This window comes from Erinaceus europaeus, chromosome 7, assembly GCF_950295315.1.
Source record: "Erinaceus europaeus chromosome 7, mEriEur2.1, whole genome shotgun sequence".
Taxonomy (NCBI): domain Eukaryota; kingdom Metazoa; phylum Chordata; class Mammalia; order Eulipotyphla; family Erinaceidae; genus Erinaceus; species Erinaceus europaeus.
Window position 1 is genome coordinate 115,957,248 of NC_080168.1, and position 69,361 is coordinate 116,026,608.

Here is a 69,361-nt window from a genome sequence, read left to right on the forward strand (position 1 = left end):
TGAGCCACCTGTATTTAACCCTTTTTTTTTTAAAAAAAATTTTTAAAAATTTATTTGTTAATGAGAAAGATAGGAGATGAGAGGGAAAGAACCAGACATCACTCTGGCACATGTGCTACCAGGGATTGAACTCAGGACCTCATACTTGAGAGCACAATGCTTTATTCACTGTACCAAATCCCGGGCCACTCCCTTCCTTTTTCTTAAGATATAACCAGAGCATAATTCTGGCACATGCAATGCCAAGGATTGAACTCAGGACTTGATAGCTACAAGTTCAATGCTTTATCCAGTGCACCACTTCCTAGGCAGAGATTTCCCTCTTTTTAAAATATATTTTTAAATATATATTTACTCATTCATGAGAGAGAGGAGAAGGAAGAGGAGAAAGAGAAAACCAGAGCAGAATCTCATGCTTGAGAGTCTAACACTATACACTGCACCGCCTCCCGGGCCTCTGGAGGATAATTTCTTATAGCCATTTCTTCCATTTCTCCTCCTCCTCCTCTTCCTCCTCCTCCTTTTCTTCTTCTTTTTCCTTTTTTTTTTTTTTTAAATGATCATTTCTCCTTCTCCTTCTCCTTCTCCTTCTTCTTCCTCTTCTACCAGAGCACTGCTCAGCTCTGCCTTATGGTGGTGCAGAGGATTGAACCTGGGACTTTGGAGCTTCAGGCATGAGAGTCTCTTTGCAGAACCATTATGCTGTCTACTCCTGCCCAGGTTCATTTCTTTTAAACCAGTGTTTCACATTAGAATCATCGGGAGAACTTTTACATACACTAATGCCCAGAGCCTACCACCAGAAATTCTGATCCTTACTTGATCTGATATTCCAGATGACTGTTAGGTTCAGTTAGGCTTGACCTTTAGAAAATAACCAGTAGAAGGTGGTGGTGACTGGCTGACAGGGAGCTGCCCTGGGGAGGCCCACTCACTCCAGGAGCCATTTGAGGCCACAATATGACAGCTGTCCCCCTTAACTCCTGCAGGGCTGTGCAGTCGCCAAGCAGCTGGGTGCAGAAATCTACCTGGAAGGCTCGGCTTTCACCTCAGAAAAGAGTATCCACAGCATCTTCCGGACAGCATCCATGGTGTGTCTGAACAAGCCCAGCCCAGTGGCCTCAAAGAGCCCCACCCTCAGCCTCTCCAAGCGACTGCTTCACCTCCCCAGTCGGTCGGAACTCATCTCTTCCACCTTCAAGAAAGAAAAAGCCAAAAGCTGTTCTATTATGTGAAGCGGGGGTTGGAGAGGGGAGACAACCTCCCACCTCCTCCCATGGGGAGCAGAGGCACGGGGATCGGGAGGATGAGACACTTTAGGACACTGGACACGAGTTTTTTCAGACGGCCACGGTGAGGGCTTGGAAGGAGACAGGAACGGGCCAAGGACAGAGCCAGGCCCATCTTGAGGACCTGACATTAAGAAAGAACCATCACACCCCAAGCCAGGCACTAGACTGGAGGGTAGAAGGACAGCTGTGGGGCTGGGGGCCCTGTAGGAGCCTCACCTTCAGCATCATGCCTATCCCACACAGCATTTCCATGCAGGCCGGGGAGAGGACAGGTCCTGGACCCCTTCCCATCTGCTCTGAGAAGGCCGCAGAGGAGTGGAGAGTGGGGAAGCCGAGAGGCAGCTCCCTTGGAAGCTGAGCCCAGGTGCTTCATAACTGAGACAGCAGGGCAGGAGCTGGTCAGAGCCGCTGAGAGGGAAAGCTCATCTCTGCATAGCCTATGCCTCCCAGAGAGGTGACATCACACATTCACATGCTTCTCGCCTAAGTCCCCAGGGTCCCAGGGAGAAGCCCCAGACCCCTTTCTCTTGCAGTGTGGGGGTGATGGTGCTGCAGGAGGCAGGGCTGGGTGGGGGTCACCAGACTTTTTCAGCCCTTAGGGCGGTCCAGCTGGCATTTGTTTTATAGACTCTTGTCTTTGGAATGGGGGGGAGAATATTCAACCTGTTATATGTTCTGTGTTTAAAGAAGAAAATCTATTTATTACTGAAAAAAATATAACCACATAAAAAAGACGTTTGCTGTTTCTTTAGCTCGTCCTTTCCTTCCCCTCCCCGCCCCTCCCCTCCCCTCCCCTCTCCTTTCCTTCCCATGTTGATAATGAGAAAGAAGCTGTCCAGGGGCCATGTCAGTGAGTTGCAAAATGACTGCATCAGTGTCCCCCCGGGTCTTTTCTCTCTCCTCCACCCCTGCCTCAACGCACTCCACTTGAATCCTGTCACGCAGCTCCCCTTAGCTCTGGAGCAGGGTTTCCTCAGCCTTACAGTGAATGGCTTTTCGGCCTGAGATGATGCTGCTTCCTTGCAGAGGACTGTCCTGTGCATTGTGGGAGGTTTAACGTTGTAGCATCTGTCTCCCTACTCCAGGTCAGTACCACCCCCAGCTGTCAAAACTAAAAATTTCTCCAGATATTGCTGGCTGGCCCTCTGGGACAGAAACACTTCTGGTTGAGAACTATTGCCCTAGAGAGTCTGGAAGAGGGGGCCAGGCGGTGGCGTTCCTGGTTAAGCGCACACACACTACAGTGCACAAGGACCCAGGTTCAAGCCCCTGGTCTCCACCTGCAGGGGGAAAGCTTCACAAGTGGTGAAGTAAAGCTGCCGGTATCTCTCTGCCTCTTTTCCTTTCTATCTCCCCCTCCCCTTTCAATTTCTGTCTGTATCTATGCAATAATAAATAAGTAAAATAAAAATTGTATATAAGAAAAAAGAGTCTGGAGGGACAGGTTGGTGGTACACCTGGTTGAGCCCACATATTACAATGCACAAGGACTCTGCTTCAAGCACCCAGCCCCCATCTGCAGAAGGAAAGCCTTGTGAATGGTGAAGCAGGGCTATAGTTATCTCTGTCTCTCTCCTCTATCTCCCCCTCTCCTCTTGGTTTATGGCTGCTTCTACCCAATAAATAAAGATAATTAAATAAATTAAAGAAAAAAAGAGGTGGTCCAGGAGGTGGCACAGTGGATAAAGCATTGAGCTCTCAAGCATGAGGTCCTGAGTTTGATCCCCGGCAGCACATGTGCCAGAGTGATGTCTGGTTCTTTCTCTCTCCTATCTTTCTCATGAATAAATAAATTCTTTAAAAAAAAAAAAGAAGAAGAAAGGGAGTCAGGTGGTAGTGTAGCAGGTTAAGCACACATGGCACAAAGCACAAGGACTGGAGTAAGGATCCCAGTTCAAGGCCCTGGCTCCCCACCTGTAGGGGAGTCGCTTCACAGGCGGTGAAGCAGGTCTGCAGGTGTCTGTCTTTCTCTCATCCCTCTGTCTTCCCCTCCTCTCTCCATTTCTCTCTGTCCTATCCAAAAACAACAACAATAACTACAATTAAACAAGGGCAACAAAAGTGAAAATAAATAAATATTTTTTTTAAAGGCAAATGAACATCTGCAAAAAAAAAAAAAAAAGAAAGAAAGAAAGAAAGAAAGAAAGAAAGAAAGATGTCGGAAGAGCATGAGAATTCAATCTACTGAGATCCTAGCCTTCCGGAAGTTGGACAGACTGAAACTGAGGTTAAGGGGGAGGCTCTTGGGGTTCTAGTCTGCTCTGATTTCAAGGAGAAGTAAGATATCCCGCTCTTTCTTTTGGTGGGGAGGCCAAGCTGGTGTGTCATACTTACTACTTTACTGCTCTGGGGTCAAGTTTTCATTCAGGGAAAGAGACATCACAGTATCAGTGCTCCCACCACCCCCATGGCATCTCCCTGTGGTACTGAGACTCCAGACTTGGCTACATACATGGCAAGGTACACACCCCACCTGGTGAGCTCTCTAGGCTATCTTATGCTTTCTTGACCTCCCTTTTCCTTTGCCTATTGATGGAAATTCAAGAATCTTTTTTAATATTTATTTATTCCCTTTTGTTGCCCTTGTTTTATTGTTGTAGTTATTATTGTTATGATGTCGTTGCTGTTGGATAGGACAGAGAGAAATGGAGAGAGGAGGGAGAGACAGAGAGGGGGAGAGAAAGATAGACACCTGCAGACCTGCTTCACCGCCTGTGAAGTGACTCCCCTGCAGGTGGGGAGCCGGGGGCTCGAACTGGGATCCTTACTCCAGTCCTTGTGCTTTGTGCCACCTGCACTTAACTTGCTGTGCTACCGCCTGACTCCAGAAACTCAAGCATCTTAACACCTTTCTCTTCAATGACTTAGAGCTCTCCTGGCACAACCCCAAGTTTCATGATATGTTGGAAATAAAAAGTCATTACGGTGGCCTGGAGGGTAGCACAGTGAATAAAGAACTGGACACTCAAGCATGAGCTCCTGAGTTTGACTCCCGGTATCGCATGGAGTGACGCTCTGATTCTTTCTGTCTCCTTTCTCATTGATAAAATCTTTTTTAAAAAAAGTTATTATATGTTAAGTACTTACTATGTGTTGAGAGGGCTTGTTTTCCCCAACTACCACATTAACCCAGTAAATGATAATAGCTAACATTTGACAAAAGTCTCCTATGGGTTAGGGGTACATAAGAGGTTTTTTTTTAAAAAAAAAAAACACACATTTATTTATTCCCTTTTTGTTGCCCTTGTTGTTTTATTGTTGTAGTTATTGTTATTATTGATGTCATTGTTGTTGGACATGACAGAGAAATGGAGAGAGGAGAGGGATACAGAGAGGGGGAGAGAAAGATAGATACCTGAAGACCTGCTTCACCACCTGTGAAGCGACTCCCCTGCAGGTGGGAAGCTGGGGGCTTGAACTGGGATCCTTACGCCAGTCCTTGTGCTTTGCGCCACGTGTGCTTAACCCGCTGCACTACTGCCCGACTCCCAAAAGTTGTTTTTTTTGTTTTAAGGTTTATTTTATTTCTGAGGGGACAAAGAGGTATCATAATGGCCATGCAAAGACTTTCATGCGTGAAGCTCTAAAATTCCAGATTCAATCACCTTCACCATAAATCACAGCTGAACAGTCATTTGACCTGGGGCATGGCACAGTTGGATTCTTAAGCATGAGGTTCTGAGTTGATCTCCAGCATCACATGTGCCAGAGTGAAGCTTTTGTTCTCTCTCTCTGTCTCACTAGTAAGTAAAATCATAAAGATTTATTTCATGTGTGTGCGGGAGGGAGAGAGAAGGAGAGACAGAGAGAGGAGCCAGAGTGCCACTGTGGCATCCTCAGGTCTCAGATCCTGGTGCTCTATCAATAGAACTATTTTCTTGGGAGTCAGGTGGTGGCGCAAAGCACAAAGACCAGCCTAAGGATCCTGGTTCGAGCCTCAGGCTCCCCACCTGCAGGGGAGTCACTTCACAAGCGGTGAAGCAGGTCTGCAAGTGTCTATCTTTCTCTCCTTCTGTCTCTGTTCCCCTCCTCTCTCCATTTCTCTCTGCCCTCTCCAACTACAATGACATCAATAACAACAAAAATAACTACAATAATAAAACAACCAAAGGGGAAATATTAAAAAAATTTTAAAAAGAACTATTTTCTCAGACTTTATATGAGTTATTTATGCCATTTATTTATTGTAGCCCTACAGAGTATTACCTACTTCCTTTTACAGACAAGGAAACTGAGATTCAGAGGGGCTGGCTAATGTGTCCTAAGTCACACAGACAGAGATAGAACTTGGATCCAAATGGTGGGAACCTGGTTCCAAAACATGTACTTTCTACTGCCCTGCTAAGCTTATCCATCTAGTGAGCCCAGTGGTTTTACTGAAGGTTTGTGAAGCGACCACCGCCCCCTGCAGGTGGGAAGCCCAGGCTAGAACCGGGATCCTTATGTCAGTCTTTGTGCTTCATGCCACGTGTGCCGAACCCGCTGCGCTACCACCCGGCCCGAGATGCCATAATTTGCATGAGATCGTGCTGCCAGGAAGTACTGGAATCAGAACTCAGATTGGGTCTCCACGTTAACTATGATCTCAAGGCCTCTGACTGCTAGCCATATATGGTACCCAAACAGAGCCTTCCTCTGCCCCATACAAGGGAGCACTCCTTCTGTCATCACCAAAGATGCATTCGTGTGAAAGCGCTAGTAAAAGACCAACTGGCATCCTTTGGCTTTGACTTTGTTTTATTTTACCAAAGCACTGCTCAGCTCTGGTTTATGTTGGTTCTGAGAATTGGACCTGAGAACTTTGGTGTCTTAGAAATGAAAGCTTCTTACATAGCCATTATGCCATCTACTCAGTGCCAACCTAGTATCCTTGGAGTTCAAAGTTTTGTGTGTGTTGTGGAAGAGGTGTACATAAGCACTAGAAGAACTTTGCCACTATGAACCTGGACAAGTTTCATCATGTTTCTTGGTCTTGTTTAGTTATCTTTTTTATTATTATTGCTAGTGAGAAATCCAGAGGAAAGTGGGAGACAGAGAAGGAGACACGGCAAGGGTAGACAGCATAATGGTTATGCAAAGAGACTCTCATGGCTGAGGCTCCAAAAGTCTGAGGTTCAATACCCTGCACCACCATAAACCAGAGCTGTGTAGTTGTTGGGCTGAGCTTCACGGGCGGGAGTCAGACAGACGACCAGGGACTCATGGCTGAGCTTTACGCAGATCAGTCTTTATTCATGCGGAACTGAACGCAGCACAATCTAAGCCAAGCTAAGCTAAACTAAACTAAAAACTCACTAAACTAAAACACAGTCCTATATATACTCGCCAAGTAGGGTGGAAACAGAAAGTGATGCAGAGAGGGTGGAGCGAAAAGTGACTGGTGCAAATCAGGGTACTACAAGAGGGGGCGGAGCAAAAAGACATCACGAACCAATGGGGATTAAACCAATGCCATGCAGGCAGGGTGGCGCTTAGTTATGTAAATAGAATAGTGTTAAGCAGGGGGGATTGAACCAAATGAAACAGAAGGGGTTTTTAGAAGCAGAATTAGAAGCATACCAACATGTAGTGCTCTGGTAAAACAAAACAAAACAAACAAACGAGAGAGAGAGAGAGAGAGAGAGGGAGAGAGAGAAAGCTCTACAGCACTCCTTCACCACCCGTGAAGCTTCCCCTCACCTCTGCATGTGGGGAGTGGGGGCTTGAACTTGGGTCCTTGCACATTGTGTCATGTGTGCTCAACCAGGTCCAGGCCCTCTGTTTATTTATCTTTAAAGACAATGAAGAATGGTAGAAACAAGGAAAGAACATGGACTCTGAAGTTAAGGGAACCTGGAGTTGAATACTGTTTCCATTCTTTTAAACATGTGACTTTATTATTATTATTATCTTTACTTATTTATTGGATAGAGACAGCCAGAAATCAGGAGGGACCAGGGGAGATAGGGAGATAGGGAGAGAGAAAGACAGACACCTGCCGACCTGCTTCCTTACTCGACCTGCTTCCTTACTCATGAAGCTTTCCTCCTGCTGGTAGGGATCGGGGGCTTGAACCTGGTCCTTGCACATTGTAACATGTATGCTTAACCAAGTGTGCCACCACTGGGCCCCAACCATGTGACTTTTGATGGTATAATTAATTTTTCTGGGCCACATTCTCCTTACCAGTAAAATGAAGATAATACTCATCTCACACTGTCATAAGAATTAAGTAGGGAGTCGGGCGGTAGCACAGCGGGGTAAGCACACGTGGCGCAATGCACAAGGACCTTCGAGCCCCCGGCTCCCCACCTGCAGGGGAGTCGCTTCACAGGAGGTGAAGCAGGTCTGCAGGTGTCTGTCTTTCTCTCCCCTTCTCTGTCTTCCCCTCCTCTCTCCATTTCTCTCTGTCATATCTAACAACAATGACACCAATAGTAACTACAACAACAATAAAAAACAACAAGGGCAAAAGGGAAAATAAATAAATATTTTTTTTTAAAAGAATTAAGTAAAGTAGGTAAGCAGAGTTAAGTGTCCAGCAGAAATTTAGGCACTTAGAAGATTTTCAGTATGGAGGCCAGGTGGTGGCACACTTGATTAAGCACACACATTACACTGAGCAAGAATATAGGTTCAAGCCCCTGGTCTCCACCTACAGGAGGAAAGCTTCACAGGTGTTGAAGCAGGGCTGTAGGTGTCTCTTTCCCTCTCTACCTCCCCTCTCTTCTTAATTTCTCTCTGTCTCTATCCAATAATAAATAAATAAATATTAAAATTCCTTTTTTTTTCAGTATATACATACAGCTCTTACTGATTCCACCCTCTGTCTTTAGACTTAACTCTTATTGGGGGTTTCAGTCTGTGAGTGGAAAGCTTTCCAGTGTTCACTGAGTGAATTACACCCAGTAGATCTCAGAGCCTCCCTTCCCTTCAGTTCTAGGTCAAAGGCTTTGAAGTTTTTTTTTTGTTTGTTTTTGTATTTTATTTATTTTCAACCAGAGCACTGTTCAGCTCTGACTTAGGGTGGTGCTGGGGACTGAACCTGGAACTTTTGAGCCTCTAGCATGAAATATTGACACAACCATTATCCCTGTGCCCAAAGCTGTAATATATGTATATATATTACATACAATATAATAATACATATAATATATATATATATACACACATATATATTAGAAACAGAGAAAATGAGAGAGGCGAGTGAAGGGGGATATAGAGAGGAAAAGAGACACCTGCAGCACTTCTTCCTCATGAAGCTTCCCCTCTGCACGTGGGGCTGGGGGCTTGAATCCAGGTCTTTGCATATGGTAATATGTGGGCTCTAACAGGCACACCAGCTCCCAGTGTGCCAAATATGTGCCTCTCTCAGACTTATTTAGGGTTTTGCATCTGATTATAGGAGCTTTAGGATCCTTTGGGTTTATCCTGAGTCTCTACTTGAGGAGAAATGACACATAGAAAACCTAGACAGACATACCACGAAGTGGGATCAAAACAAAACACTGCTAGTGGAAAAATAGGAAAGCAGTAAAGCATTAAATACTTCCTGATATCTATCCAAAGCATCCTATCCTAGAAATTGCTAGATGGGAGGCCAGGGTTATAAACCATAAACTCAAAGAGAAACAAAGTAAGCATACAATGGAGACTTAAAAAAAAAAAAAAAAAACTGAGATCTGAAGGGAGAGGTAGTGGTGGCCAGAAATAAGAAAAACAAAAGACAGCAAATACCCCCACCTCCACCCCCACTACACACACAAAGACAAACAACTAGCCAGACTCCAAAGAGCAAGAGTGTGAGGCAGCCAGGATTCTCACCGGAATGGTGAGAAAACAAGTGACACCATCCTTCCAGGAGATACTGGGAATCCATCGTGTGGGTTCATTTTGAGTTGTCACACTAATTGGGACTAAGGAGCCACAGTGGCTAAAACGTCCTCCTGAACCTGGGAGAATCCTGCACAACAAACTGTCTCACTTGGGGCCAGTTGGTGGTGCACCTGGTTGAGCGCACACACCACAGGGTGCAAGGATGCAGGTTCAAGCCCCTGGTCCTCACCTGCAGCTGTCTCTCTGTTTCCCCCCCCTCAATTTCTCTGTCTTTATCTAAAAATAAATAAGAATATTTAAAATAAAAAACCTGTCTCTTTATTGTAAAATATTAGCTTACTCCTTTTATTTGTCCACCTGTAAAATGGGGCTACTCATCTCTCACGAAATTTTACTTTCCCAAGAAGTACTATAGGTTTTACAATAAAGTGCTATTGTACTGATATCGCAGGAGATCCTTAAACTCCTCCGTGGTAAGCACAGCCCCTGATTTAATTGTAGTTTCTATCAACAGGAAGAACCAGCATATCCTAGGAAGACAACACCGTGCGTTTTGCGGGGAGGCAGCTCGAGCAAAACTCTTCCCGCTAAGCCCCAAGCGCGGGGCGAACCACAGTGCCCAGCAGACTTTGCGGCTCGGAGGTGGGCGCTCGCGTCTTGCATTCTGGGATTGGTAGTTCGCGGTCCCTTAGTGTCGGCCTTGGTCTCCCAACACAAGAACTCGCTTTCCCAGCTTGCCGCGCGGCCCAAGGGTGCAACTCGGCGACCAGGAAACGGGAAAGATGGCGACTGCTCGGCGACGTTGAGGCTGCGTTGGGCGGCTTAGACTCAAGAGTGGTGAGTCCCCGGCGACGGAGGTGGTTCCTACGAGCTTGCGGAGGGGGCGAGAACCGGGGCAGGGCGGTGGTCCCAGCCTTCGGTCCGTGGTGGGGAAGAACGCTTCAGGGAAGGGGCACGAGCTGGGGAAACCTGGTCCGGCAGGGACGAAAAAGGCTCAGGCCCCAATGGAGGTGCCCGGGGTGCACAGGCCAGTCCCTGGGCGGTGTTTCGAACCAGTCGTCTTCCCGTCGGCACCCCGGCCCCCGTGGTACCCACACTTTGACCTCAGTTCTGGTCCCGGCTAAACCTGATGTCTGGCTTTTCTCCCAGAACCGCTCGTGTTTTCCCGCCTCTGCGCCCCCAGTACGATTCCTCTTGACGGGAACGACTTCTTTCTCGCACCCGCACTTACACATCTTCAGATTCTTCTTTGACAGGAATTCTTCTTTCAGGAGTCACTTCCTCTCCGGGTCTTTCCAAAACCTTTTTTTTTTTTTTTTTTTACAATGGAAAGGAGGGCGCACCTTTGAGCTCCTTTCATACTGCCACCTTCCGTGTGAGTCTTCTATAAACTTCCGGCGGGCTGCCTGCTGCAGACTCTTGTAACGCACACCGCCACAGACCCACTATCATGCCACACTGGAGTGGGTGCGTGTGCGTGTGCGTGTGTGTGTGTGTGTGTGTAGGACTATCAGACCCTTGTGAAAAGTTTATTTATTTATTCTCTTCCTGTGCTCTCATGAAAACTCCGTTCAGGCTTCTCCCTACTTGCCTTTGAAACAACTTTTGTCAGAGGCACTTACTATCTCTCCCCCACCCCAAATGCAAAGGTCCCTCATTTCAGCTTTTCTGCATTTGACACAGTTGACCACCACTGTCTCCTTGAAATAGGTTTTCATATATATATATATATATTTACTTAATCCTTTTCGTTGCCCTCATTGTTTTATTGTTGTTGTTGTTGTCGTTGTTGGATAGGACAGAGAGAAATGGAGAGAGGAAGGGAAGACAGAGGGGGAGAGAAAGATAGACACCTGCAGACCTGCTTCACCGCCCGTGAAGCGACTCCCCTGCAGGTGGGGAGCCGGGGGCTTGAACCGGGATCCTTACACTGGTCCTTGCTCTTGCCACCTGCGCTTAACCCGCTGCAATACAGCCTGACTCCCGACAGTTTTCTTTTTTAACTGCATTTAATGACTACAGTCACACATTGCTTAACCACAGTTCGCTCAGCAGTAACTCACATATACCACAGTGGTCTCAGAGGCTGTCCCATTAGTCTAAATGTATAGTAGGCCGCTCCGTCAATTTGTGTAATTACACTCTATGGCAGTCACACAACGACAAGATCATGGCAAGTGATGCATGGCAGTGTACTGCCTCTCTAGCTGTTACGGTTTAGTGTAGTGCCCATAGCTTTAAAAAGCCTTCCGTGGCAGCTGGATGGCATTCTTGGTGATACAAGAATAAAGCCAAAGACTTGAAAACAGAAGGCCCTGAGCTTCATCCCCTGCACTGTGTTTCCCAGAGCAGTGTCCTTTGTTTGTTCTCTTTCTTACTAAACTTATTTTTAAAATTTATTTCTTTATTGGGGAATTAATGTTTTACATTCAACAGTAAATACAATAGTTTGTACATGCATAACATTCCCCAGTTTCCCATTTAACAATACGACCCCCACTATGTCATTTATCATCCTTCATGGACCTGTATTCTCCCACCCACCCACCCCAGAGTCTTTTACTTTGGTGCAATACGCCAACTTTTTGTTTTTTAAGATTTATTTATTCACTAGTGAGAAAGAGGGGGGGGAAAGCCATGACTGGCAAATTGTTCCCCAGGATCAGGCTCAGGAATTCGCTCTTGAAGGTTCAGCACTTAATCCTTTGCACCTCCTTCTGGGCTGCTTGTTAAACTTAAAACAACAACAACAACAAAACTATGGATTGATCTGTGTATGCTCTCTTTCTCTCCCCCCCCCCTTCGCCTCCAGGGTTATTGCCAGAGCTTGGTGTCTGCACTGTGAATCCACTGCTCTCGTGGCTATTTTATTTATTTATTTATTTATTTATTTATTTATTTATTTATTTTAGATAGGACAGAGAGAGATTGAGAGTGATGGGGCAGAGAGAGAGAGGGAGAGAGACAGCCACCTGCAGACCTGCTTCACCACCTGTGAAGCGACCCCCCCTACAAGTCGGAAGTGGGGAGTGGGGGTTGAGCTGGGGGTTTGAACCGGGATCCTTGCGCTTTTTGTTATATGCGCTTAAACCCAAGCACCACCGCCCGCCCCCCATAATCGTGTTCTTGTAGTGGCTACTTGATTTTCTTATATCTTACACTTAGTATGACTGAAATGAAACTTGATTTCTCCTAAATTTGTTTCTTCCCCTGTTTTCTCTGGTCACTCTTGGCCCCACAAACCAGTAGATTTCTCAGACTAATTTTAGCAGCTGTCTTTGTGCCCCCTTTTGCCCTTCCTTTCTTCACAGTCAGTTCCAGCAGCTCTGCCTCCAGACTGTGCCCTAAAACAGTCTACTGTATTCCACCTCGTTACCGTTGTCCCAGACTGACACTGTCTTCTCATCCAGACTGCTGGGGTAGCGTCCTCAGCAATTCTCTCTCTGTTCTTGCTTCCCTGCTATGTATTCTTTTTTCTCACTCACCAAGGTCTTCACTGCTCTGGAACAACTTTTTTTTTTTTTTTTTTTTTTGCTTTTTGTTTTTGTTTTGTTTTCCAGAGAGATGCCACAGCACCAAAGCTTCTCCAAGGGTGGGGCCAGACTTGAACCTCGTATGTTCACCACACCAGGCACCGTCTCCAGTGAGCTGTCTTGCTCACTCACCCTTACTATCTGTTCATTATTATTTTTATTTTTTGATTTTGTAGTATTTATTTATTCCCTTTTGTTGCCCTTGCTTTATTGTTGTCGTTGTTGGGTAGGACAGAGAGAAATGGAGAGAGGAGGGGAGACAGAGAGGGAGAAAGACACCTGCAGACCTGCTTCACCCCTGTAAAATGACTCCCCTGCAGGTGGGGAGCTGGGGGCTCAAAACAGGATCCTTACGCCGGTCATTGCGCTTTGCGCCACCTGCGCTTAACCTGCTGCATGACCATCCGACTCCCCTAATTAATTTTTATTTTTTAAAGGTTTATTTAGTAATGAGAGAGAAAGAGGAAACACCATAGCATCATTTTGGCAAATGTGGTGCTTGGGATTGAGCTGGGGACCTCATGTTTGTAAATCCCGTGCTCTGCCTCCTGCACCATTTCCTAGGCCACTCTTACAATATATTTTCTTCCAAGTCTTCAGAATGAGTCTTTAAAAAGTAAAGTAAAGGAGGTCGGGCGGTGGCGCAGTGGGTTAAGCGCATGTGGCGCAAAGCGCAGGGACCGGGCGTAAGGATCCCGGTTCCAGCCCCAGGCTCCCCACCTGCAGGGGAGTCGCTTCACGGGCGGTGAAGCAGGTCTGCAGGTGTCTGTCTTTCTCTCCCCCTCTCTGTCTTCCCCTCCTCTCTCCATTTCTCTCTGTCCTATCCAACAACGAATTGCGTCAACAAGGGCAATAATAATAACCACAACGAAGCTACAAGGGCAACAAAAGGGGGGAAAAAATGGCCTCCAGGAGCGGTGGATTCATGGTGCAGGCACCGAGCCCAGCAATAACCCTGGAGGAGGAAAAAAAAAAAAAAAAAGTAAAGTAAGGGGAGTTGGGCAGTAGCGCAGTGGGTTAAGTGCACATAGCGTGAAGGGCAAGGACCCATATGAGGATCCTGGTTCGAGCCCCCAGCTCCCCACCTGCAGGGGAGTCGCTTCACAACCAGTGAACTAGGCCTGCAGGTATCTATCTTTCTCTCCCCATCTCTGTCTTCCCCTCTTCTCTCCATTTCTCTCTGTCCTATCCAACAATGACAACAATAATAACTACAGCAATAAAACAACAAGGGCAGTGGTCCGGGAGGTGGCGCAGTAATAAAGCACTGGACTCTCAAGCATGAGGTCCTGAGTTCAATCCCCAGTAGCACATGTGCCAGAGTGATGTCTGGTTCTTTCTCTCTCTCCTCCTATCTTTCTCATTAATAAATAAATAAAATCTTTAAAAAAAAGTACCAAACAAGGGCAACAAAAGGAAATAAATATTAAAAAAAAAAAGTAATGTAAGTGGGGTGTTGGACAGCAGCGCAGCAGGATAAGCGCACATGGCGCAAAGCGCAAGGACCGGCTTAAGGATCCCAGTTCAAGCCCCTGGCTCCCCACCTGCGGGGGACTCGCTTCACAGGCGGTGAAGCAGGTCTGCAGGTGTCTCTCTTTCTCTTCCCCTCTCTGTCTTCCCTTCCTCTCTCCACTTCTCTGTCCTATCCAACAACGATATCGATAATAACTACAACAACAATAAAAAACAAGGGCAACAAAAGGGAAAATAAATAAATAAATAAATGTGAAGTAAATGAGCTGGGTGGCGGTGAGTTGGTAGAGCACTGAACTTGGCATGCATGAGGCTCGTTCCCAGGGTGGCACATGCCAGAATGATGCCCTAGTTCTTTTTCTTTTTAAACTTATTATTTTATTGTTGTAGTCGGATAGGACAGAGAGAAATGGAGAGAGGAAGGGAAGACGGGAAGAGAAAGAGAGACACCTGTAGACCTGCTTCACGGCTTATGAGGCGACTCCCCTGCAGGTGGGGAGCCGGGGGCAGGAACCGGGATCCTGCCGGTCCTTGCACTTTGCGCCACGTGCACTTAACCCGCTGCGCTACCGCCCGACTCCCGATGCCCTAGTTCTGTCTCAGGTTAATTATTATTATTATTTAATGTAAAGTTAAGGACTAGAAAGATTGTTCCGTGGGGATGGCATCTGCCTTGCCATGTGTGGCCCAGGTTGGAGTCCCAGCTCCACATGGGAGGTGGGGGGACTGGAGGAAGCTCTGGAGCTGTGGTCTCTTCTCTCTCGTCTCTGGTTTCTCGCTCTTTCCCATTAACAAAGCTCTAGGGTGCTAGGCAGTGGCTTACCTGGCTGAACATACATGTTACAATGCGCAAGGACTCTGGTTCAAGCCCCTGGTCCCCACCTGCAGGGGGAAGTTTCACAAGGAGTGAAGCAGGTCTGCAGGTGTCTGTCTCCCCCTTCCATCTCAATTTCTCTCTGTCTCTATCAAATAAATAATAAATAAATACAAGTTAGGGGGCCAGGCACGTTGGTGCACTTGGTTAAGCGCTCATGTACAGGGCACAAGGACCCAGGCTCAAGCCCCTGGTCCCCACCTGCAGATATCTCTCTGTCTCCCTGTCTTCCTCTCCCCTCTCAATTTCTCTGTCTCTAATAAATAAAATATTTTAAAAAATAAAGAAATACAAGTTACAAAAGGAAATAATTAAAATAAGTTAAATTAAAAAAAAAAAAAAAACCCACAAGAATCTTTCATGCCTGAGGGTTCAATCCTTAGCCCCACCACACTTCTTTTTTTTTTTTGCCTCCAAGGTTATCGCTGGGGCTTGGTGCCAGCACTACAAATCCACTGCTCGTGGAGGCCATTTTTCCCATTTTGTTGCCTTTGTTGTAGTTGTTATTGTTGTCATTATTGTTGTTGGATAGGACAGAGAGAAGTTGAGAGAGGGAGAGAGAAAGACAGACACCTGCAGACCTGCTTCACCCACTGTGAAGCGATTCCTCTGCAGGTGGGGAGCTGGGGGCTCGAACCGGGATCCTTAAACCGGTCCTTGCACTTTGCGCCACCTGCGCTTATCCCACTGCACCACCGCCTGACTCCCCCACCACACTTCTTAAGAGAAATGATGAGAGGAAGAGGCCAGGCACCACTCCATCTCTGTGACACCAGGGCTGAACCCGGGGTCTCGTGTGTGCAGATGACATATGTTCTCTACCTGCTGCTGCCTCCCTAGTTGGATCCCCAGCGTCACATGTGCCGGGTGGTGCCTTGATTCTCTTCCTCTCCCCTTTCCCTTATAAAGAGACACATCTTTAAAAATGAGTTGCTGAACCTTCTTTTTTTTTTTTTTTTATTTTGCCTCCAGGGTTATTGCTGGGGCTTGGTGCCACTATGAATCCACTGCTCCTGGAGGCCGTTTTTCCCATTTTGTTGCCATTGTTAGTTATTATTGTTGCCATTGCTGTTGTTGTTGCTGGATAGGATAGAAAAATCTATAGAGGAGAGGATACGGAGAGGGGGAGAGAAAGATAAGACATCTGCAGACCTGCTTCACCACCTGTGAAGTGACCCCCCTGCAGGTGGGGAGCTGGGGGCTCACACCGGGATCCTTACGCAGGTCCTTGTGCTTTGCTCCATGTGCGCTGAACCCGCTGCGCTACCGCCCGACCCCCTATCTCTTATTCCTACCCACCTCCACCTCATCATCCTGTTTCATTCTCCCCACTAGCACTCCTTATAACTTGAATTTCTCTTCTCACTCTGTCTAATTTAAGTGTTAGGAGATCAGGGACTTTTTTTGTTTTTAACATTCTCTTCTAATTGTCTATTTATTTATTGGATAGAGACAGCCAGAAATCAAGAAGGAAGGGGATGATAGAGAGAGAGACACCCGCAACACTGCTTGGCCACTCGCAAAGCTTCTCCCCTGCAGGTGGGGACCGGGGCCTCGAACCAGGCTCCTTGCTCATTGTAACGTGTGCGCTTAAGCAGGTGTGCTACCACCCAGCCCTGCTGCTCTGCCTCTAGAGCAGAGGTGAGGAGCCATCTGGCGGCCATGCCAAGGCAACTGCTTGCAAGACTTGAAATTCCATAAATCTAGGAGGCTTATTCATAGCAATACTAAATGCTAATTTTTGAATTGGTAATTTAAAAGATTTACTTATTCATGAGAAAGAACCAGACATCACTCTGGTACATGTGCTGCCGGGGATTGAACTCCGGAGAATTCAGTGCTTTATCCACTGTGCCACCTCCTGGACCACGAATTGATCATTTTGTATAACCTTTGAATGAAATCATAAATATTCAAATGGTTCTTGGCAGAAAAAAGTTTCCCTGCCCTTGCTGTAGAACATAGTACAGTTTGGGCATGTACTGGGCGCTCGGTGAATCATGTCCAGGGTATCTAGAGAAGATGCCCTCTATAATCGTGCCCTTCTGACCATCAGTGGGAGAGACGTGAGTGCTTTTAAGGCTGTAAGAGGCTGTGCTGAGAAGGAGCAGCCAGTCATTTCTCCATCCACGTGAGGTCAAATGCATGGTCTCCACCTCTTGGAAATGGTGCTTGTTCGTTTTTGGATTTGCATCTTCCCTATACATTCTTCCTCCTCAGAAACATGGCATGGGGAAGGGATTGTAATCTAAAGCTTAAGGGGTTGATACTCCAGCTGACCCGTCTGGGGGTTAAACAAGTTCTGAAAAAAATGTGCTTTAAACACTGGGAATGGTGGTGATGATGCTGACAGAGGAGAGGCCGATTCAGACTTGCAGTGGGTTTAGCTCTTAGCCAGAGCAGATGTGACCGGAAGGACAATTGATAGCCTGTGCGTGTGTTCTGTGCCCCTCAAGCAGGTGGGATCAACTAATTCCTGCTGAAACCTTTCATGGGGCTGGGGAATGTCAGTCACAATGTCCGTGAGCTCTGATTTATTTGTTATTAGTGGGAGCGGGGGGTGCTCGGTGGTGAGAGAGGCAACCAGAGCATGACATGGCATATGCAGTAGTGGGAGATGGAACTGGGGGCCTATCCATGGTGTCACTGTCTCTATATTTATTGTGTATTTATTTGTCTTACTAGAGCACTGCTCAGCCCTGGCATAAGGTGGGTGGTGCTGGGGTTTGAACTTTTTAAATTATCTTTTTATTTTTTAATTTTTTTTATTATCTTTGTTTATTGGATAGAGACAGCCAAAAATTGAGAGGGAAGGGGGAGACAGAGAGGGAGAGAGGAACCTGCAGCCCTGCTTCACCACTTGTGAAGCTTTCCCCCTGCAAGTGGGGATCGGGGGCTCAAACCTGGGTAACATGTGATCTCAACCAGGTGCACCACCACCTGGCCCCTGGGGTTTGAACTTGGGACCTTTGGGGCATTAGACATGGAAGTCTTTTTGCATAACCATTATGCTGTCTCCCTTTCCTGCCCCTGCCCTTTTTATTGTAGATTGACAGGTACATTGCCTTTGTATTCTATACCAGATAGCCCGTTAAATGACTAGAAATAAATTTCTTTTTAGTCAAAATAAAATGAGTTTGTCTTTTTAAATTTAGGTTTTCCTTGGAGTGATTATAAACCCAAAACTTAAACTTTTAAAAAATATTTATTTATTTATTTATTTTCCCTTTTTGTTGCCCTTGTTTTTCATTGTTGTTGTAGTTGTCGTCCTTATTGGGTAAGACAGAGAGAAATGGAGAGAGGAGGGGAAGACAGGGGGAGAGAAAGACGCCTGCAGACCTGCTTCACCGCCTGTGAAGCGACTCCCCTGCAGGTGGGGAGCCCGGGCTGGAACCGGGATTCTTACGCTGGTCCTTGCGCTTTGTGCCACCTGCGCTTAACCCGCTGTACTACCGCCCGACTCCCCCCAAACTTAAGCTTAAACCCCTCCCTTTTTGCTCTCTCTTCAATTGATTTTGGATAGAGAAAAGTTGAGAGGGAGTAAGACAGAGACGCACTGCTTCACCATTTGCAAAGCTTCCCCCCTGCAGGTGGGGACTTGGGAGCTTGAACCTGGGTCTTTGCACATTATATAACGTGTGCTCAGCCAGGTGTGCCACTGCCTAGCCCCTAGGGCTTTATTGTTAGTGGGAGAGGGCTCCTGCAGTGCACCAGCGCCCAGCCCGGGTTTGGGACTTTCTTAATGAACTGAAGGAAATTTACCTTCCTTGGGAGCCAGACTGCCTGGAATCTGCTGCTTACTATGTGTGTGGCCCCAGGCAAGTTGCTTTGTAAACCTAAGCTTCCTTTTCCCCATCTCTGATGTCCACCTGGAGTTCTGCAACTGAGCATATATAAACCAGTTTTGAGCTATGCCCAGTATGTAATAAGTACTCATCTTACCCATGACAGATGGCAGGAGAGCTTGCTGACAAGAAGGACCGTGATGCATCACCTTCCAAAGAAGAAAGGAAACGGTCTCGATCTCGGACTCCTGAGCGAGAGCGGGAGAGGGACCGCGACCGGAAGTCTTCCCCGGCCAAAGACAGGAAGCAGCATCGGTCCAGGGACAGGCGTCGAGGAGGCAGCCGCTCTCGCTCCCGTTCTCGCTCCAAGTCTGCAGAAAGGTGTGAAGTGACTTTGTAACCCGTCCCGTGGGGAGGGAAGAGTATGTTTCAGTCACCTTTCTTGGTTCCTCGCCTCCTAGTATTAGGACGTTAGTCTTCCATACATCTCTACATCTAGTGACCCACTAGATCTTAAAGCTTAAGGGAGAAACTTAGAAGGTGAAAGACCTGGTATGTGGTCAAGGAATACGGTTTATCTGTCCACACAGTCGGTGGTCTGTCGTTGCCATTATACTTAGTCGCACCACTCTTAACTCCTTAAGACTTTCTTGGGAGGCCTTGTAACTACCCCAGGAAACACACTCCCTAATTTGTAAACATATTTCGGGAAGTAAGGCGCACAGGAATCTCCTTAGGGCTGCAGTGCGGTAGGACATTTTGGAAACATCAAGTAATCCCGTGATGTGCTGTCTTCAGAGAACGGCGGCACAAAGACCGAGAACGAGATAAGGATCGGGATCGGAATAAGAAGGACCGAGACCGGGATAAGGCTGGGCACAGGCGGGACAAGGACCGGAAACGATCCAGGTACCTGGTGCTGAAATTCTCAGTAGAACCTGGTGGTAATTACTACAGAACATTTGCTTCTTGAAAGATCTGTTTATTCTGAAAAGGAGAGAAGAAGGGAGGAATCAGTGAGAAAGAATGAGAGGACCAGAGCATTATCTAGCTCTGGCATAAGGTGGTGCTGTGGATTGAACCTCCGGCCTCTGGAGCCTCTGGCATGCAAGTCGGTGTTCTCACAGGATGAACTGTTTCCCTGGACCAGAGTTGTCTTTTTTTTTTTTTTTTTTTAATAGGTATATGATTGATATATCCTCTTTGAAAGTGTAACAGTGCACAGAGACCTGGGTTCAAGCCCCCAGCCCACCTGCAGCTTCATGAGTGGTAAAGCAGTGCTGCATGTGTCTCTCTGTCTCTCTCCCTCTATATTTCCCCTTTCCTCTCAATTTCTCTCTCCCTGTATCAAATAAATAAGTAAACAGATAAATAGAAAGTAGAGCCAGTTAAGGGAGTCACAACCAGTTAAGCAAAGTTGCTCTTAGAATTTGGAATTAATTTGAAGGGGCCACCCTATAAAACATTCCTGTAACCCCATCAGACTATTCAGTTTCAGACTAGTCAGGACATGCAACATGTGTTTTGGGGGGATGGCTCACTGGCACTCTACTTCTGGAAATGTACTTTTCAAAAAAAGATGGATTTGTTTATTTATCTTAATGAAAGAGATGGGGTGGGAGGACACGCCAGAGCACTTATCAACTCTGGCCTGTGGTGGTATTGGGGGCCAAACTGGGAAGTCTAATTATTCACGAGAGAGAGTAAGAAGAGCCAGAGCATCACTCGGGCACATGTAATGCCAGGCATTGCACTGGGGTCTGCTGCTTCAGAGTTCAGTGCTTTATCCACTGTGCCGCCTCCTGGGCTGCCTCCTGAAAACACTTTATGTAAAGTTTTTATTAGGTCCTGAGTATCAAAGGTTAGAATTCAGGGCAAGGGACAGAATATCACTGGGTTGTGTCAGATCACTTGTGGGGGCTGGGTGGTGGCCCACCTAGTTGAGCATGTATGTTACAATGTGCAAGGACCCGGGTTCAAGACCCCAAGGCCCCCTTCCAACCTGCAGGAGGAAAGCTTCTAGAGTGGTGAAACAGGGTCAGGTGTCTCTCTGTCTCTTTCCCTTTCTTTTTTAAATTTTTTGCCTCCAGGGTTATTGCTGGGGCCCCGGTGCCTGCACCATGAATCCACTGCTCCTGGAGGCCATTTTTTTTTACCTTTTTGTTACCCTGGTTGTTTTACCATTGTTTTGGTTATTGTTGTTATTGATGTCGTTATTGTTGGGTAGGACAGAGAAATGGACAGAGGAGGGGAAGACAGAGAGGGGGAGAGAAAGACACCTACAGATCTGCTTCACCACCTGTGGAGCGACTCCCCTGCAGGTGGGGAGCCGAGGGCTCGAACCGGGATCCTTAGGCCAGTCCTTGGGCTTTGCGCCACATGCACTTAACCCACTGCGCTACCACCCGACCCCCTATTATTTATTTTTTTTATATTTATTTATTCCCTTTTGTTGCCATTGTTGTTTTATTGTTGTTATTGATGTCGTTGTTGGATAGTACAGAGAGAAATGTAGAGAGGAGGGGAAGACAGAGGGGGAGAGAAAGATAGATAGATACCTGCAGGCCTAGTTCACTGGTTGTGGAGCGACTCCCCTGCAGGTGGGGAGCCGAGGGCTCGAACCGGGATCCTTAGGCCAGTCCTTGCACTTTGCGCCATGTGCGCTTAACCCACTGCGCTACTGCCCAATTCCCATCTCTTTCCCTTTCTAGCTCCCCCTTCTCAAGTTCTGGCTGTCTATCCAATAAATAAAGATAATGAAAAAAAGATCACTTGTAAGTTAAATTTACAGCAAGAGTAGGAAAAAGATTGCTGGAATTGGTAGAAAAAAATTAAGAGGCAATATACAGAATTTTGAGCCAGACTTAGTAATACTATCTGGGCTGCGCGTGCGTGTCTGTCTGTCTGTCCATGTAGGCTGGATGTATTATGGATTGTAAAAGCTAGGCAGCATTCTTTTTTCAATGTGCAATTGTTATTTGAAGAAAATTTTTTTGGGGTTAGGTGGTGGCGCACCTGGTTAAGCTCACATTACAGTGTACAAGGACCCGGTTCAAGCCCCTGGTCCCACCTGCAGAGGGAAAGCTTCTCAAGTAGTGAAGCAGGGCTGCAGGCATCTCTCTTGTCTCTCCCTCTCTATTTCCACCTTCCATCTCAATTTCTGTCTCTGTCCTACAAGAAATAAAATTGAAAAAGAGAGAAGAAAGAAAATATTTTTGATAATATGAAGACCCACTTCCCATTAAGGATTAGTCCCAGGAAAGGGGGCTTGGGTAGAATGGGGCCAGGATGGGCCATCGTTGGGTTTCAGCAGGGAGTGCCAAGGTCACTGCAGAGGAGGCTTCGGCATGTGATGGACACCATGGAACAGCCTTGTTGAGGCTTGGGGAAATGTCTGTCTGCTTTTGAAGTAAACCTCCCCCAGACACTGTTTCTTTCTCTTACAGTTTATCTCCTGGCCGAGGGAAGGATTTTAAATCTCGGAAAGACAGAGACTCTAGGAAGGATGAAGAGGATGAACACGGTGATAAAAAGCCTAAGGTAACGAGCGGGAGGCTTTGCTCCCCACTTTAGTGATCTTCAGAGAGAAAGCTTTTGTAGACTAAGGCTCTCTTTTTACCTTCAGACCCAGCCATTATCTCTGGAAGAACTTCTGGCCAAGAAAAAGGCCGAGGAAGAAGCTGAAGCTAAGGTGAGAACTTAAGGATCTGAGTTACTTCGCCAGCAGAAGGCTTAGCTCACAGTTCTGGAGGCACTAAGGTCCTTTCTTCCGAGGCATCTCTCCTTGGCTTGCAAATGGGCGTCTGCCATCCGTCTTCACATGGTCTTCCCTCTGTGTGTATATGCCCTTGGTGTCTCTCTTGGTGTCCAGATACCATCTTCTTTTTTTTCCATCTCTTCTTCCTTTAATATGTATTTTTTCCCTTTAATATGTATTTTATTTGTTTTATTTAAATAAGAGAAAGATACAGAGAGAGACCAAAGTACACTGTTCAGCTCTAGTTTATGGTAGTTTGGGGGATTGAATCTAGGACTTTGGAGCCTCAACCGTGAAAATCCTTTTGCATAACCATCATGCTATATCCCCTGCCTTCCTCCCTCCTTCCCTGCCTTCCTCCCTCCTTCCCTGCCTTCCTCCCTCCTTCCCTCCCTTCCTCTCTCCTTCCCTCCCTTCCTTCCTTCCTTGCTTGCTCTTTTTTGCCACCAGCATTATCACTGGGGCTCAGTGCCTGAAGGAGGAATCCATTGCTCTGATAGCATTTTTTTGTCCCTTTTTTTTTTTAATAGAGAAATTGAGAGAGGAGGGGTAGATACAGAAGGAGAAAGAGAGACATGCGCGGCACTGCTTCGCTGCTTGTGAATCTTTCCCTGCAGGTGGGGAGCAGGGATTTAAACCAGGGCCTTGTGCATGGTGACGTGTGCACTCTACCAGGTGTGCCGCTGACTGGCTTTACTTCTTGTAAAGACACCGGTCAGACCACATTATGGTTCATTGCAGGAGCCTATTTTATTTACCTTCATCATTTTTCCTCTTGAGCGTTTATTCACTAATGGGGGCCAGGTGGTGGCACACCCTATTGACTGCACATGCTACAACGTGCAAGGACCTGGGTTTGAGGGGAAACTTCACAAGTGGTGAAGTAGTGCTGCAGGTGTGTCTTAAGATTTTTTTTCGTAAAATGATCTCTTTGTTTATGTATTAGCAAGAGGGAAATGGAGAAGGGGAGAAAGAAAGCCGAAACAGTACTCTTAACATGTGAACTGCTGGCGCTGTACTTGGGACCTCGTACTTATGACTCCTGACTCTTAGTACTGTGTCTCCCTGCTGCTTTATCACCTCTTTTTCCAGATATGCTGGCATTCGGAGGTGCTGGGAGGGTGGGGTTAAGGCTTAATCATAGTGGTCCGGGAAGTGGCGCAGTGGATAAGGCTTTGGACTTTTAAGCATGAGCTCCCAAGTTCAGTTCCTGGCAGCACATGTACCAGAATGATGTCTGGTTCTCTCTCTCTGTCTCCTGTCATTTCTCATGAATAAATAAATAAAATCTTTAAATAAAAAAAAAAAAAGGCGTAATCATACAGATTTGAGGGGCTCATGCTAAAGTATCAGGCCTCTGCGAGAGAGAGGAGGGAGAGTTTAAATAGGTTTAACAGCTGAGCCAATGTTTTCAAGCTTCTTGCCATTTCCCTTTCGCTGCTAAGACATTGCCCTGCTCTCAGGTCCTTTGTTTACAGTTACAATCTGTTTTGTAGCCCAAGTTCCTCTCCAAAGCAGAACGAGAGGCCGAAGCACTAAAGCGACGGCAGCAGGAGGTAGAAGACCGGCAGAAGGTGCTTGAAGAGGAGAGGAAGAAAAGGAAACAGTTCCAAGACTTGGGCAGGAAAATGTTGGGTCTGTGTCTTTATTTTTAAGATTTTTATTTTTCAATTATCTTTAATTCTTTATTGGATAGAGACAGAAATCGAGAGGGAAGGGGGTAATAGAGAAGGAGAGAGACGCCTGCAACACTGCTTCACCACTTGCAAAGCTTTCTCTCTGTAGGTGGTGACCAGGGTCTTCAAGCTGGGTCCTTGTGACTGTAACATGTCCACTCAACTAGGTGTGCTAGCACCCAGCCCCAGGTTCATGTTCTTACCCAGATTGTTCCCAGGTAGAGCAGAAAGGGTTGGGATGAGATGCCAGTGTTCAGGAGAACAAAGACGCCTTTTAAAAAAATATATATTATTTATTCCTTTTGTTACCCTTGTTGGTTTATTATTGTAGTTATGATTGATGTCTTTGTTGTTGGATAGGACAGAGAGGACTGGAGAGAGGAGGGGAAGACAGAGGGGGAGAAAAAGACACCTGCAGACCTGCTTCACTGCTTGTGAAGCGACTCCCCTGCAGTTGGGGAGCCGGGGGCTCGAACTGGGATCCTTAGGTTGGTCCTTGCGCTTTGTGCCACCTGCACTTAACCTGTTGCGCTACCGCTTGACTCCCTTTTTTTAATATTTAATTATTCCCTTTTGTTGTCCTTGTTGTTTTTTTTTTTTGTTATATTTATTATTGATGTCATTGTTGTTGGATATGACAGAGAGCAATGGAGAGGGGAGGGGAGACAGAGGGGGAGGGAAAGATAGACACCTGCTGACCTGCTTCACCACCTGTGAAGCGACTCCCCTGCAGGTGTGGAGCCGGGGGCTCAAACCAGGATCCTTACACCGGTCCTTGTGCTTTGTGCCACCTGCGCTTAACCCACTGCACTACCACCTGACTCCCTTGTTTTTTTAAGACGTCTTTTTACTCCGGAGTTTGGAAGAGAGAAGGAGGGTGTCTCTATTTCCCTTGTGTTACCATTCGCCATTGCCCTGCCCACATTTGGACTCCCTCCATACCTTGTTTTTCTCTTCTGCCGAGCTCTTCCGTAGCTTTGCTTTCTTTGGTCTGCAGAAGACCCTCAGGAACGGGAACGCCGGGAGCGCAGGGAGAGGATGGAACGAGAGACCAACGGAAATGAAGATGAGGAAGGGCGGCAGAAGATCCGGGAGGAGAAGGATAAGAGCAAGGAACTACATGCCATTAAGGTGCAGGCTTAATGTCACACACGGAAAGGAAAGTTTCCTTGTGGCCATTGAGACCTCTGCATTTGCCATCTGGGCGTCAGGTTTGATGGGCTCTGCTTTCTGTCTCTGGGCAGGAACGCTACTTGGGTGGCATCAAGAAGCGACGCCGAACGAGGCATCTCAATGACCGCAAGTTTGTCTTTGAATGGGATGCATCTGAGGACACATCCATTGACTACAATCCACTGTGAGTAGCTTCACACCCAAACCTGCTCTTCTGAACAAGACAGTTCTTAGAACTGGTGACTACAGAAATGGAAATAAGACAAGTTTGCGTGAGAAAATGGGTAAACTCAGAGCCGGCCAGCCTTTTGGATGAGGGAAGACCCTGGCCAGGAAGGGGACTGGTACACATTCGTAGTCTGCCTTCTAGGGCTGGCGGTAAAAACTCCTCTTTTCCCTTCCTTTATCTTTTTTTTTTTTTTTTTAATATTTCTTTATTTCCCCTTTTGTTGCCCTTGTTTATTGTTGTCATAGTTATTATTGATGTCATCATTAGATAGGACAGAGAGAAATTGAGAGAGGACAGGAAGACATAGAGGGGAGAGAAAGATAGACACCTGCAGACCTGCTTCATCACCTGTGCAGGGACCACCTGTGCAGGGTTGCAGGTGGGGAGCCGGGGGATCTTTAGGCCGGTCCTTGCGCTTCACACCACGTGCGTTTAACCCACTGCGCTACCGCCTGACTCCCTCCCTTCCTTTATCTGAACCCCAGGTACAAAGAACGGCACCAGGTGCAGTTGCTGGGGCGAGGCTTCATTGCAGGCATTGACCTGAAGCAGCAGAAACGAGAGCAGTCACGTTTCTATGGAGACCTGATGGAGAAGAGGCGGACACTGGAGGAAAAGGAGCAGGAAGAGTGAGTAGTCAGGGTGACCGGTGGTTGGGCAGAGCCCAGAGTCTACAGCAAAGAGATGGAAAATACTGCTTGCTGATACTCTTTCTGTCATGCTCCAGAGCACGACTTCGAAAACTTAGGAAGAAGGAAGCCAAGCAGCGCTGGGATGATCGGCACTGGTCCCAGAAGAAGTTAGATGAGATGACAGACAGGGACTGGCGGATCTTTCGTGAGGACTATAGCATCACCACCAAAGGCGGCAGGATTCCCAACCCTATCCGGTCCTGGAAGGACTCCTCTCTGCCCCCACACATCTTGGAGGTCATTGATAAATGTGGCTACAAGGTGAGGAGGGGCAGATGGCCCTAGAAGCCCTGAGGTGGGCCTGCATTCTAGGGCTACAGACTTGCTTGGTTCCTTGCCTGTAGGCACCAAGGTGACATCACTTTCTTCTGGAATGATTGACCTGAGTGGCTGTTTTTTTCTCAGATCCAAGTCCTATGTGCTTGGTGACTTCCTTTGTTAGGAGTAATATAACCCTTCCTGTACCTGTTGCTCTCTCTGGATCACTGCAGGAACCAACACCTATCCAGCGTCAGGCAATTCCCATTGGCCTACAGAATCGTGACATCATTGGCGTGGCTGAGACTGGCAGTGGCAAGACGGCAGCCTTCCTCATCCCACTGCTGGTCTGGATCACTACTCTCCCCAAAATTGACAGGTGGGAGCAGCTGACTGTAGTCAAAGTGGGTGTGACTGGGTAGGGAAGAAGTCATCAGATGAGTGGTTTTCTTTTTTTAAATTTTTATTTATTTATTTATTTATTTATTCCCTTTTGTTGCCCTTATTGTTTTATTGTTGTTGTTCTGAGTGGTTATCTTTTGAAGTCTGTATATCAGAAGACTCTTTAATCTGGGTCAGATGTTAGGGAATAATTGGACCAGCATATCAAAGAGGTGCCTGTTTCTGTTGCTAGTGAGGATCATACCCTGGAGAAATTGGATGTACTAGAGTCCTGACTTTGTTGTGTGTGTGCTTAGATAGGGACCGGGCGGGGGGTGGGGGTGGCAGACAGGCACCACAGCACTGAGGTCTCCTTCCTCCCTCCCTTTACTCCTTCCTTCCTTCACTCCTTCCTTCCTTCCTTCCTTTCTTCCTTCCTTTCTTCCTTTCTTCCTTTCTTTCTTCCCCCACGAGGGTTATTGCTGGGGCTCAGTGCCAGCAGTACAAATCCACTGCTCCCAGCAGTCTTTTTTTTTTTCTCCTAATTTTTATTGGATAGAACAGAGAGAAATTGAGAAAGAATGGAAAATAGAGCCCTATTTCACCACTCATGATGGTGAAGCGGACCCCCTGCAGATGGGGAGCAGGTCTTGAACTTGGGTCCTTGCTCTTGGTAATATGTGCACTTAACGGTGCACCACTACCCAGCCCTCCTGAGGCTTTCTTCAGTGCAGTGGTGACTGGTTTAAACCTGGGTGATGCTACGCCCTATCCAGGTGGGCTATTTTACTGGCCTTAGTGTGACTTAGAAGATCGTTACATCCTCTTCCCAACACATTTCCCACCCCCATGGCTGTCTTTAAGAGTGATTTTGTCTTGTGCTGTTTGCGGTTGGGTGAGGACCAGAGCTCATGAAAATGTGGGATATTCCCCCTTACCACAGGATCGAAGAGTCAGACCAGGGCCCTTATGCCATCATCCTGGCCCCAACTCGCGAGCTGGCTCAGCAGATTGAAGAAGAGACCATCAAGTTTGGAAAGCCACTAGGCATCCGCACCGTGGCTGTCATTGGTGGCATCTCCAGAGAAGACCAGGGCTTCAGACTGCGCATGGGTTGTGAGGTTTGTTCACCTAACAGCAGCTAGTCCACCATTTGGGCAGGTTTTGTCTTGGGGCTGTGTTTCTAGTTATTCTGTAGACGTGCAGTCAACTGAAGAAAAGGACTGATGGTGTGTGTGTGTGTGTGTGTGTGTGTGTATGTGTGTGTGTAGGGGGTATTGAGAGTATCTACAGCAAATACCGTGTTGTGAGCACCCTTCATATTTACCACAACGCTTGAGAGTAGATAGTACCTTCAGTTTACAGGTGGAGCTCAGGCTCAGGTTCGTGACTTGCTCAGTCACACACAGCCCGTGATGGGTAGAGCCGAGATTCATATCCAGCACCTGTGCTCTTTCCTACCCTGCCAGACCATTAACTTAGCGTGTTGCCTTCTCAGGATGGGAGAGGAGAGCGTTTTTATAGGAAGTCTGCATGGGAAGGAAGGAAGTCTTCTGCAGACTTCTTTATTTTTTTCTAATTATTTATTCATTGGCTAGAGACAGCTAGAAACAAAGAGAGGAGGAAGAGATAGAGAAGGAGACAAAAAAGAGAGAAGGAGACAGAGATACAGGCAGCACTGCCTCACCACTCGTGAAGCTTTCCCCCTGCAGGTGGGGAGCAGGGGCTCGAACCCAGGTCTTTGTGCATTGTAACGTGTGCTCAACCAGATGCGCCACCACCTGGTCCCATCCGTGCTGGGCTAGCGTGGGGGTGCCCCTTCCCGGGCACATACTCTCTGGGTTGGAAAGAACTTGACTGGAGCCAGCCTGGGCTGCTACTCACTCAGTGACGTGAGGAAGATGACTCAGGAACCAAACACGTGGTGCGAGACAGTGCAATTCTTTATTGATCAGAGAGCCAAAGCTTTTAAAGGGCAGACCCGGAAGTGTCAAGTCAGAAACAAATGGCTTGACATGGTTTGGAAAAGGGCTGGGAAAGTAGGAACTTCCTTAGCAACTGTTGCGAGGGTTTTAACTGGTAGGATTAATAATACCCTGCAGGCAGGGAGGGTCTTGAGGGTAGAAAGAAGATAGATCAAAGGAATGGAATGGGTGGGGATCTTTCAGGCAAAACAATGATTATGTAGATAATAAGGGAGCAGGCCATAGTATCAGGAATGCAGGCTGGAGCAGGGGGAGCTGGCTTAATGTTTTAAGGAATGCCAGGCTCCTGGAGGCAGGAAAATGCAGGGTGCTTTGTGAGGCTCCTGACACATCTGCAGACTTCTTAGTGTAGTTCCTTTATTCAGTCCTCCTGCCTCCCGCAGTCTGTTTCTAAGAAAGCTCCTACTGGTTTTCCCTCCTCTAATGTCTGAGAAAGCCCTTTGACCTTCATAAAAATCCAAGGTACCAAGTGATTTCATGCCACGTACCAGGAGCTTTCACTGACAGTGCAGCAGGAAGTCAGAGTTGAAGTTCTTTAGCACCAAGGATCTGTGGCCCAAATGGGTTGCTAGTTGACAGGAGGGAGGAGAAAGGCTGGAGCCACACAATATTCTGCTCTCCCCGCCCAGATTGTGATTGCTACCCCGGGACGTCTGATTGATGTGCTGGAGAACCGCTACCTGGTGTTGAGCCGCTGCACCTATGTGGTCCTGGACGAGGCAGATAGGATGATTGACATGGGCTTTGAGCCAGATGTCCAGAAGATCCTGGAGCACATGCCCGTCAGCAACCAGAAGCCGGACACAGATGAGGCCGAGGACCCTGAGAAGATGTTGGCCAACTTTGAGTCAGGAAAACATAAGTACCGCCAAGTAAGACCACTTTGCTATATTGGGGACAGTGGGGTTGTCTGTCCTGCTATAAGGCTGTTCTTGCTTTTGGTGGTTCCACGTGGCGAGGTGTGCCTAGGTTGAGTCCTCCCACAGTCCTAGCAGTGTCGCCACTCAGCTGGAACAATGACTTGAGTTGTGCTGCTACTACCTACTGTATGTGTGAACAAATGCTCTTATCCCACCCTGTCCTCAGAAGGTAGAAAGTCTCAGACTGGGGAGATAGCATAATGGTTATGCAAAAAGCCTTCCATGCCTGAGAAACCCCAGTACCTTCATAAGCCAGAGCTGAGCAGTTCTCTGGTAAAAGAAAAGAAAAAGGCAAGGGAGATACCGTAGTGGTTGTGTAAAGAGACCCTCATGCCTAAGGCCTTCTGAGGTCCCCTGCACCACCATAAACCAGAGCTGAGCAGCACTCTGGTTAAATTAAAAAAAAAAAAAAAAAAAAAAAAAAGAGGGAGAAAAAAAAAGTCCTGAGGTCAGAGAGACAGCATAATGATTATTCAAAACACTTTCATGTCTGAGGCTCCAGTGTCTCAGTTTCAGTCCCCAGCACCACTGTAAGCCGAGGCTGAGCAGTGCTTTCATTAAGAAAAGAAGAGGGGGAGTCGGGCGGTAGCGCAGCGGGTTAAGCGCAGGTGGTGCAAAGCGCAAGGACCTCCGGAAGGATACCCCGGCTCCCCGCCTGCAGGGGAGTCGCTTCATAGGCGGTGAAGCAGGTCTGCAGGTGTCTATCTTTCTGTCCTCCCCTTCTCTGTCCATTTCTCTCTGTCCTACACAACAACAACACCAATAACTACAACAGTAACTACAATAGAAAACAACAAGGGCAATAAAAGGGAAAATAAATATATTTTAAAAATTAAAAAAAATAGGAAGAACTATAAAGTGACTTGTCAGCCTAGCCCCCAAATAAAAAAATCCAAGGAGAACAACTTAAAAAAAAAAAAGTTCTCGCAAGGACCAGCGTAAGGATCCCAGTTTGAGTCCCTGGCTCCCCACCTGCAGGGGAGTCACTTCCAAAGTGGTGAAGCAGGTCTGCAGGTGTCTGTCTTTCTCTCCCCTTCTGTCTTCCCCTCCTCTCGCTATTTCTGTCTGTCCTATTAAACAACAATGACAGCAATAACAACAACAATAACTACAACAATAAAACAAGGGCTACAAAAGGGAATAAATAAATATTTTTGAAAAGAGTTCTTTTTCTGGGTTTCGTTCTGTGGTACGGGCGGGCTGTGTGACTGTGTCTGCCTGGGCCCTGGCTGAGCCTCCTGTTCCCACAGACCGTCATGTTCACGGCCACCATGCCCCCGGCAGTGGAGCGTCTGGCCCGGAGCTATCTTCGGCGACCTGCTGTGGTGTACATTGGCTCTGCAGGCAAGCCGCATGAGCGTGTGGAACAGAAGGTCTTCCTCATGTCAGAGTCAGAGAAAAGGTAAGGGGGTGGCTGAGGCGGGGGCCGCAGGGTGGAGAAGGGGCTATTTCCAGTGTGAGTGGTGGCTGGAGGTGACTGTTCCTCCGTGTGCATGGTAGGATGGCAGGGACATTGAAGAGCCTGGGATTGGGGTGTGTCACGTGAGTGCTATGCATCTCGTTTCTCTCCTCTCCTCTCCAGGAAAAAGCTGCTGGCAATTCTGGAACAAGGCTTTGATCCACCCATCATCATATTTGTCAACCAGAAGAAGGGCTGCGATGTTTTGGCCAAATCTTTGGAGAAGATGGGGGTTCGTCTGGCAGGGGAGGGCAAAGTCCGGTCCCTTTGGGGCTGCTTTCTGAAACTAGACATCCTCCCCCTGGCTCCTTGTTCAGTTCCTGGTCATTCTCTCCCTCGCCACCATTCAGCAGCCCGGCTCTAGAAGGAGGAGTGGGTTGGGAAGAACCAGGGAAATTCCTGGGGCTCCCCGTCTATCCTGACACGGCAGTCAGAGCTGCCTGGGTCTCCTCTCAGTGGCTGGGGCAGGAGCGGTTTAGAGCCAGGAGTCTAGGAGGAGCGGAGGCTGTGGACTAGAGACGGTCAGAGTTTGCTGTGTTTTCATGCTTGGGAGAGGACTGGTGTGGGAGGGAAGGAACTATTGTGTTCTCTTTTCCTGGCACTGGTGTTTGAGGGAAAGGAGTTTTTTCGACAATGCTTAACCTTCAATTTCTGCTTTTTTATAAGAATGTATTAGAGATAGAAATTGAGAAAGGGGGGAGATAGAGGAGAGAGATAGACACCGGCAGCCCTGCTTCACCTCATATGAAGCTTTCCCCTGCAAGCAGGGACCAAGGGCTGGGTCCTTGCACACTGTAACATAAGTGCTTAACCAGGTGCACCACTGCCCGGCCCTTTAGCCTTCAATTTCTTTCTTTTACTTATTCATTCATTTTCCTTTTGTTGCCCTTGTTTTTGTTGTCATTGATGTCATTGTTAGGTAGGACAGAGAAATGGAGAGAGATGGGGAAGATAGGAGGAGAGAAAGACACCTGCAGACCTGCTTCACAGTGTCTTTCTCTCCCTCTCTGTCTTCCCCTCCTTCCCATTTCTCTGTCCTATCTAACAATGATGACATCAGTGACAACAACTACAACGATAAAGAACAAGGGCAACAAAAGGGAAAATAAATTAAAAAAATAAAATAAAAAAGAAAGAAAGAAATGGAGAGAGGAAGGGAAGACAGCGGGAGAGAAAGACACCTGTAGACCTGCTTCACCGCCTGTGAAGTGACTCCCCTGCAGGTGGGGAGCTGGGGGCTTGAACCGGTATTCTTACGCCGGTCCCTGCACTTCACGCCATGTGCGCTTAACCCGCTGTGCTACTTACTGCTCAACCCCCCAACCTTCAGTTTCTTGGCGTCTGCTTTCCCCCCTCTGCCTGCTGTCGGGTACATCACACTTGCTGGCTTTACCTTTCCCTGCCATCTTGCCGGGCCACTCTGTTCTCTCCCACCTCTTCCTCTGCCTCACGTGCCACTCTGTTCTCTCCCACCTCTTCCTCTGCCTCACGTGCTCTTTCTTCATTTGAGGCCGTACTCACTCTTTCTCCTGCCTCCGTCTTCTGTTGTCTAGCCTTCCTCATGCTTAACGTACGTGTGTGTGCGCGCGAACGCGCGCGCGTTGTCATTGCTTTTTTGTCACCTCGCCATTCTTCCAACAGTACAACGCTTGTACGCTGCATGGTGGAAAAGGCCAGGAACAGCGAGAATTTGCACTGTCCAACCTCAAGGCTGGGGCCAAGGATATTTTGGTGGCTACAGATGTGGCAGGTCGTGGTATCGATATCCAAGATGTGTCTATGGTTGTCAACTATGATATGGCCAAAAATATTGAAGGTAAGTGTGGAGGAAGTAGCTCCAGCCCAGGGGGAGGGAAATGCTTGTCTTTCTATCCAAAGTCAGAGCACTGTACTGAGGGCCCGATTGCTGAGCTCGAAGCTCAGGATTGCTCCTCCAGAAAGCCTCTGCCCTGGGCAGTCGGGCAGTAGCACAGCGGGTTAAGCGCACGTGGTGCAAAGCGCAAGGACCGGCACAAGGATCCCGGTTCGAGGCCCCAGCTCCCCACCTGCAGGGGAGTCACTTCACAGGCGGTGAAGCAGGTCTGCAGGTGTCTGTCTTTCTCTCCCCCTCTGTCTTCCCCTCCTCTCTCCATTTCTCTCTGTCCTATCCAACAACAACATAAATAACAACTAAAACAACAATAAAAAAAAAAGGCCAACAAAATGGAAAATAAATAAATATATATCAAAAAAAGGCACCGTGGTCCAGGAGGTGGTACAGGATAAAGTGTTGCGTTCTCAAGTTATGAGGTCGAGAGTTCAATCCCCGGCAGCACAGGTACCAGAGTGATGTCTGATTCTCTCTCTCTCTCCTCCTATCCCTCTCATTAATAAGTAAATAAAGTTTTTTTTTTTTAAAGCCTCTGCCCTAGGGAGTTGGGCGGTAGTACAGTGGGTTAAGTGCACGTGGCACAAAGCAGAAGGACCGGTGTAAGAATCTCGGTTCGAGTCCCCGGTTCCCCACCTGCAGGGGAGTCGCTTCACAGGCGGTGAAGCAGGTCTGCAGGTGTCTGTCTGTCTCTCCCCATCTTCCCCTCCTCTCTCTAATTCTCTCTGTCCTGTCTAACAACGACGGCATCAATAACAATAACTACAATAAAAAAACAAGGGCAACAAGAGAATAAATATTAAAAAAATAAAAAAGCCTCTGCCCTTTATTACATGCTGCCTTGTTCTCCCAACACCTGACATAAAGGCTCAAGGGTGCGGGGAAGCAAGGATCTGGGCAGCTCTCCGGCTAGGGTGGAATTTGACCACCATCAGTGGGGGAACAGATGCCGGTGGAGAGAATAGGAAATATTTATTATTATTATTTATTAGAATTGAAAATAGTAATCTCTTTTAGTAGCTGTGGAGAGAGGGTGAGCTGGCTGAGTCCATCTTTAAGTCACTGAGTGAAATTTCTGTTGGGGGTACCATGGCTCAGGAAGTGTGAGCTGTATCTGCTGCCCTCAGTGATGTGGTGGGTGGGACGACGGCTTTACAGGCAGAATTTTCAGACACTGCTCACCAGGAAGGACTTCTGACCTGGTGCCCTGAGTGACGCTCCTCCTCCTCCTCCTCCTCCCCAGATTACATCCACCGCATTGGCCGCACAGGACGAGCAGGCAAGAGCGGCGTGGCCATCACCTTCCTCACCAAAGAGGACTCTGCCGTGTTCTACGAGCTGAAGCAGGCCATCCTGGAGAGCCCAGTGTCCTCCTGCCCACCAGAGTTAGCCAACCACCCAGACGCCCAGCACAAGCCAGGCACCATCCTTACCAAGAAGCGCCGGGAAGAGACCATCTTTGCCTGACAGCACTACACCCAGGAGTTAAGACTGCTCTGATGCCTACCCAGGCTCCTCATGCCTGAAGGTCTGACCACAGGGCTCCAGGCAGAAAGCAGCCTGCTGCAGGAGGCAGAGAACACATCACTGTAGATGCTGGCCCAGCTCTGCCCCTTTGGTAGGCTTTGGGATTGCATTGAGCCACCAGCTCTTGCCAGTTATGGGGCAGCCAGTTGGCACAGCCTTCCAGACTGAACAAAGCCTGGTTGCCAGAAGGACGTCGTCGGCGCAGGCTGGCCTGTGGTAAGCTGCAGCAGCGCCGCTGCCCTCGGTGCTCCAGGGACCTGGCGCTGCCAGGATTGAGGACCTTGAACTCTTCCTGTCACTGACAGCTCTGCCCATTGAGACTACAAGCAAATTGAGAGTCTTGTTTGGAGCTGTGCATGTCCCCCACGCCCAGGGGTGCTGTGCACTCCAGGCAGCCTTCACCCAGGGAATATTTTTTAGATGTGGGGACTGGGTGAGCTGGCCTAGTCCATCTTTAAGTCACTGAGTGAAATTTCTGTTTTCTATTCTCTGAGAAGATGAGTTTGTATGTTCTGAGAATAAATACATGACTTAAAGGCTGTGCCTTGTTCTGCCGAGACCCGCCCCACGTTCTCCCTGGCATCACAGAAGGCAGTCACTTGGGACACGGAGGGAAATGATACCAAAAGCAGAGCTGGTCAGCGCTGACAGTCTAGGTCTCCAGGATGCACGTGGGGGGACAGAGACACTATTGCCAAGAGATGATATCCATCTCTCCATCACTGCTTCAACTTCAGGCGCTTACAGCTCTGGCCTGTGCCCCCCTTAGGGAGCTTTGCACGAGAGAGAGGAAGGAAGGCAGGTGAGAAACCAGCATGGAGACCCAGTTGGAAGCATCCACCCACCCTGTTGGCAAGTGCCCGGTAGCCAGTTCTCAGGGCCTTTGCTTGTGGCTCCCTAACTGCTGAGCCCACTGCAGGCGGGAGGTGACGGAGATGGGCAGAGGTGTCATGGAGTGAGAAACTGGCTTCCGCTGAGAGCTGTAGGGTCTGGGCACCCTCGCTACTCCTCCCCATCCCCTGCCCCCAAACAGTAACCAACCACTGGGGCTTTCCTGGCTAAGGCAGGGGCCCCCTAAAGCTGTGACTCAGGCTCTTCTCCCAGAGCCAGCGCCATGTTTGGCGCTGCTGAAGGGTTCTCTCCGCGCACCTTGGTGAGGGAGGGAGATGGGGTGAGGTGAGGATGGGGGGCTGTCTGGGAGTACAGTGCCACTCTCCCCTTCCCACTCAGTGGGTCCTTTGTGAGCAAGGAGGCCAGGATCCTGGGCCACACCTGTGCCAGCAGACATAGAACAGGAGCCAGGGGCCTGTGCATGGTGTTTATTAGTGATGACAGTGAGTGGGCGGGGTCTGGCGGAGCATGCTCTGTAGGCCACACACTGGAGTCTAAGGCAAAGGGAGCCTGGGGGGGGGGGGGGGGGGCGGCTGTCTCCTATCCCCATCTAGCCCGAATTCAACAAGCAGCAGCTATGAATTAGGGAATAAAGTCTGGGGCCCATATCCCCCAGGAGGCATGAGGGCCAAGAAATGACAAGATGCATAAGCAAAATAAGGAGGGGGGAGGGGGACAAGGAGCCCCCAAAGCTCTTCTGTACATTCTCTGCTACACGCCCTCCCTTCCCAAACCTCTTGTCGGGCTGGGCTCAGTCATGCTCCGGGTCCCTGGTCCTGTGGGATGTTGGGAAGCCACCTGGCCCCTAGGGTGGGGAAAGCCCCTCCCTCAGGCTGAGCCGTGAGGACTTTAGCCTCAGCCTCACCTGCCCGCTGCTCCAGCCTTGTGTGTGGAAGCCACACCCCTGCTGACCAGCCGAGGGAGTTCCACCCTGGAGGGCGTGATTGTCTCGTTTCTGATGTGTGGCAGTGAGGTGAGTGGAGGCCCTTGGGCCCCAGAATACACACCCTTTGACTGTCGGGACTTGTGCCTATCCGGGACTTATTCCTTCCTCATGCCATGCTGCCCACACCAACCCTTTTGTCACTGTGAGGGGCATCCCTTCCCTGAGTCTGGTGGGAAGGCCCCCGCTGAGGGGATCCTGGCCTGAGGGCACTACCCAGTGGGCAGCTTCTTGTGCAGGAGAGGGAGGTGCCAGGGGCACAGCACACACAGCTAGTACCTGGAGTGGGAGCCTAGGGAGGTCACTGCCCAGGAGGTGAAGGGGCCTCCTGCTTCTCTCAGGACCTTGGGACCACAGGCGACCCTGCAGCTGGGGCTGGGCAGGGGATTGTGGGAGCTGAGCCTAGTGCCAGCCTAACGCCAGCCTAACTCCAACCTGCCTGGAGTGGGCGCCCCAGCCAGCTGTGCCTGCGCCTGCAGGACAGGCAGCAGGAGGCTGTCAGTAGCTGTCCTTCGGCCAGGGCCGGTTGCGTTGCCAGTTCCGGTCATTGTGGTTGTGTTCCGAGTCCTGGGCGAGGAGCCTGTCTTGGGGGTCGTGCCCATTAGTACTAGGCAGCCCCGAGGTGTGTTGGCGGTGAGGCTGGTACAGGTCCTGGTAGGCGTCTGCATAGTCTTCTTCCAGGTGGTGGGAGCTCCGCTGTGAAGATCCCGTCCAGGCTTGGCGGGAGCTCTCGCTGGCCTCGTCCGAGGGCATCAGGCTGTCCCGCTCCAGGGGTGAGTGCTCCTCGCCACGTTCCCCCAGCAGCTGCTGGTTCTGGGGGCAACATGACAGCTCTAAGTGGGTTGCAGAGCTCCCCCTGGCCTCCCCTAGGGGGGGAGCCTCTTCCCAAAGGGCAGAGAAGCATCTGGGAACACTTTTCCCCTTCAACTATGGAAAACTGGAGCTTTTGACTCCTGTAAAATCCACAATCTGCCTTCAAGATAGACCAGGAGACTTTGGAGATTGTATTTCTCTTGAGTGCTAGAAAAGCAAGCCGGGAGCAGGCATCTTATTGATCCCTCTCCGCTCAGGAAACGTCGCCACCTACCAGTACTTGCTTCAAGCAAAGCTGAGTTCCCTGAGCCTTTGGCCTTTAGCGAGAGGCCAAGGACGATCCTCTGGGTGGGAAGGGGACCACAGGGGGGACCACAGGCGGCCCTGAAGCCAGGGCTGAGCAGGGGGTTGTGGGAGCTCCTCTGGGTGGGAAGGGGCAGTGAACTTCTGTGCCCTTGGGAAATGGGTACCTGAAGTCCAGGGATGGCACTGGGAGGGCCCAGGAGGCCTGGGCCAGGAGCTGGGTGGTGGGTGGCTCTCCAGTAAACCTCCAGGTACTCAGCCAGGTGCTCACAGGCGTCCTCCAGCTGGTTCTCATCCAGAATCACATCAAATGACTCCTGGGGGGGAGGGGGTAAAGGCTTCTCAGGAACAGTCCTCAACATCCCCAAACTCATATCCAGCCCTTTATCCTCACTTCTCTCTCTCTTTTATTTATTTTTTTTTTATTTAACCAAAGCACTGTTTAGCTCTGGTTTATGGTGGTGCAGGGGATTGAACCTGAGACTCATACTTCAGGTGTGAGAGTCTGTTTGCATAACCATTATGCTATCTACCCTCCACCCTCATTTTTCCACTTCGGTCCTCATCACTCCATCTCTCCCCATTTCCAGCTCCCCATCTCCAGCTCCATCCCTCCATCTCCGGCTCCATCCCTCTACCCCCATCACTCCATCTCCCCACCTCCATCCTTATCACTCCATCTCTTTTTTAAAGATTTTATTTATTCATGAAGAAGATAGAGGCGAGAGAAAAAAACAGACATCACTCTGGTATGTGTGCTGCTGGGGATGAACACAGGACTTTATGCTTGAGAGTCCAATGCTAGGGTGGGGGAGATAGCATAATGGTTGTGCAAACAGACTCCCATGCCTGAGGCTCAAAGGTCCTAGGTTCAGTCACCCGCACCAGCATAAGCCAGAGCTGAGTAGTGCTCTGGTTAAAAAAAAGAGAGAGAGAAGAGAATCCAATGCTTTATCCATTGTACCACCTCCTGGACCACCCCATCACTTCATCTCCATCACTCCCTCTCCATCCCCATCCCTCCATCTTTACCCCCATCTCTATCACTTCGGTCCTGGGAAGCAAGACTGGCACTGGAGTAGCTGGCCCAGGCACTCACCGGTGGGCACTGAACCAGCTTATCATACGCCATCATCTGCACAGTCAGGTGCTTCATCTGGGACTTCCCCCGGGAGCGGATAAGTCGCTGGAGTACCTGAAAGAAAAGCGCAGAGCTAAGCCAGGGGCCTAGAAGCCCTGGGCACAGCTGCCCCCCCCCCCACACCCCAATTTCTGATGTAGCAGCAGCAGGTCAGGAGGACTCTGAATGAGGTGAAGAGGCAGCAGGCAAAGGGAAGTCAGCAGCCACTGTCCTGAGACCACGTGAGGTTGTGACACCTGCCGGAGGGCAGCCCTGCGGGCCTCCATCACTGGCCACCAGCCAACATACCTTTGGTGAAGATACTTTGACAAAGACGACAATGGGGGCCAGGGAGGTCTTGGCCAGCTGTGCTGGGTGGTTGATAGTGTCCGCGTCCAACACCACCAGCTGCAGAGACTTGGCCAGCTCGAATATGCGCTCGATTTCACTCTGGACTTCAGCTGCAGAGGGAGCAAGTGGGTGGCGTTGCTCACCGGTGACTCTGCCTGCTCCTTTTCCCCAAGGGATTCTGGGAGTGAGGATCCCCAACACTGGACAGGTAGGAATTAGTGGAGGAAGGCCTGGGCAGGCAGTGGCTCAGGCACTGAGGAGCTGGGGAAGGAAAAAGGAGGAGGAAGGGGCTCATTAGGGATTGAGAGGTCAGGGAAGCCAGAGGCTGGGGCTTCTCACCGATGCTGGAGCGGGCGGAGGAGCGTTCGATGATGGTCCTCTTGCCAGGATTGTTGAGCACGGATCGCTTGGCCAGTGAGAGGTCAGCAGTGACGCGGGTAATGGAGATCCTGGGGTGGGGTGGGGTGGGGTGGGGTCACAGCTCACTGCTGAACGCAAAGCCCTAGGCCCCTCCATACCTGAGCCTTGCTAGCTTCCACACTAGAAGAGCCTGCTACTCCCAGAAGGCCATGCCCTTCTCCCTGGTTCTCAGGCCATCCCTGACATGGGCAGCTTACCTGCCATCGAACCTGTGTTTGAGAAAGTCAAAGAGAGCCTTCTGCATCATGTCTGTGACCTGGGTGGAAAAGGGCCAAGTAAGGCATGGCACAGACCAAGGAGCCTGAGCATGTTTCTGGAGCCCACCCCACCGTCACCACCCCCTACCACTGTTCCCGGGCAGGTGCCACTTCAGAGAGACCTCTTCTTACCTCGTAGCCTTTCAGAGAGGGTCCCACCAGCACCACAGGGCGCATGGAGGGCACCACGTCATATGGAGGGACATGTTCCGCCTGTGGGGTTGATCTGAGGTCAGGCAAGGCCACAGCTGCATGACCGACCCATTTAAAGCAGGAGCAGGTTCAGAAGTTCTGGGCTCCCTCCCCACAAGGGACTGCCCAGGAACATGTCCCCACATCATTCAGCCATGAGCCCCCCCGCCCCCAGCCCATGTCCCTTTCTTGACTTACCTGTTTTTGCTTCTGCTTGGCTTTTCGGAAAAGGAAATAAAAGATTAAAGTTGGTGAAGACGGAGACCCGAGGGACACGGTATTCCCTTCCCCAGGGGAGACACCAGGCTGCTCTTAGCTCCCTACCCTCCCACCTGGCCCTTCAAATGCAGTTCACCTGGGGAGGCCTTCCCTACCCCGTGGCTTAGTTACCCACCTACCCAAGACAGGTGGGTTGGGGTGAGGCTACCTAGGGACGGAGGAGGGGAGCGTCTATTGCCAATGTCACTCAGGCTCGAAGGGTTTCCGGATCTCCTGAAAGCAGAAACGGAGGTCAGCAGCTATGTCCGTTCTATACCCTGAACGTTGATCCACAGTGAGAAAGGGGGCACGTGGTATGTGTGTGTGTGTGTGTGTGTACATCAGTGTGGTGGCGGCGTGGGCAGCGCCTGTGAGTCTGTGTCCTGGGGAGCACATGCATGTGCACTCTGGGAGGGTTATCGAGGTTCTTGGGGCACAGCCTGCTCTCACCTGGCCTTCTGTTCCTGCTTGAGCCGGATGCTCTCCAGGCGCTGGGGACTCGGGATGAAGGCGATGTCCCCGCCCTCTTTCACTAGCCTCCCGATCCACCAGTCATTGCTGTACTTCTGGAGGGGGGGTGAGCAGAAAGCCGTAGTGAGAGGAGGCAGCCTTAGTCCTGGCTCCTCAGTGTGAAGGAGCCTGGAATGGGGTTGGGGGCGGGGGGCATTCACAGGGCTGGTCTGAGGAAAGCAGTGCAAGGACAGGGGGTTGGAGAAAATGCCAGAGAGGGGAGTCGGGCGGTAGCGCAGTGGGTTGAGTACAGTGGGTTGAATGGAGTAAAGTGCAAGGACCGGAGTAAGGGTCTGGGTTTGAGCCCCGGCTCCCCACCTGCAGGGGAGTCGCTTCACAGGTGGTGAAGCAGGTCTGCAGGTGTCTATCTTTCTCTCCCCCTCTCTGTCTTCCCCTCCTCTCTCCATTTCTCTCTGTCCTATTCAACAACGAACGACATCAACAACAGTAATAACCACAACAAAACTACAACAACAAGGGCAACAAAAGGGGGAAAAATGGGGAATCGGGCTGTAGCGCAGTGGGTTAAGCGCACGTGGTGCAAAGCACAAGGACCAGCACAAGGATCCCGGTTCGAGACCCTGGCTCCCCACCTGCTGGGGAGTCGCTTCACATGCAGTGAAGCAGGTGTCTGTCTTTCTCTCCCCCTCTCTGTCTTCCCCTCCTCTCTCCATTTCTCTCTGTCCTATCCCTTTTTAAAAAGGGGGGGGATGGCCTCCAGGAGCAGTGGATTCATGGTGCAGGCACTGAGCCCCAGCAACAACCCTGGAGGCAAAAAAAAAAAAAAAGAAAATGCCAGAGAGATGGGCAGCCGGGTTTTAGTCACCCTAGAGGGAGGCATCAGGGACTTTAGAAGGCCTAAGAGGCGGGTGCTCTAACTATTCTCCACAGATAAGGACACTGAGGTCCAGGCCAGCTCCCGCGCGGGTGGAGACCAGTGGATCTGCACGGTGTACAGCTGATGTGAGGGATATGAGTTGACGAGTCTGGGGCTTGTTCATAAATGAGGGCTGAAGTAAGAGGCATGGGAAGGGGGCCAGGTGGTGGTGCACTGGTTAAACACACATATCACCATGCACAAGGACCCGGGTTTAAGCCCCCACTCCCCACCTGCAGGGGGAGCCCTTCATGAGTGGTGGGGCAGATCTGCAGATGTCTATTTTTCTCCCTCCCTATCCTCCTCCCCACTCAATTTCTCTCTGTCCTATCAAATAAAAATAGAAAGGGAAAAAAATGGGGGGAAAATGGCCACAAGAATTGGTAGATTCGTACTGCCAGCACTGAGCCCCAGCAATAACCCTGGTGGCAAAAAAAAAAAAAAATTGCATGAGAAACGGAGCAAGCACAGGAATTTAAGTGACCTGTGGGGGTATCAGTTACCTCTTTAATATGCAGAAAATCTTTGGCCTCAAAGTTGACTCCAGAGCCTTGGACTGGGCACTCCTCGTCCAGTACACCACAGTAGCTGACATTGGTCCTCACAGCAAATGCCACAGGTTTATGCTGCAGAATTCCATCCCAGAAGCTGGTAAGAGGCACCTCAGAGCACCCCTTCCAGCTCCACGATCCCACAACAGAGGGAGACACGCACACGCACACAGCCTGTCAGTCCCTCGGAACTCAGGACCAAGCACAAGTTTCTCTCCAACCTGGCTTGGCCTGCCCAGGTGCACAGTATGGTACCTTGGCCCTTTCCAGCTGCTGCTGAGCCTGACTCTCCACTTCACGCCGGGCACTCTCCCGATCCTCCTCCAGGGAGACGTCCGAGTCCAGAGATGGGCGGCTGGTGTAGGAATCGGCTGAACCCTGGCGGTAGGGGAGAGGCCATGACCCTGTGCTCAGGTACGAAGGGCCTTCTAACCTGACAGCTGAGCCCCCACCAGCCCCTGCCTCTCCCTGTCCATGAGGTTGGCTGAAGGCCAGAGATCCCTCCTAGCTCCCTGAGAAGGGCCCAAGCTCCTCTGAGGCTGCAGGGAAGCTGGGCCAACCCCATGGGTGCAAAGATCCCAGCCCCTCCCCCAAGCCTATGAAGACTGCCTCTTAGAACACAGCCTTCCTGTCGCTCCTGCTCCTTCCTCCTCCTGTCCTCTGAGGCCGAGGGAGAGATACTGCAGATGATGTAGTGGGGTGATTCTGAATTCAGGAGGCGCAGCCCTTTGTTCACTTCAGCTGGCAGAGCAGCCTGAACCCTTTTCAGATGCTGGCAGGAGCTCAGCCAGCTGGAAAGTCAAAAGTTGCTGGCTGGCACAGTGCTAATGCTGAGTGCTGGGATCTACCAGCCACCCCCTTAGATCTCATCTCCCCCAGTCCCTGCTCTTCCAAGGTGACGAGGACACGAGGCCACGAGGCTGTCAAATTCCTCGAAGCTATTCCCCTCCCCTCTTCCCAGCGGTGCCTCCTTGCCTCACACCTGCTGGGGCAGCTGGCCAGGTGTGGGCAGCAAGTAAGACACAGACTGAGAAGGCAACACAGAGCCATCTCCCTGGGTCCTGGGCCACGCCGACCACCTCGTCTCCATCTCCCCACAGGGCCATCAGCCCTGGAGGAAGGCTGGAGTGGTGCCAGGCAGCCCAGCCCAGGAGCAGAGTCTGGGTATGGTGGTGGTGGTGTGTGGTGTGTGGTGTGTGTGTGTGTGTGTGTGGAGGTGGGGGGTCTCCGTTAACCTGAGCCAGGAAAGTCTCCCTTATGGTAGTCTGGTGCCAGGTTCAGTGTGGTCACGTTGAGTGGAGGGGACATCATTGTGCCCCTTCCTGTTTGAGGAGCCACTGTAGGGGCTTGAACACTGGGCCTTGGGGTGCTTTGATGTCCCCCCGGGTTCCAGGTCCTCAGCACAGTCCAGGACAGGTGACTGGGGTCGAGGAACAGCAGGCACTGGCAGCCCTGTACTCAGCATGGTCCCCCTGGGTCTGCGTGGCAGGTGATGGCCACTCATTTACACACAGAACATTTCCCCCTTCTCAGAAAGAACAGGCGGGAATGAACGTCTCATGCAGCAGGGATGGTGAGGCCCAGGAAGTGTCTTTGGTGGCCTGGGGGTGCTATACCTGGCTGAGTGGACAGATTAGCATGCAAGGACTCAGGTTCAAGTCTTCCATTCTCCACCTACAGGGGAAACTGCACGAGTGGTGAAGCAGTGCTGCAGGTCTCTCTTCTTCTACTTCCCTTTCTCTCTAAAAATTATCTGCCTCTTTCAAAAAATAAATACGTTTTTAAATAATATTCTTACAAAAGGAGGAGAAAGAGAAGGAGGAAGGGGAGGTAAAGGAGAGGGTCTTTGGTTGGACTTGGGGGATAGCATAGTGGTTATACAAAAAGGCTTTTGTGCCTGAGGCAATAAAGGTCCCAGGTTTAATCCCCAGCACCAACATAAATCAGAGTTTAACAATGCTCTGGAAAAAGAAAAAGAGGGAGAAATAAAGTGAGAGAGAAAAAAGGAGAGAGGTCTTTAGACAACAAAAGTGCATTTGATGTCTTTATTTTTTAATTTTTTTAAATTTATTTTAAAATTATTTATTTTCCCTTTTGTTGCCCTTGTTTATTGTTGTTGCAGTTATTACTGTTGTTATTATTGATGTCGTTGTTGGATAGGACAGAGAAACAGAGAGAGGAGGGGAAGACAGAGAGGGGGAGAGAAAGATAGACACCTGCAGACCTGCTTCACTGCCTGTGAAGCGACTCCCCTGCACGTGAGGAGCCAGGGGGGCTAGAACTGGGATCCTTAGGCTGGTCCTTGTGCTTCGCGCCACGTGCGCTTAACCCACTGCACTACCGCCTGACTCCTTTATTTATTTATTTATTTATTTCTCACGAAAGCACTGCTCAGCTCTGGTTTATGATGGTTCAGGAGATTGAACCTGGGATTTGGGAGCCTCAGGTATGAGAATCTCTTTGTATAACCACTATGCTATCTATCCCTGTCCTTGATGTTTTTATTTTTGCTAAAGCATGGCTCAACCCTAGATTATGGTAATGCCAGGGACTGATCCTGGGACCCTGGAGTCTCAGGTATAACCACTATGCTATCTCTGTCATCCTGAGGGTGAATTTCACAGGTTGCAGAACTCACCCTTCAGATCTATGAAGGAGATACACACGTAAGCAAGGGAAGCTGGACCACTAAACAGAAGTCAGGAAATCTGACTTTTCTCCTGTCTAGACATAGGATTCACTTGTTTTCTGCCTCAGTTTCCACTCTTGATGGGCATGGATCTAATGTGATAATTCCTTTAGTTCTGAGGTACGGGCAGTAGAGAGAGATAAGGCAGAAGCCTAGATAAGAGGTTTGTGTGGGAGTGTGTGAGTGTGTGTGTGTGTGTGTGTGTGTATGTGTGTGTGTGTAGGGGTTTTAGTGTTCTCACCCTGACAAATGTTCCAGCTGCTATGCATGGCCACTGACAGGAGACAGGAGAGAAGCCGCAGTCCCACTGCCCACAGTGCTCTCCACACAGCCAATGTGTCTTGGGTCAAAGCTTGATGTCCACCCAGGCCATGGAGCCCAAGCTAGAGACGATGTTTGTGGCTGATCAAAGTCACAGAGAGAGCACGAGAGGAGGAAGGAGCTCTCACTTTAGGGACCACTGTGCTCCCTGCATGTCTGGAGAACAAAGGCCAGCCTGGCAGAGTGGCCAAACCCCCAGGAAGAACCTTTGCATTGTCAGTGGAGCAGAGTGTGTGTGTGTGTGTGTGTGTGCGTGCGTGCGTGCGTGTGTGTTGGGAGTGGGGACCCAGGACCTCAGGACCCAGGACATAGGTCTGGGGGTAGGGAGCCACTCACCTGATGAGGAAGCAGCAGATGCTTCCTGAATGCCCAGACCTGAGCTGACCTTTACTATCTACTTTCCAGGCTCCCCGTCTAACTTAGAATGTTCATGTCCCGGCCTGTGCATTTGGGTAACCTGAATTCTCACCCGAGGGCAGCAATGTCAGGATCATTCCCTAAACGCGTAAGAAGTAGCGCTCACAAAACGGAATCCCTTCTCCATTCTTCCCAAGTCTCTTGTGCTCTTCTCTCCCTTAAGAGAGACAGGACTGCCTGTCCAAGCACACCCTGGGGTCTTGCTTTGCCCACCCTGTTGTACCCAGTCAGAGGCTTGGTACTTCGGAGCTGCCAGGAGCTGGCACAGTGCCCTGGTGGTGCCCCCCTTGCCTGGTGAGTGTGTGGGCAGCCTGCAGCGCCACTCTTGCCTGGCACGGGGGAAGGAGAGGAGGGAGATGAGCCGGTGGATTTATTTAGAGCCTGATCTCCCTCCTACTGCTTCAGAGGAGCCTCTAGAAGAGTAGGGAGCTAGGCAAGAGCGAGGGAAGTGGGGGAGGGGCCCAGGAACCACAGCGAGGTGGGGAGAGTGGAATGGCTATGCCCAATACCATCCACAGGTCAGTCTTCCCCTTGAAGTGGCCCTTGTCTTCTCACCAGGGATGGGAAGAGTCTTCTCAGGCCCTCAGCCTGCAGATAGGCTCATGGTCACGCTCACCTCGGCACCCTGGGCCACGCCAGCTGTCCCTTCAACTGTCAGAAAGAGGTATCCACCAGAGCCTTGAAAATCATCTGCTCTGGCTAGGAGGTAATTAGCCCCAGAGGCCCAATGGGGGATTGGGCCCAGTGGGAACCCTGTCTCAGAAAGGACAGAGTGCTCACTACCTATTCTGAGCCCAGAGAAGTCATCTATTCTGGGCTTGGCTGCAAGAGAGGGAAGAAGACTCCAACACCCCCCTTCCAGACCCTAAGTGCTCTACCTAACACAGATAAGGACCCACTTCCAACCGCTTCTGAGCCTTCTAGCAGGCCTCACGGAAGAAGTCCCGGCAGGTTGCTGGAGAGGAGGGTCTGAGAAACTGTTCCCCATCCTTATCAAACCCCACCCTCATCTTTCCAAGCACCCTCCCTGCTCTCTGAGCTCAGGGAATCACTGCCTAGTGAGCTGATTTGTCTCAGTGGGTCAGGAGATAAAAGCAAAGAGAAGAATTAAATATTTATTGGTTGCCCGGTTCTCTGAGCAGAGCTTCCTCTCCATCCCCAGGCCCTCAGCTGTTCTGGCCTCACCTCCAGGTCCTCCATGCTGAGCAGGAGCTCAGGATGCCCGGCCTCTGAGGACACCTCAGCAGGAGGCGTGGAGTGGATGGGGCCATGCCAGGTGGCCCACCCATGTGCTGGGTGCCAGGCTCCCAGCCTGAGAAGAAGCCAGGTTAGCAGCCAGGAGGAGAGGACAGGCGATGCTCAGGGCAGGACAGCAGGAGGGATCAGGGAGGTCCTCAAGTTTTCGGGTCTTTCTGCCTAAAGAGGCTGGTAGCTCTGGTGTTCTCCTGCTTCTCTGTTTTCCTGGACTTGAGGCACTGGGGTTCTGGATTGCCCTCCTCCCCAGGATCTCAGCGTCTCCTATAGTTGTGTATAGACCCCTCCAATCCTCTCCTCTGAACTCCAGACATCGCAGATGCCCTCAGCCTCCACCCTTCTACCCTCTTGTCCTGGGCTTTGGAGCCACCTGCTCGAGCCACCACCAACCCCCCTTCCACCGCACCTTCCCCATGGAGACACCTCGAGCCCCTTGGTCCCCTTCAGGTACTGGGGAACCCAGGGCATGAAAACCCATCTTGCCCTGCCGCACCACTGAAGGATGATGATGGTGATGATTTTTCTTCAAAGTCCTGAACTGGGGGGAAGGGTCCAAGGAAGAGGTGTCAGCGCACTGCCCCCTCCCACCCCCACCGTGGGCACTCACCGCCTCCGAGTCCTCAAACCCGGGTACGTAGGAGTCATCATACATGGGGGAGTCCGGGCGGGGGTGCGCGAGCGAGCGGCGCCGGGGCAGGGGCGGCCGGGAGGCAGGGGCGAGCTCAGGGCCGCGCCCGGGAGATGCCACCGAGCCCCGCAGGCTGCGCGCGGCGACGGCGGGCGAGCGCGAAGGAGGGAGCGCGGCGCGGACCAGCTGCTCGGAGCTCGGAGCTCGGCCGGCGCTCCCCGCCCCCAGCCCTGCGCTCCCACCCCGAGCGGGGCCGAGGAGTCGACGCGGGCTCCCGCCACCACAGCGCCCGCCCACCTGCCCCTCCCGGGAGCGGCAGGGCCGCGGCGAGGGGCGCCGGGCACCCGGGGCGCGTGAGGCCGGCGGGCGGGGGGGAGGAAGGTGGGTCCCCCCGCACCTACGGGCAGAGGGGCGGCGGGGAGGAAGGGGAGGGGAGACTGCGGGCGGGGCGGGCCCGGCGGGGAGGAGGCGGGGCGAGGAGCCCGCGGAGCCCGGGCCGCCCCGCAACCCAGGAAATGCTCCGCCGGGAAACAAAGGGCCGGGGCGGGGCGGGGCGGCCGGGGGGCGCCGGGGCGCGGAGCCCGGGGAGAGGGCGCGGTGGTCGGGGAGACCGGAGAGAAAGCGAGGCGTGCGGACGCGGGGGGACGGAGCGGGGAGACGGGAAAATGGGGAGAAGGGGGGTGGGGGGGCGGGGCGGGGCGGGGGCTGGAGGCGCCTGCAGGCGGGGGAGGAGCTTCAGGTGAGGGCGGCCCCGCTGGGCCCCGGGGGTGCTGGAGACCCCAGGAGCAGATTCCACGGTGGTCCTGGAGGGAGACGGACCTGGTGACTCAGGCCAGTGTCCCAAAGGAGCCTTCGCCCCGGTGGGTGCTGCCCACCCTCCGTGCTGGGACCACCCTGCAGCGACGCCCCTAGGCCCCCTTCCCCGTCCGCCCCCCAGTTAGCGGAGGTTTGGGGTCAGGCCGCCGCGCACCTGTTGCGCAAGCAGATCCCACCCTAGTCTGGCCAGGATGGCGGCTCCCTTCCTCACTTCCTTGCCAAGGATGATGCCAGGCATTACCTAGGCATCCGTAGGGACTGAGCCTCGGGGAAGGAGGTGTTTTAGATGAGGATAAAGGAGGGGCCTGGCTGGGCTGGGAGTGGAGGTGGGAACCTGGCCACCCCGGGGCTGGAAGGGCTAGGGAGGGTCTCCCCAGGCCCCCTGGTGTAAGGAGACTGTCCTCCTTAACAGATGGATGGGCTGTTTGGAGCCACGTGTACCGCTCTGCACCACAGTCTCTTTCAGAAGAGCACTGATATTTCAGGAGGAAAAGCTCTCTAGGATCGACTCACTGGAGCTCCCTCCTTTTTTCTAGAAAAAAAAAAAAAAAAAGAGCAAATCGGGCACAAAATTATCCCTCTGGCTTTTGCCTGCCTAGTTACCCCCTCTCCCCAAGGGGGCGTTACACTTGAAGAACTTCTGAGCTCAGCCTTTCTCCATCCTCAGTGTCTCATGCCCAGGAAGGCAGTCAGGAATCTGCTCAGCCTTTTACCTCCTTGGGCTCCTGGGAAGCCAGAAAATCAGAACTCTGACAGGGTTTGATGGGATCTTTAGGAGAAAGCACTGTGCATGTGCATGGGGGAGAAGGAAGAGCAGCCGAGCCAACTGGCTTCTCACTAAGGCTGCCTGCTTTTATCCCCTTCACAAGAAAAAGATGGGGTGCAGACTTCTCTTAAGACTGTCTTTAGTCTCCAGTCTGTCTACCCCTGTGAGTGGTGTGGTCCAGCCCTGCCCAGCATCTCTTTCTGCTGGATTGGGCAAACTGCTCATGGAGCCCCTGTTGCCGAGGGGACCAGTCTGTCTGCCTTCACAGTTCCTGAGGCCAGCACCATTTCGAGGCTGGTTATCTGCTGGACTGCTGTATGGGAAGCCCCCAGATACTCTAGCTTCTCAGCATTCCTTGTATCCGCCTCCTCTTTTGTCTCTTGGATGGCTTCTGTCCTTCCAGAGGGACCGAAAGGAAACATGATGTGTGAAAGAATAAAACTCTGAAGACGCTCTCTTCTAAGAGACACTAGTGGAGGAGACAGCTGCTGGGGCATCTGCTTCTCTCCTCACCCCTGCATCAGCCCTCCTGCCCTCTCCTCTTGGGACTCTCATCACCACCAGGGTGTCCTGGGGACCTCAGGCACCAGTGGTTTTGCCTTTCTTTCCTCTCACACCTTGTTGTCTTTGTCCCCATCTGGGACAGTGGTATCTAAGTCTGCTAATGAAGCCTGGGTTGCCATGCCAACCAGCCCCAGGAGATGGGTTCAAGTTCCTTATGCTTGGACCCATCCCCTGGGCCTTGTAGGAGCACCAAGTCTCTCTCTCTCTCTCTTCCTCTTTTTCCCTTGTCTTTAAATTGCTATCCAGTGCCCCCTTCCATTTCACACCTCACCCACACCTGTCTGCTCCAGTTCTCATGTCAACCTTGTGACTTCCAGACCTATTAGAAGACAGGTAGGTGCCTGTGATGTGACCCCTTAGCCTGCTTCCTCCCCACCCCAACCCCCCATGACTGAAAACAAGGGGAGAGAGCTAAAGGGTCAAAGGGATTCAGAGGGAGGTTTCCTCCTGCCCTCAGCCCTTTTGTTTTTAGGAGAGAGCAGTATGTTGGCAGCTGGCAACATGGGAGAAGCATGGAAGAAAGACATGGGATGGGATGGGGATGGGGGGGGTGGAGTGGTTGAATAACGGGGTTGAGGTTTGGAAGCTGTAGTTGTTCAGGGATCCAGAAAGCATTCTGACTTCAGTGAATGCACCAAAGAGCCAGGCAGATCTCAGTTCCTGAGCATTTAATGGGGAAACTGAGGGAGGAGCTAGGCCCCCTGGGAAATCCTTCTTGCCAGCAGTCTTTAAGATCTGGACCAAGCCAAAGCCCCCAGCATTCCCCCTGAGAGATTACTTCAGGGAACCCAGGGAACTGCACCAGAGGAGCTTGGCAGGACCCCCCCCCCCCATCAAGCCCCTTTTCTGGATACCCAATGAGTCCTCCCCACCCCTCCCAGTCGCAGGGCTTAGAAACTGCTGGCTCTGGCCACTCCCTCCTTTCCCACCTGCCTCTTTCACCGGGGCGCCCTCTGTCTCCCTCAAATGCAGGCCCTCTTCCTACCTTAGAGTGGGATTCTCCTCCCACCCACTGAGGAGGGGGCCCCTCGGCATTTACCTCATTCAGTAGGAAGGTTGCACTGGAGTCAGAAAAAGACATAGGCCGGGCTAGTGGCCTCCCCCTCCCCCGGGCCAGGGGCTCCGAGGTGGGAGCAGGACCCGGCCTCCGCTCAGCACACGGGCTCCCGCCTGCACGCCCGGCCTCGCCCCACGCCTGCCCGCTCCGCCGCCTGTTCCCTTCCCTCTCTCCCGGTTCCCTCCCCTTCCCTCCTCCCTCTCTCCCTCCCTCGCCGTCTCCCTCCCTCCTTCTCTCCACTCTCACCGCTCTTGTCACTCTCTGCTCTCCCTTCGTCTTCCAGTCCCGCTCTCGCCATCATCCCCGTCGCCGCCTCCTCTCCACGGCCTGTGCTCTCTGTTTATCTGGGCGCCTCCCACTGCCCTTCCATCCCCATGTCACCCCTTCTCCATGTTCCTCCCTCCAATCCCCAGTCTTCCTCGAACCCCACCCCCAAGCAGGGGCGAGTCTGGATCCCCCCCCCCCCCGCCGGCCCGCCGACTGGTAGCGGAGGGTGAACGCGAGCGCCCCCTCCCGCGGGGACCGGGGCTCGAACGCGGAGAGCATCGGCCGCACGCTGCTCAGGGCTCCCGGGCAGCCAGCCTCTCACCCACCCGCCCCAGGCGCTGTGGTTCCTGCGTAATCCGGCTGGAGCCAAACCAACGGGGATGCCCCGGCTGCGGGCAGTCTCCGCTGTCACTGCGGGCGCGGGGCCCGGGCTCCCCGGGCTCCCCCGGGTGGAGGCAGCGCCCCCCATGGAGGGCGGCAGAGATGGAGCCCCGCCAGCAGGAGGCGCTGCCTTGGTGGGAGCAGAGTGAGACCCCCACCCACGCTGAGGAAACCCCCCTCAGCATTCCCTCTTTCCTGAAACTGTGCTGCCGCCTCTGGACCCCTAATTCCGGACTCCACCCCGGGGCTCCTGTGGGACCTCTGAGCCCCATGGGGGCTGTAGATCGCTCCTACCTCCATCCTGGTCTCCAGGAGCGCCCCCGCCGAGCCCCGCAGCCTCCCTGTCTGTCCGGGCAGCGGGGAGCAGAGTCTCGGGACGGCTTGTGGACCAGTACCCCCTCCCATCCCCTTTGCGGGCACGTCAAACAGGACAAGCCCAAGTTCTGACCGGGAAAGGGGGGTGCGGGGGTGCAGTCCCAGCCTGCTGGCTCCCTGCACCCTTGTGAGCGGATAGGCCTCTCATTGGTTCTCTCACCCCCATCCCACCCCCAGGCTCAGCGCTTCTTCCCTAAGATCTGGCTGGGGAAGAGGGGGCGGCAGACCCCCTTTGGAGATCGACGTATTCCCACGCTGGATGATCTGGGTTCCCCCTCAACACCAGCCAGAGCGCTGCATCATCCTTCTCAACCCTTCTTTTAACCCTCTTCCCCCCCCCCCCCCGGGGTCACCAGAACACCCCTCCTCTCAACACACCCTTGCCCCCATCTTGCAAGGCTTCCCTTTCTCTAGTTAACTAATCAACCACTTACCCCCATTCCAGAAGTTGGGGCTCCCCCCTTTCTGAGTCAGGACTTAACCTGTGAAGTGCTTTATGAGGGCACCTCCCCCACTTACCTAGTTCAATCACCCGTGGTTCCCCGACCCCCAAGTTTACTCAGCTTCAGCTATTCAGATGTGATAGAGTGGTGTGTGTGTGTGTGTGTGTGTGTGTGTGTGTGTGTGTGTGTGTATGTGTGGTTTTTATATTTCTTTCTCTTTCTTTTCTTTAATAGAGGGAGCAGGAGCTTAGCTTTCATTTGGAGATAAGGCCTGAAGGGAGAGAGTATCCCCCCCCACACACACACCCCTGCTGACCACAGCTAATGGACTAGCTCCTCTGGGCCTTGGGGCAGCTTAAGTTTCCATCAAGGGGGTGGGGGGGTGACCAAAGCAAGCAGTTGTCTTTGGCTGCCCCTCCTTCCCCTCGCCTCCCCTCGCTCCACTCTCCCAGAACCTGCAGCCTGGAACACAACTCTCCACCCCTTACTTTAAAATAGAAATATCAATGACTCCTCTGAGCCTATCAGAAGGAGTCCGGCCTGCATGGGGACAGTCCTGCACTCTCTCTCTCTCTCTTCTTTCCACCCCACTGCTGGACTACACATCCCTTTCTCTCCTGCCACCAGAGGAGGTCGGGCTCTCAGAGCTGTAAGTAGGGACGAAACCCTCAGGGCTGGGCCTCTATTAGTGATGACTGGCAGGATTAGCCATTTTTGGAGCCTGTCCAGGACCCATGCCCTCCTCCTTCACGCTCTGACTCTTTCTGCTCTCCCATCTCTGGCTCTGACCTCACATTGCCTGGCACTCTGCTAAGGGGCCCTCAGGCCTAGATGTCCTCCTGAAAGCTGTGATTTGGGTTGGCCCCTAAAGTTGTTAGCTCTGTCCGGTCCAAGCCCCAAGGATTCCCAGGCAACCTCCCAGGGAACAGTTCTCCCCATCCTCTGACCTCCAGGACCTCAGGCTGTCAGGCAGGACCCCTGCCTTGCCTAGACTTCCTGCCCAGGCTGCTCGCACCAGGGCTTGCCCTCCTGACTTGGAGTTGGATTTTGAAAGCCACTTCTCCCCCTAGCAAGGCATAACCTGCACAGTTGTATTTACTGGCCCTGGCATACGGAAATCTGTGCACATCGAGGCCAGAAAACAGACCATCATGTTCATCCTATTGTATCACTTCTTCTGTGACAAAAAAAAAAAAAAAAAAAGGTTTCCTCTTCACTTCCCAGAAAGTTCTGCTGTAGCAGCTTCCATAGGGAATCCCACGGCCAGCTCCACAAGCTACTTGGGGGAAGTTCCTCCAGCAGCAAACCTCAGTCCTTCCTGCTGCTGTCTCAGCTGCTCCTTCTGGGCTTTGCCTCTGGCCCTTAGTGATATTCGATGCTCCTAGGCACTTTCAGGCTCCATCCCCTGACACAGCACTTGCTATAAATATGTCTGAAGAGCTTCTTGCTGACAGTATCTAGCCAGACTGCACCTTTCTTCCCACGCTGAGCTTCGGAGGAGCTGGGCTCTGTGGCTTCAACTCTTGCCCACTCTGGGGCAAATAGTGTGATTGCTCTGCGGGTTTGGGCACCTAAAACGGAGGGCGTGGTGAGAAGCTAAGATCCAGGACTTAATTCGCCCTCCCTCCCTTCCTCCTTCCCTCTCTATTTAAATTTTTAAATTTTGTTTATTTGTTTATTTATTGGATAGAGACAACCAGAAATAGAGAGGAAGAGAGAGATAGAGAGGGGAGAGAGACACCTGTGACACTGCTTCACCATTTGCAAAGCTTTCCTCCTGCAGGTGGGAGTGAAGACTTGAACCTGGGTCCTTAGGCACTGTGACATGTGTGCTCAGCCAGGTGCACCACCATCCAAGGCTCAAATCTCTTGCCGTCCAGAGCGTGCCACATAGCAGGTGCTTGATATTGGGTGGAGAATATATATATATACTGTCTGGGATCAAATTCAGGACGTCATGTCTGAGGGTTCAACACTTTATCCATGTGCTACCCTCCACCCCCTGGCACAAATATTTGCTCATTTTCATCTTAGATCCCAGTTTGCCCCTCTGTATCCACATGTGTGATGGGAAACCCCAATTTTGTAGACGAGAATGGAGCAAGGAATGAGCTTGGGCTGAGTGTAGAAGCTGCCCCAGGTAAAGGAGGAAAGGGTGTTTATGACAGGACGTTCCAGGATGGCCTAGGATGGATGACAGGATGACTAGATTAGACCTCACACTTATGTTCTTGCCTAACTCTTCACATCTTAGAACTCTGAATGACTGCACTGCCTGAGGGATCAACTCATTTTTCCTTCCTCCCTCCATGCTTAAGAACTGTGCACGCTCTATGGTAACTCTTTTTTCAGCCACCAAGTTCCAAATGCTAACATGATGCCAACTGGACTTCCCTGGGCAGACAACCCCACCAATGTGTCCTGGAGCCCCACTTCCCCAGAACTCTGCCCCACTAGGGAAAGAGAGAGGCAGGCTGGGAATATGGACTGAGCTATCAACACCCATGTTCAGCGGGGAAGCAATTGCAGAAGCCAGACCTTCCACCTTCTGCATCCCACAATGACCCTGGGTCCACACTCCCAGAGGGATAAAGAACAGGAAAGCTACCGGGGAGGGGGTGGGATACAGAGCTCTGGTGGCGGGAATTGTATGGAGTTGTACCCCTCTTATTCTATGGTTTTTGTCAGTGTATCCTTCTTATAAATAAAAAAATTTTTAAAGGGGGGGGAGTTGGGCAGAGTGCAGCGGGTTAAGCGCATGTGGCACAAAGTACAAGGACCGGTGTGAGGATCCTGGTTCGAGCCCCCAACCCCCTACCTGCAGGAGAATTGCTTCACAAGTGGTGAAGCAGGTCTGCATGTGTCTGTCTTTCCTCTCCTTCTCTGTCTTCCCCTCCTGTCTTGATTTCTCTCTGTCCTATCCACCAACGAAAACATCAGTAACTACAACAATCAAATAACAAGGGAAAACAAAAGGGAATAAATAAATAAATAAATAAATATTTTTTTAAAAGGCAGGAGGAAGAGAGTCACCTGCAGCACTGATGCACAGCTCATGAAAGTTTCTCCCTGCAAGTGGGGAATGGGACCTTGAACCTAACCTGGGTCCTGTGCATGGTAACCTGTGTGCTCTCCCTGCCATGCCAACCATCTGGCCACCACGCACCTCTTTCTGAGTAAGGATATGAGATGTAGTGACTTCAGCTCCGAATGAGGGCATGACGCCTGCACCATTCTGGGAATGAATTATTGAAGAGTCCTCAGGAGCTGATGATCATAACTGCTGCCCCTCGGGCCAGTCATTGCCTCTCTGCTTCTGCCTTCTTTCTGTTCTTTCACTTGCCTTAACAAGGATCAGGTCTAGGGGCCTGGGGCAGGGTGGGAGGGTGAGGGAGGAGCTGGGTTGGGATGGGAAGTACATATGAACCAGAGCTTGGGGAGAAGGCCCTGGGGAGGAGGGCTGGAGAGGAGTGTGACCCTTCACTTGGATCAGGAGCGTAGAGGGAGAGTTCACAGCCACAAGGAAGTGAGACTGGGAAGTGAGCGCCAGAAGACCTTGGCCCAAGTGACTGCTCAGCCTGGCTCTGGACTCAGGACTCACGCGGGGCAACACCAGAGGAGTATGGATGCTTCTTTGAATGGCCTGGAGTTGGCACTAGGACTTTCAGGGATGCTCTGGGCAGAGCGCTCTGCCCCTCCTTGAGTGACAACAACCCCGCATGGAGAACGAAGGAGGACTGCAGAGCTGCTAGGAGCATGTACTAACCTAGGAGCCAGGACACCAGAAATTAAGGAGAGCTCTCTGAGGAGAGCTTCTGGTCAAGTGAAGGAATACAGAAATGGTCCAGGAGGTGGTGCAGTGGATAAAGCATAGAATTCTCAGGCATGAGGTCCTGAGTTCAATCCCTGGAAACACATGTACCAGAGTGATGTCTGGTTCTTTCTGTCTCTACTATCTTTCTTTGTTTTATTATTATTCTCATTATTTATTGGATAGAGACAGCCAGAAATTGAGAAGGAAGGGGGAGAGAGGGAGGGAGAGAGAAAAAGAGAGACACCTACAGCCCTGCTTTATCACCTGTTAAGCTTCCTCTTACAGGTGGGTACCAGGGGCTTGAACCTGGGCCCTGTTGCACTGTAGCATGTGCATTTAACCAGGTGCACCACCATCAGCTCCCTCTCTACTATCTTTATCATTAATAAATAAATAAAATATTTTTTAAAAAGAGGGAGTCGGGCAGTAGTGCAGTGGGTTAAGCGCACGTGGTGTGAAGCACAAGGACTGGCATAAGGATCCCGGTTCAAGCCCCCGGCTCCCCACCTGCAGGGGAGTCGCTTCACAGGCAGTGAAGCAGGTCTGCAGGTGTCTCTCTTTCTCTCCCCCTCTCTGTCTTCCCTTCCTCTCTCCATTTCTCTCTGTCCTATCTAACAATGACAACATCAATAACAGCAACAATAATAACTACTACAACTACAAGGGCAACAAAATGGAAAATAAATAAATAAATATAGAAATAAAAAAAAAGAATACAGAAGAAGGAAGAAGTTAGGGAAAGCCCTAATTCTATCACTTTTTAAGTTGTGAGCAAAAACTTACCTAGTCTTCTTACCTTTAAGAGGGAGAAAAGACACCGTTTTCTTAACAAGCTGTAATAATTTAAGAGGGAAACATTAGTATTTTAAAAGTGTAAGATGCTATATAAAAGCTATTGATGGGTATTAAGAATAACAAAATAGAAGGGTGGGGGTAGAGAGCATAATCGTTATGCAAAGAGACTCTCTCTCCTGATTCTCCAAAGTCCCAGGTTCACTCCCCTGCACCACCACACACTAGAGCTGGGCAGTGCCCTAGAAGAAAAAAAAGGGGGGCTGGGGAGATATCACAGTGATTATACAAACAACTTTCATGTCTGAGGTTCCAAAATCCCAGGTTGAATACCCAGCACCACCATAAGCCAGAGCTGAGCAGTGCTCTGGTAAAACAAACAAACAAGCAAACAGACAAACTAACAAAAAAGGCAACAACATAGGGAAACATCACACTGGGGAGACACCTATACAGAGTGGAACCTGGGTTCTAGTCCCTGCCCTGTGACTAATCCTGAGAGGCACTTCCCCTTTTGAACACAGCACCTTAGACCACTCAGCCATCCTGACATCATGACACTTCCATTTCTTTCTTTTTTCTTTTCTTTTTTTTTTTCCAGGGTTATCACTGGGGCTCAGTGCCAGCACTATGAATCCACTGCTCCTAGAGGCCATTTCTCTAATTTTGTTGCCCTTGTGGTTGTTATTGTTGTTACAGCTGTTGTTGGATAGGACAGAGAGAAATCAAGAGAGGAGGAGAAGACAGAGAAGAGGAGAGAAAGATAGACACCTGCAGACCTGCTTCACTACTTGTGAAATAACCCACTGCAGGTGGGGGCCGGAGGCTCAAACCAGGATCCTTACTTGGTCCTTGTGCTTACACCAGTCCTTGCACTTTGTACCATGTGCGCTTAACCTGCTGTGCTACTGCCTAGCCCCAGACACTTCTATTTCTTTTTTTATTATTTATTTTTTATTTAAGAAAGGAAAAATTAACAAAAACATAGGGTAGGAGGGGTACAACTCCACACAATTCCCACCACCCAATCTGCACATCCCATCCCCTCCCCTGATAGCTTTCCCATTCTCTATCCCTCTGGGAGTATGGACCCAGGGTCATTGTGGGTTGCAGAAGGTGGAAGGTCTGGCTTCTGCAATTGCTTTCCCACTGAACATGGACGTTGACTGGTCGGTCCATACTCCCAGTCTGCCTCTCTCTTTCCCTAGTAGGGTGGGTCTCTGGGGAAGCAGAGCTCCAGGATACATTGGTGGGGTCTTCAGTCCAGGGAAGCCTGGCGGACATCCTGATGGCATCTGGAACCTGGTGGCTGAAAAGAGAGTTAACATACAAAGCCAAACAAATTGTTGAGCAATCATGGACCCAAAGGTTGGAATAGTAGAGAGGAAGTGTTGGTGGGAGGGTACTCACTGCAAACTCTAGTGTACTTCTGCTTTCAGGTATATATTTTGCACTAGTTTATGGATACATGTGAATATATGCTCTCTCTCACAGAACCTGGTCTATATCTAGGTTTTGGGACTTTGTTAGAAAGTGATCCACCTGGGATGGAATTAAAGAATACTATGAAAGGAAAGGTCTCACCCGAGTAATGAGCTGAAGGGTTGTCATTCCACACGTGAAGTCTCTGGACACAGTCTGAGCGGAAGCATGTTGAGGTGGCAATCTTTGCATTGATTAGGTTGCGATAGGCAGATGCAATATTATTTGATATGGATTGGGAGAGGCATACGGGAAAGTGGGCCCTATCCAAAGGTTCCAGGACTGGGGGAAATAGAGGCTCTATAGTGGAGATGTGAGATTCCTGCTGTTTTAGGGTTCAAAAAGACAATGGATAGTTAATGTTATCATCACATTATTTGGTAATTGGATTAACTTTGAAAAGTCCTTTTGTTAGGGTTTGCTGTACAGTACCCAGTATCATATATAGCAGTGTCACTGGTTGTTTATGATCTACTTGGTCTAGGCTTTTGAGAGAGTCCGCATATCAAATACACAGCCTATATATTAAAAAGATTCAGTCTGTTTTAAAAACTTCGAGACATACAATTAATTTTCCCCTTCTCATATTAATTAACTAGTGATTTATGACTACATTTTACTAGGCATGTACATAAACACCATTCCCACCACCAAAAGACTGTGACCCATCCTACCCACCCACACCCACCCCCCACCGGTCCAGGAAGCTGAATGTCCACCCTCCCCCTCACCACAGGGTTTTTACTTTGGTGCCCTATATTTCTTTTTTAAAAATATTTATTTATTCCCTTTTGTTGCCCTTGTTGTTTTATTTTATTTTTTAAGTATTTTTTAAATTTTATTTATTTATTTATTTCCTTTTGTTGCCCTTACTGTTTTATTGTTGTAGTTATTACTGTTGTTGTTGTTGTTGGATAGGACAGAGAGAAATGGAGAGAGGAGGGGAAGACAGAGAGGGGGAGAGAAAGACAGACACCTGCAGACCTGCTTCACCACCTGTGAAGCGACTCCCCTGCAGGTGGGGAGCCGGAGGCTCGAACCGGGATCCTTCCGCCATCCTTGCGCTTTGTGCTACATGCGCTTAACCTGCTGCACTACCTCCCCACTCCCAGGCACTTCCAAGGCACTTCCTTTTTTTTTTTTTTTGCCTCCGGGGTTATTGCCAGGGCTGGGTGCCTGCACCATGAATCCACTGCTCCTTGAGGCCATTTTTTTCCTTTTGTTACCATGGGTGTTTTACCATTGTTGTGGTTATTATTATCATTGTTGTTGATATCGTTGTTGTTGGCTAGGACAGAGAGAAGTGGAGAGAGGAGGGGAAGACAGAGGGGGAGAGAAAGACAGACACCTGCAGACCTGCTTCACCTACTGTGAAGCGACTCCCCTGCAGATGGGGAGCCGGGGGCTCGAGGCACTTCCATTTCTAAGGTTAAATGACTTTTTTTTTTTCCCTCCACCAGGGCAATCACTGGGGCTTAGTGCCTGGACGTGATTCCACTACTTCTGGCGGCCATGTCTTTCTTTTTCATACAGAGACAAGTAGAAAAGGAGAGAGAAAGAGACACCTGCAGCACTGCTCAACTTGTTGTCAAGCTTCCTCCCTGCAGGTGGGGACCAGGGGCTTGAACCTGGGTCCTCACGCTTGGTAATGTGTATGTACTACCATATAAGCCTCTCGTGGGCCCCTAAAAGGCTTTTTTAAGGTTCATTGCATTCTGTCAGTGATCAAATCTGGATTCAGATCCAGATCTTCAGATTCTATCTCTTGGGTTCTTTCCATTGTACCATGTGGATCAAAAACTCCAGTCCAGCCTGACCTTCACTGAACTCAGCACTGGGACTTCCTGGGAAAAGTCCCCCCAGCCGGATGCCACAGTGATGATGTGTGCTTCATTCCTTTGTACTGAGTGTGGTCACATCCTTCTCTCCTGGAGGAATAATATAGAAGCCAGTGAGGTTCTCGACTTTCTTCAGAACCAGCATGAATAATACCATCTAGTATTTGGAACACTATTTCAGAAATACCCCTTTGTCGCCATGGAAGAAGTCCTTCTGAACTATAGGAAATCAAATAATAAATGTACAAATATCAGATGCACTGGATAGTTTTTCATGTATGTATGTACGCATACATCTGTATCAGCCTGGCCACGTCCAAGTCAAGGTCTGTGAATTATCTCTGCCCAGGGGTTTCCCTCATATCCCTTCACATCCAGTGTCCAACTTCCACTCGAAATGGTCGTTCAGACTCTTATTGTCATAGATCAGCTTTGCTCACTGCTGAACTACATAAAGGTTGGCTCGTGACACAGAGTGGGGTTGCAATGCCTAGAGCACTGGACTTGGAAGCACAGAGCTCAGTCCCCAGTTGTGTATGTGACAGTGATCCTCTGCTTCCCACCTGCCCCTCGTGTTAATAAACCTCTTTAAAGAAGATTTGACTTAGTTACTATTCCTGGATTGAGACTGAGAGAAATAGGGAGGGAAAGGGTGATAAAGAAGGAGAGAGAGACACTGCTTCGCCACTCGCAGAGTTTCCCCCCTGGGGTTGGGTACTGAGGGCTTGAACCTGGGTCCTTGCACGTTGTAACATGTGCAGTCAACTAGCTGTGCCACTGCCCAGACCCCCTTTGCCTTGATTTTTTTTTGAGTGGTTCAGTATATACCTCTGTGTGTCTTCTTTCTTCTTTTTATTATTTATTTTCCTTTTTGTTGCCCTTGTTTTTATTGTTGTAGTTATTATTGTTATTAGATAGGACAGAGAGAAATGGAGAGAGGAGGGGAAGACAGAGAGGGGGAGAGAAAGACAGAAATCTGCAGACCTGCTTCACCACTTGTGAAGCGACTCCCCTGCAGGTGGGGAGCTGGGGGCTCGAACCAGGATCTTTACGCTGGTCCTTGCGCTTTGTGCCACATGCACTTAGCCTGATGTGCTACCGTCCGACACCCCTTTCTTTCTTTTTTTAAAAGATAGACACCTGCAGACCTGCTTCACCAGGTGTGAAGCTTTCCCTCTGCAGGTGAGTTCTTAAAAATATTTTATTTATTTATTAATGAGAAAGATAGGAGGAGAGAGAGAGAAAGAACCAGACATCACTCTGGTACATATCCTGCCAGGGATTAAACTCAGGACCTCATGCTTGAGAGTCCAATGCTTTATCTACTGTGCTACCTCCTGGATCACTCTAACTTCTTTCTCATGCTATCTCCTGCCCCCCAAGATTTGTTTGCTTGTTTATTGTGAGAGAGCAAGAGAACCAGAGCATCACTCTGTCATATATGATCCCAGGACTTGAAATCAGGATCCTAGGGGCCAGGTGGTGGCACATCTGTTTAAGCACATACATTACAGTGTGCAAGGACCCAGGTTCAAGCCTCTGGCCCCCACCTACAGGGGGAAAGTTTCACAAGTGGTGAAGTAGGTCTGCAGGTGTCTCTCTGTTTCTCTCCCCCTCCTCACTCAATTTCTCTCTGTATCTACCCAATAATAATTAAATAAAAATATTTTTAAAGCATCATACTCCCAGATCTCAAATTGTATTATAGGGCCATTGTCATCAAAACGGCTTGGTACTGGAACATGAATAGACACACTGACCAGTGGAATAGAATTGAGAGCCCAGAAGTGAGCCCCCACACCTATGGACATCTAATCTTTGACAAAGGGGCTCAGACTATTAAATGGGGAAACCAGAGTCTCTTCAACAAATGGTGTTGGAAACAATGGGTTGAAACATGCAGAAGAATGAAACAGAACCACTGTATTTCACCAAATACAAAAGTAAATTCCAAGTGGATCAAGGACTTGGATGTTAGACCACAAACTATCAGATACTTAGAAGAAAATATTGGCAGAAGTCTTTTCCGCATAAATTTTAAAGACATCTTCAATGAAACGAATCCAATTACAAAGAAGACTAAGGCAAGTATAAACCTATGGGACTACATCAAATTAAAAAGCTTCTTCACAGCAAAAGAAACCAGTACCTAAACCAAGAGACCCCTCACAGAATGGGAGAAGATCTTTACATGCCATACATCAGACAAGAGTTTAATAACCAACATATATAAAGAGTTTGCCAAACTCGACAACAAATAACCCCATCCAAAAATGGGGGGAGGACATGGACAGAATATTCACCACAGAAGAGATCCAAAAGGCCGAGAAACACATGAAAAAATGCTCCAAGTCTCTGATTGTTAGAGAAATGCAAATAAAGACAACAATGAGATACCACTTCACTCCTGCGAAAAAGTCATATATCAGAAAAGGTTAACAGCAGCAAATGCTGGAGAGGGTGTGGGGTCAAAGGAACCCTCCTGCACTGCTGGTGGGAATGTCAATTGGTCCAACTTCTGTGGAGAACAGTCTGGAGAACTCTCAGAAGGCTAGAAATGGACCTACCCTATGATCCTGCAATTCCTCTCCTGGGGATTTATCCTAAGGAACCCAACATATCCATCCAAAAATATCTGTGTACACATATGTTCTTGGCAGCACAATTTGTAATAGCCAAAATCTGAAAGCAACCTAGGTGTCCAACAACAGATGAGTGGCTGAGCAAGTTGTGGTCTATATACACAATGGAATACTACTCAGCTATTAAAAATGGTGATTTCACCGTTTTCAGCCGATCTTGGATGGACCTTGAAAAAATCATGTTGAGTGAAATAAGTCAAAAACAGAAGGATGAATATGGGACTATCTCTCTCTCAGGCCGAAGTTGAAAACAAGATCAGAAAAGAAAACACAAGTAGAACCTGAAATGGAATTGGCTTATCACACCAAAGTAAAAGACTCTGGGGTGGGTGGGTGGGGAGAATACAGGTCCAAGAAGGATTCAGAGGACCTAGTGGGGGTTGTATTGTTAAATGGGAATCTGGGGAATGTTATGCATGTACAAACTATTGTACTTACTGTTGAATGTAAAACATTAATTCCCCAATAAAAAAAAAAAGGAAAAAAATATTTTTAAAAATCAGGATTTCATGTATGCAGGTCAAATGTAGCCACTGTAGACCTCTTGGGCCATATAACAGTCTGTTTTTGAAATTAATCCTTACTGTTTTCCTCAGCAGTTTGCTTTCTTATATTGCTGTGTTTTATTCCACTGTGAGACTGACTATATCATAATGTAATTTTCCATGAACATTTAGGATGATTCCAATTTTTGTCCAACATGAATAAAATTGCTATGAACATTCCTTTTTCAATTATGTATTGGTAGAGATAGATAGAATATGAGATGGAAGGGAAGATGGAGAAGGAGAAAGAGAGATAGACACTTGCAGCACTGCTTCACCACTCATCAAGTTTCCCCCTTGCAGGTGGAAATTGGGTGTTTGAACCTGGGTCCTTGAACATGACACACATTCTACCACCCAGCCCCTGTTATGAACATTCTTGAGTATGTGCTTTGTGGTAGGCATAGTGACTCATTTTTCTTTTTTTTTTTTTTTTTTTTTTAATTTTTTTTGTTAATATTTTATTTTATTTATTCCCTGTTGTTGCCCTTGTTGTTTTATTGTTGTAGTTATTATTGTTGTTGTCATTGTTGGATAGGACAGAGAGAAATGGAGAGAGGAGGGGGAGACAGAGAGGAGGAGAGAAAGATAGACACCTGCAGACCAGCATTTTTCTTGGATATACATCCACCCAGGAATGGGATTGCTGTGTTATGGGGTTGATTGTATCTTTTTGAAGTCATATGCAAGATAGTTGGGAAGATATCATGGTGTTATGCAAAATACTTCCATATCTGAGGTTCCAAGGCCTCAGGTTCACTTCTTAGTACTAAAATAAGCTAGAGCTGAGCTATTATACTCTGGAAAAAAATAAAACAAAATAAAACAAAACACAATAGGGGGCTGGGCAGTGGTGCACCGGGTTAAGTGCACATAGTATGAAGCACAAGGACAAGATCAAGGATGCTGGTTCGAGCCCCCGGCTCCCCACATGCAGGGAGTTTGCCTCACAAGCAATAAAGCAGGTCTGCAGGTGTCTCTCTCTCCCCGTCTCTGTCTTCCCCTCCTCTCTCCATTTCTCTCTGTCCTATCCAAACAAAATGGAACAAATGGCCACAAGAACAGTGGATTCGTAGTGCAGGCGCCAAGCCCCAGTGATAACCCTGGAGGCAAAAAGTAAAAATAAAAAATAAATAAAATAGAATGCAGGAACAATGGTAGATAGCATAACGTTTATGCAAAAAGACCATCATGCCTGATGCTCAAAAGTCCCAGGTTCAATCTCCCGTACCACCATAAGCCAGAGTTAAGCAGTGCTCTGGTAAGGAAAATGAATAAATAAATAAATAACAAAATGCATACCACACACACAAGTGTTCTGCTTTATTTTAATAGAATTCAGTCATAGTTAATATGCTATTATAGTGGCCCAGGAGGTGGTGCAGTGGACAAAGCACTGGACTTTCAAGCATGAGGTCCTGAATTTGACCCCTGGCAGTACATGTACCAGAATGATGTCTGGTTCTTTCTCTTTCTCCTCTTATCTTTCTCATGAATAAATAAATAAACTATTTAACATATTTTAAAATTTATTATTGGATAGAGACAAAGAGAAATTGAGAGGAGAGGGGAGAGAGAGAGGGAGAGAGACAGAGAGACACCTGCAGACCTGCTTCACCACTTATGAAGCTTTTCCTCCTGCAGGTAGGGACCAAGTCCATATTTTTTTATAAATACATCATTATTTATTCCTTTTTTAAAAAAACTTCTTTTTTAATATTTTATTTACTTATGAGAAACATAGGAGGAGAGAGAAAGAGCCAGACATCACTCTGGTACATGTGCTGCCAGGGATTGAACTCAGGACCTCATGCCTGAGAGTCCAGTGCTTAATCCACTGTGCCACCTCCAGGACCACTATTTATTTTCTTTTGTTGTTGTTTTTATTGTTGTAGTTATTATTGTTTTTGTTATTGATGTCGTCGTTGTTGGATAGGACAGAGAGAAATGGAGAGAGGAGGGGAAGACAGAGAGGGGGAGAGAAAGATAGACACCTGCAGACCTGCTTCACCGCCTGTGAAGCGACTCCCCTGCAGGTGGGGAGCCGGGGGCTCGAACCGGGACCCTCACGCCTCTCCTTGTGCTTTGCGGCACGTGCGCTTAACCTGCTGCGCCACCGCCCGCTCCCCCCCCCCCCCCCGTCCATATTTGTTTAAGAGAAAGAGACACAGAAACAGAAGAGACTCTGTAGCTCTGCTTCACCACTGACCGACCTCCTTCCAGTGTCGTCCATGTTGCTCCTATATGGTGCAGGGGCCGGAACCCAGGAAATCTCTCTCTCTCTCTCTCTCTCTCTCACACACACACACACACAGCAGTGCATGTGCTCTAGCTCACCCCCATGACATACTTTACTTTCAAAAGCACTTTTTGAAAAAAAAAATTTTTTTTTATTACCTTTATTTTATTTACTGGATAGAGACAGCCAGAAATTGAGAGGAAAGTGGGTGATAGAGAGGGAGAGACAGAGAGAGACCTGCAGCACTTCTTCATCACTTGCAAAGCATTCCCCTTGCAGGTGGGGACTGGGGGCTCAAACCTGGGTCCTTGTGCACTGTGACATGTGCACTCAACCAGGTGCACCACCACCCGGCCCCCTTTTCAGAGCACTTTTATGGTTATAGCAAAATTGAGCAGAGGATATTAAGATTTCCCACAGAGGTAGGGTGGTAGCACAGCGGGTTAAACTCAAATAGCACAAAGCACAAGGACCTGCGTAAGGATCCTGGTTCGAGCCCCCGGCTCCCCACCTGCAGGGGAGTCGCTTCACAGGCGGTGAAGCAGGTCTGCAGGTATCTGTCTTTCTCTCCCCCTCTCTGTCTTCCCCTCCTCTCTCCATTTCTCTCTGTCCTATCCAACAATGACTACATCATCAACAACAACAATATTAACTACAACAACAATAAAACAACAAGGGCAACAAAAGGGAAAATAAATAATAAAAAAAAATTTATTATTAAATTTCCCACAGAGCCCAAGTCCCTGCAGGCACAGCCTCCCCCTTCATGGTGCAGCCCAACAGAGTGTTCCAGTGGCTGATGTGTTCAACACCCTGATGTGTCATTTTTAATTAATTTATATATTTCAAAGATCTTTGTTAATGAGAAAGAAAGGAAGAGATATCATGCTGGTTCATGTGCTGCTGGGGATTGAACTCAGGACCACATGCTTGAGAGTCCAGTGCTTTATCCACTGTGCCACCTCCCAAACCACTGCCCTGAGTATCATTATAACCCAAGTCTACAGTCCACTTCAAGGTTTACTCCTGGCATTGCGTATGTTATAGGTTTTAACCAATGTAACACAGAGCACCACTACAGTGTCGTACAAAATAGTTTCACTGCCTTAGAAAAACCTGAGCTCTACTCATGTCTTCTGTAGACTCTCAACCATCAGATCTTTCACTGTCTCTGTAATTTTATCCTTTCATGGAAGTCATGGAGTTGGTTCCATATAGCTTGGGGCTAAATTCTGAATACATTTCTTAATGATGTTATCTTTTAAAAAAATAATGTGGGAGTTGGGTGGTAGTGCAGTGGGTTAAGCGCACATGCAAAGCACAAGGACCGGCATAAGGATCCCGGATCGAGCCTCTGGCTCCCCACCTTCAGGGGAGTCCCTTCACAGGCGGTGAAGCAGGTCTGCAGGTGTCTGTCTTTCTCTCCCCCTCTCTGTCTTCCCCTCCTCTCTCCATTTCTCTCTGTCCTATCCAACAACGATATCAATAACAACAACAATAATAACCACAACAACAATTTAAAAAAAAAACAAGGGCAACAAAAAGGAAAATGAATAAATATTTAAAAAAGAAATAAAAAACAACAAAAAAATAAATAATGCATTTATGTATTATTTGATAGAGCAGAGAGAGGTTGAGAGGAAAGTGGAGATAGAGAGGGGTAGAGGGGGCTGGGCAGTGGCACACCGGGCTAAGCGCAGGTGGCACAAAGTGCAAGGATCCCACTCCCTGCCTGCAGGGGGGTCACTTCACAAGCGGTGAAGCAAGTCTGCAGGTGTCTCTCTTTCTCTCTCCCTCTTTATCTCCCCCCCTCCTCTCTCAATTTCTCTCTGTCCTCTCCAATAAATAGAAATGGGGAAAAAAATGGCCTCCAGGAGCAGTGGGTTAGTAGTGCTGGCACCAAGCCACATCGATAACCCTGGAGACAATGAGAGAGAGGAAGAGAAGGGCAGGGTAGATAGCATAATGGTTATGCAAAGAGACTCTCATGCCTTGGCTCTGAAGTCCCAGGTTCAGTCCCCCACACCACCATAAGCCAGAGCTAAGCAGTGCTCTGGAAAAAGAGAGAGTGAATGAGACCCATAACACGGCTTCACCACTTGTGAAGCTTCCCCTGCAGGTGGGGACCAGGGGCTTGAACCCAGGTTCTTGAGCATGATAGCGTGTGTGCTCAACCAGAAAATATCACCATCCAGGGTGGCATAGGGGGCTGGACCTGGGACTTTGGAACCTCAGGTCTGAGGGTCTCTTTACATAACTGTTATGCTATTGCTCTCCACCCTAAACTATGAAAATAAAGAAATAAAGTGGAGAGCAGGAACAGGGCAAATTGATTTTTCCTTTTCTTTTTAACAAAGCATTCATGGTCAAGGAGCAATTCTGGAAAGTTTTCCTTTCTCTTAGAGCTCTGCCTCTTTGGGGCGGGGCGTGGGGGAAGTATAACACACCCCCTCCCCCCCCCCCCCCCCCCCCCCCGTCTTTGCTCTTTTCTGCATAACTAAGAGAGGCACACATTTATTTTAAGCAAACAAAAACACTTTACCTATTACTAAGGAAGAACAATAAGAAAATAAACAATGAAAATGCATGAACTCTAAAACAGTCATGGCTAGACCGAAATAGTCTCCATTCTCATTGCAGCTAGCTTTATTCCTGGGCTCCCAGACTTGGGGTACACAATTCCAGGGGGATTTTTGCAGTTTTACAGGCCTCCGCAAACCACTCCGCTGTTCACGGAGCCTCCCTTTGTGCTGTGTGCAGCGCTTCCATGTGATGGCAGATGACTCAAACCTGGCTCCTTGCACATGGTAAGAACCAGCCGGGCTACTTCTTGGCCCTTGGGTGTGTGTTTTCACAAAACCATTTGAGCATTAGTTACAGACATCACTGGATAGGATACGTGTATCTTACCATGTTTGTGACCCAGGTTTGAACCTTTACACCACAACCACATGGGATGTGATATGGCATAAGAAGAAACTCTGATTTTTTTTTGCCTCCAGTGTTATTGCTGGGGCTCTGTGTCTGCACTACGAATCCACTGCTCCTGGTGGCCATCTTTTTCCCACTGTTGTTGCTGCTGTTGTTGTTAGATAGGACATAGAGAAATTGAGAGAGGAGGGGGAAACAGAGAGGAGGAGAGAAAGATAGATACCTGCAGACCTGCTTCACCACTTGCAAAACGACCTCCTTACAGGTGGGGAGCCAGGGGCTCAAACCAAGATCCTTGCACTTCATGCTATGTGTGCTTAACCCAGTGCGCTACTACCCAGCCCTCTTATCTGTCTCTATCTTTTTTAATATATTTATTTATTTTCCCTTTTTGCTGCCCTTTTTTTTTTAGTTGTTGTAGTAGTTATTATTGTTGTTATTGATGTCATTGTTAGAAAAGAGAGAAATGGAGAGAGGAGGGGAAGACAGAGAGGGGAAGAGAAAGATAGATACCTGCAGACCAGCTTCACCAGCTGTGAAGCGACTCCCCTGCAGGTGGGGAGCTGGGGGCTCAAACCGGGATCCTTATACTGGTCCTTGCGCTTTGTGCCACATGCGCTTAATCCACTGTGCTGCCACCCAACTCCCCTATCTTTATCTTTTATTTAAAAAATTATTTTTACTTACTGGATAGAGACAGTCAGAAGTTGAGAAGGTAGGGGGAGATAAAGAGGGAAAAAAAAATAGAGACACTTGCAGCCCTGCTTTATCACTTGTGAAACTTTCCCCTTGCAGGTGAGGACCAGGGGCTTGAACCCAGGTCCTTGCACACTGTAACATGTGAGCTCAACCAGGTGCGCCACCATTCGGACCCTGATCTATATTTCTTTTTACTATTATTATTATTTACTTATTCCC

At 49.6% G+C, this 69,361-nt stretch overlaps 3 protein-coding genes across 6 annotated transcripts in view; 2 read left to right on the forward strand and 1 right to left on the reverse strand.

The window, feature by feature from the left end:
- Window positions 1-2,009, forward strand: part of RND1 (Rho family GTPase 1) — an 8,600-nt gene extending 6,591 nt beyond the window's left edge. The window contains exon 5 of the mRNA XM_007528521.3: window positions 990-2,009. Coding sequence (XP_007528583.1) covers window positions 990-1,235 — 246 coding nt within the window. The 3' untranslated portion in view covers window positions 1,236-2,009. The remainder of the gene's footprint in view (window positions 1-989) is intronic.
- A 7,810-nt stretch (window positions 2,010-9,819) lies between these two features.
- Window positions 9,820-35,232, forward strand: DDX23 (DEAD-box helicase 23). 2 transcript variants are annotated; one of them, XM_007528523.3, is made up of 17 exons: window positions 9,820-9,944; window positions 18,939-19,153; window positions 19,571-19,681; window positions 22,219-22,312; window positions 22,398-22,463; window positions 24,026-24,164; window positions 25,203-25,336; window positions 25,450-25,562; window positions 26,093-26,236; window positions 26,335-26,560; window positions 26,791-26,936; window positions 27,882-28,059; window positions 29,553-29,795; window positions 31,094-31,245; window positions 31,426-31,534; window positions 32,944-33,118; window positions 34,413-35,232. In XM_007528523.3, the coding sequence occupies exons 2-17, from the start codon at window positions 18,939-18,941 to the stop codon at window positions 34,634-34,636; spliced, it is 2,469 nt and encodes an 822-aa protein (XP_007528585.1). In that variant the 5' UTR covers window positions 9,820-9,944; the 3' UTR covers window positions 34,637-35,232. The 2 variants fall into 2 exon arrangements, with proteins under 2 accessions (XP_007528585.1, XP_060051436.1); XM_060195453.1 differs by having other exon boundaries at window positions 9,895-10,026.
- A 768-nt stretch (window positions 35,233-36,000) lies between these two features.
- CACNB3 (calcium voltage-gated channel auxiliary subunit beta 3) lies at window positions 36,001-50,830 on the reverse strand. Of its 3 annotated transcripts, none has more exons than XM_007528525.2 (13): window positions 50,677-50,830; window positions 42,438-42,560; window positions 42,135-42,257; window positions 40,695-40,810; window positions 40,414-40,478; window positions 40,185-40,204; window positions 39,927-40,007; window positions 39,735-39,793; window positions 39,457-39,566; window positions 39,076-39,227; window positions 38,746-38,841; window positions 37,814-37,963; window positions 36,001-37,343 (listed from the first exon to the last, which is right to left on the reverse strand). In XM_007528525.2, exons 1-13 carry the CDS (start codon window positions 50,716-50,718, stop codon window positions 37,029-37,031), a joined length of 1,452 nt encoding a protein of 483 aa, XP_007528587.1. In that variant the 5' UTR covers window positions 50,719-50,830; the 3' UTR covers window positions 36,001-37,028. The 3 variants fall into 3 exon arrangements, with proteins under 3 accessions (XP_007528587.1, XP_007528586.1, XP_060051427.1); XM_007528524.3 differs by lacking the exon at window positions 50,677-50,830 and adding an exon at window positions 47,471-48,028; XM_060195444.1 differs by lacking the exon at window positions 50,677-50,830 and adding an exon at window positions 43,799-43,864.
- Between the last annotated feature and the right edge of the window lie 18,531 nt (window positions 50,831-69,361).

Bases quoted from the DNA above. Each gene is read 5' to 3' on its own strand.
- DDX23 (XM_007528523.3), top strand. From the start codon at position 18,939: ATGGCAGGAGAGCTTGCTGACAAGAAGGACCGTGATGCATCACCTTCC. The intron at 22,464-24,025 runs GTGAGAACTTAA...TCTGTTTTGTAG, and splicing joins AGGAAGAAGCTGAAGCTAAG to CCCAAGTTCCTCTCCAAAGC. The intron at 26,937-27,881 runs GTGGGAGCAGCT...CCCTTACCACAG, and splicing joins ACTCTCCCCAAAATTGACAG to GATCGAAGAGTCAGACCAGG.
- CACNB3 (XM_060195444.1), bottom strand. From the start codon at position 43,849: ATGGAAGACTTGAACCTGAGTCCTTGCATGCTAATCTGTCCACTCAGC. The intron at 40,205-40,413 runs GTAGCCTCACCC...TTTTCCGAAAAG, and splicing joins CTCCCCTCCTCCGTCCCTAG to CCAAGCAGAAGCAAAAACAG. The intron at 39,228-39,456 runs GTGAGAAGCCCC...CTCCCTCTGCAG, and splicing joins CTCCGCCCGCTCCAGCATCG to CTGAAGTCCAGAGTGAAATC.